Source organism: Epinephelus lanceolatus, chromosome 7 (genome assembly GCF_041903045.1).
Source record: "Epinephelus lanceolatus isolate andai-2023 chromosome 7, ASM4190304v1, whole genome shotgun sequence".
NCBI lineage: Eukaryota > Metazoa > Chordata > Actinopteri > Perciformes > Serranidae > Epinephelus > Epinephelus lanceolatus.
This window is the reverse complement of record NC_135740.1, coordinates 39,899,838-39,960,785: the sequence shown is the minus strand read 5'-3', so window position 1 is coordinate 39,960,785 and position 60,948 is coordinate 39,899,838. Positions and strand designations below refer to the sequence as shown.

General features: G+C 41.3%; 1 protein-coding gene across 1 annotated transcript; it reads left to right on the top strand.

Annotated features, from left to right (window-relative positions):
• The first annotated feature begins 8,247 nt into the window (after positions 1-8,247).
• Positions 8,248-22,341, top strand: fgf24 (fibroblast growth factor 24). Its single transcript, XM_033632623.2, has 5 exons — positions 8,248-10,182; positions 10,368-10,404; positions 15,068-15,245; positions 19,286-19,392; positions 21,966-22,341. Exons 1-5 carry the CDS (start codon positions 10,151-10,153, stop codon positions 22,242-22,244), a joined length of 633 nt encoding a protein of 210 aa, XP_033488514.1. The 5' UTR covers positions 8,248-10,150; the 3' UTR covers positions 22,245-22,341.
• The last annotated feature ends 38,607 nt before the right edge of the window (positions 22,342-60,948 follow it).

The following is a 60,948-nucleotide window of genomic DNA, read 5'->3' as shown; positions in this document are numbered from 1 at the left end:
ATACATTTGAAACACTCAACAGCAATGTCTCTTTGCAGAAATCATGACAAGATAATCCACAGGCGTTGTTGTGAGCAGTTTCATGTAGGAGCTATTTTCTTTTGACTGAGCTACAGCCGTCAATTAACAGCAATCTAGGTCCATCTCTACGGCCATTATCTCCAGCACTCAGCAACTCACACCAAAACAATTTAGATTGATAAAAAGCACCACAGGCAATAAGATAAATGTGCTTTTTTTTTTTTAAAATGTTGGGGTAAACTGTCACTTTAATTTCAGTAGCTTTAGATGAGAGCAGCAGCTCAAGGCTTTAGACAAAGCGCACATAAACAATATACAGGAAGTCTATATGTGTTCGTAAGACCTCTGATCCAAATAGGAAGCAATATTTATAAACTAAAAGACATCACCCTGAATTTCAAAAAAAAAAAAAACCTTTTTAAACTGTCCTTTATTTTTCAGATACCCACAATAAACCCATTCAGAGGAATAATTATATCCTTTATTTACCTGAATAAATGATCCAGAAACATTCCAGGGTGAAGTTCAGAGTCCAGTAAGATCTCAGCATGCTTTGACAGTGAGACTGCATCAATCATTTTTTATTTTATCTCTCATGCTGTCTAAATTTAGTGTGAGGTGACGCAATGCATCACATATTTCTTTGAAGGAAATGGCGTAGGCAAGAGCAAAAACATCAGCCATATCAAAAGCTGGGTGGGTGTGGAAGGGTCCAGCCTTTTTCTCGGTGGGTGGAGGTACCAGCCTGCCTTCCCTTTGTACATCTTACATCTGGAACGGGCACATTTTTTCCCCTCTTTCCCAAATAACATCTGCAGCTAAAAAGCCAGACAGGTAGTTAGAGTTGATTGGTCATGGATGGATTTTCTCTCTCCCTCTTCTCTTTCTATGTTGCTCCCTCTTTCTCTCTCCCTCCCTTTTTTTTTTCTATGCTACAAAGCCCAGAGGCTAGTATTTCACTGATTACAGAGTCCCTCCATTTGAATGGTCGTTTGTGTATTGTCAGAACAAAGGGGCGAGCGGCCTCTGAAGAGGTGCTAGACAGGGGAATGGATTGGGCTCAGCGATTAGGATGAGTGGAACTGCAGGTTCAGGCTAGCTTACCAGAGCAGAGAGAGCTCAAGGAGGGACTCCACTCCAACTGCTGAGGGACCTTTCGTGACTGGGGAAAGAGGACTTGTGTGCAGCAGCTGCACTCCAGTGCGACTTATTGTTGAACTTTAAATTGTAAGAGGACTAACTGACCCCTTGTAGAGCTCTGGATTGGGGTTGTCACTCTGTCCAGATGCTGAAAAACTGAATTTGACTGAACTTAATTCCATGTAAAATGTTTGTAAAAGCAACCCTAAGGTATCAGTTAGCCTTAAACACAAAGTGGTAGCACTAAAGTAAAACACCTTACTCTTCCTAAGTGAGATGCCTTATGTTTGTTCTATAAATGAGGCTCTGTTCTCAGCTTTGGGCACTTTTTGCCAAACAGGAAGTGATTAATTGAGAGCAAAATCAAACTGTCTCTTTACTTGCCTCACACACCACAGCTTTAGCCTGAAATATGGGTAGCAGAATTAATTTCAAAATTAAGACGAAAAATGTGTATCATGGACCTTTTTCCATAACTAAGACAAGACGCTGACAAGCTAAATACATCTTTGATGATAACTTGTTGACGAGATGAGACTAGACTAAAATGTTAGCGGTGGGCTATCTGACATTCAAAATGACAGGAGAAGACAGTAGAACAATTAACTAGGGTGTGATAACAGCAGTGCAATTATTTTTTATGCTGTAAAAGTGATATGAGATCAGTGTGGCAGCAGATTGGTAAAAGCCAGGATGTTTCACTAGCCTGCAAAACAGTCACACCCGGGCCCGGTCAGCTTTTAGCACGAGTTTTTGTTATAATTTGGCAGTAAATAATCAGCTGTGTGTGTCTGACTGTGGATGGTGGAGCTGAATGGAAATGTGGAGTTTGTTTGTAGCAGTGGTGGTTTAAAGCAACTAGCTCCGCTTGTTAGCTGCTGAACTGCAACACAGCCAACAGCCTCTGGACTTGGCAGGTAGAAGGCTCAGTTATCTGTGAGTGTAGCTGTGCTCTTAAGTAAACAGTCTGAGTTTTCTCTGTAGGAGCTGAAAGTGCAGTTTTGATCAACAACTCTGAGAGGACACGAGTTTAAACCTCTAGACTAAACATAAAAGTTGACAGTGAGATCAATAAGTCAGACTTAACAGTAAACCTGGGTACAAATCATATCCTGTGTAAAATAATGGACATAGCTAGGCTACCTTGACGTCACCCATTGGTACGTTTTGAGAACTTGAGTTTAGCATTTTGGCTGTCGCCATCACCATTTTTTGTACTAGGCTGTTTATCGGTGTTGTAAAGTTGTGCATTTTAACATGGAGGTCAATGGGGATTGACTCACTTCTGCAGCCAGCCTCAAGTTGCCATTCAAGGAACTGCAGTTTTTGGCACGTCCATGTTGGCATCATTTTTTGAGCCCTGAAGGTTACCAACTTGGTACAAATAAGTTGCCTAGCCTAGTTCAGTGGTTCTCAACCTTTTTCCTGTCAAGGACTTGTAAATTGATACAGATGAGGTAACGGATCCCTATTTGAAAATATTTTGCTTCAGGGACCTCCGTCTGAGAAGATGTTGGTTGTGTGATATGGTTAGAACCAGAAGTTTGTAGTTGTCAACTCCAATTGAAGAGATGGTGGAAACCTTTGATCAGAATAATCACTCTTACAACTCCTATTCATTTCTTTAGTGAATTTAATAGTACGAGTAAACTATTACCAATTTTTCTAAGGACAAGGTGGAACTCCCTCAAGGCCCCCTGGGGGTTCCCGGACCCCTGCGTGAGAACTACCTGGTCTAGTTGCCTCAAAATAGTTATTTATGGTCTGAAAGTTGGAGATTATTAGCTTTTCAAATGATTGTAAATCATCATTAAAACCTGTCATAAGCTGTGCTGGATAAATGCCAGTTTGTAAATGTGTAGGAATTATTTATAGTTGTAGAAAAACATGTCTAAATGAAACTTCAACACTTGATATAACCCATCACCTTGATTCCAGTTATACCTGTATCAGCCTTTTGAATTAGTTAAATTTAAAGTAATGACTAAAAGTTGACTAAAACGTTGTGACTTTTCAGTGACTAAAACCAGACTAAAACTATGAAGAAAAATGTGACTAAAACTAATGAGCATTTTCCTCTAGGCTTAGACTAACTCTAAAACAGTTGCCAAATTTTAACACTGGGTACAATAAAGTTTATTTTTCCAAATGCAAAGCAAGTTTTTACAAACAAAAAGTGAGATTTATGGGATTTATTCCAAAAAGTTGTAATTAATAGCAAGAATGGTGTTTTTGGCCTCCCACCGTTTTTGAAGTTACATTGTTATCATTAAAATGTTCCTGAATTTGAGTTACACAAGACTAGACCAATCTGGTGTGTTGCCACAACAAGCGCACAACAGACCAGTTGCACCTGAGGAAGTGCTTTTCAGACAGCACAGTAATCAGATAAACATTAGCCTGACAGGTTTCGGCTTTGAACACTCACTTAGTACTTCTCACCCCTAACATGAAGGTAATGACTTGGAATCAAAGTCGTCCTCATCAAATTATGTAGGTGAGTCTCGGTCACACTCTTGGTGGGCTTCGACATCCTTTTGATTCTAAAGCATCACCTTTTCAAAGCTGTTTCAAAGCTGATTTTTAATTTACCGTTGGCCCTTTGTGCCATTAATGAGATCTATAAACTGCCATTCATTAAGGGGTTGAGGATGCTTTTAAAACACAGCAGGGCAGCGAGGTGTTTCCAATAATTGTCAAATGATCACACATTTTGTGTGAATGAGTCAAAGCGTCTGGCCAGTTTGTGAGTCTCATAGCAATTTAATGCCACATTACAAACAAGCAGAGCCTTAATTTGGTAATTATGGCAATCCAAGAAAACAATTATGGGGTCGTTCAATTCAGGGAGGAAAAAAAAATTAAAGACCTGACAAAAAACACTTACATCATTTTACTTCCCAAACTTTCACCACCAGTCCACCCAGCTCTGAAGGCCTATTATGTCATTAAGGCACTCATATTGTAAAACAAAAGTCTGAGAAACGAGACTCTTTGATTACCTCTGCTCGTCCAAGGGACTTGACATTTATCTGTCAAGCCGGGGCCAAAAACTTAGAACACATGGGGTCTGTCGGCACATTGTTATTCAATTGTAGCACTGTGACACATTTTGGCAGTTTCTCTGCACTGAGCAACAGCCAAAGAATTCGTCCAGGCAAGAATAGTTTAGTGATGTCTTCAAAATGCATGTAGTCACATAAAGTTATTTCACATGTTAGCAACTAGCAACAAGAGAGCAACAACTCTCGACTCCCCGCCGGACGAGATGGAGCAAATCATCATTAACGTCAAACAGGCGACTGAAGTCAATGGAAACATTAATATGTTCTGCGTGTACCGGGGTGCTTAGAGATGATTTGTTGAAGAGCAACGCTTTAATTTTCACCCTTCACTCCCACGGCCTCTCCCCCAAAGAGCGCCCGCACCCAAATTCTCTGGCCTCTTCCCTTCAAGGCAAAACCTAAATGGCCCTTAATGACTCCATGCAAACAATGTGTGACGGGGGACAAATTACTAAAACACTTCCCGCTTTTTTCCCCCCCTCCTCCCTCTCCTTCAGGTGATAACTTGAAAGGTCTCTGGGGTAGCTGGCTTTAGCTGCGCCCTCCCTCCTCTGGCTCCTCTCTCTGTCACCCTCCGCAATGTCAAGGTGTCGCGACCCCGTTACGACCCGAACCCACGCTGGCCATCGGACTTCAGTAGCCTGCAGAAGGGCATGGCCGACAGTGTGAAAAGGGATGTGAGTGTGTGTTTGGAGGGGCGGGGGTGGGGTCAGCATATACTAATGGGGTGAGGCTGATTTCAGTGAGATGAGAGGAAGAGGGCCGTCCCGTTTAGGTCTCACACGCTTGTCGGCCTGTGACTTCTAGTTTAAAAAAAAAAAAAAGGGCTTCTGGGTGGCTTATATGAGTCAGTGGTCACCCCTCTGCATCAATCGCCTCACCTTGAGAATTGAATGGGGCTCATACACCCCCCCGAACTACCCACCCCTCCTTGGCGGCCCTGGCACCCCTCCTTTCCTTAAAGTCAATATGTCCGTGTCAGAGATGAAAGTGCAAAGTGGGAGGGACGCGGAGGGGGTCCTGACACTAATGTAGTACATTGGGCTTCACTTACTGATCTGCCAAGTTCTTTTGTCAAGCCCTAAATGCCTGCTAGGGCCCTTTGAACCGCTGAGCGCTCGCCCGCCTTCAGATGCCTCCTCCTTTTCCTTCAATGAGATATCCTCGGTGACATTCCCACAGTCCCGTCGCTGCGGACAGACACGCATAACTGCACGAGGTTCAAATTCAAAGGCTTGAAAGGAGTCTGGGAGTCATCTAAATAACATCATTCGCCACTTTGCACCTCTCGACTTAAAAGTTGAAATTTGTTTTCATCAGAATTGAAATAGAATTGGCAAATGTGGCTGCAGAGGATCCTTTCAGGCAGCGTTTGAATCTGTGGTTTGAAAGCACTTTCATTGGCTGCCAAGCACAGCAAGCCAGGTAAACTAAGACCTTTAACTTGCTTGCTTGTTTTTCTCACTCCCTCGCTCTTGTCAGCTAATCTCTGTGGGTAACCTTATCCCAACTCTTGAGTGGCTGCCCCCCCTCTCCTTCGCTCCCTCCTCCGAGCCTCAGAAACTGGACTGTGAAACAGCTCTCCCCATTCATAAAGCTCACTCTTGTTATGCTCGACCAGCAGCATACTGCATTTGATTGATTCTTGCTGTTTTATCTTTTTTATTTTTTCACTTTTTCATATAGTGTCAGCAGGCAATTTGTCAGAGCACCAACTCTTTTGACTGATACTGTGAAAATTTAGTTTTTCAATCCACATTGAAAGGCCTTCTCTTTAAAGGGTGAGTTCACCCAAATTTAACAATCATATATTTTCTCAGATACTTCCAACATTATCTTCACATGAGGATAGTTTTGATTTTAGTTGCTCAGGTTTTGAGATTCTTGCCACCACACCATCACAGTGGAGGTAAATGGAATTTACTTTGTGGTCAAAGCATCAACAGATTACATTTAAAATAAAATCAACAGCAAAAACAGAGTCACACTTAATCTGGATAATCCACAGTCAACAAGTAAAACAGGCGAGAAAGCTAGCGTACTTGTATTTGTTTTATAAATGGTGTGAGCCAACCTTTCAAGCCTGTAATGAGTCCCACAAATGAGACATTTTGTTTTTATACACAGCACCCTGTATTAGTATGAGGGATCTCAACTGTTAACCATTAATCGGTTAATCAGGCCTTAATTGGTTAACCACTGAGAATATTTTGACTGCGTATGTATGTTTGTCTAAAGGTCAATTTTGCTGCTCTGGCACCATTCGGGTCTTGTGAGAGCTAGCTAGCGGCGCCACTTACTTGGTGATTGACACTGATAACGCCGTCCCGACCCAACAGCGTAGTTGTGGAAACAGTGTGTCCATGCTTCGGCCTACCGCCAGGTCGCCCTGGTGTGTAAGCAGCTCGGTTTTGAGCCGCGAACCCTGTTTAGCATTGTTAACTCTGTTAGCACTGTTAGCTCTGTTAGCATGGCTAGCAGTGTCAGCACAGCTAGTGGTGCTAATGTAACAGACTGTATATTGTGAGTCCCCTTTTCAGTTGCCGTAGGGCGGAGAAAGTTTTAGGGGGATCATGCATGTGTGAGACTTTATGGTGTGAAGAAAACTATATGGGCAGCCGTTGCTGTCGGAGCATCCCTTTTATTGTTTTATGAATTATTCAGTTAGGCAAACCCAGGACGCTCTGCTACGCTAACGTAGTTAACAATGCTAAAGGGGTTTTGAGGCCAGAAGTTGGCCACTATCTTTCTGCAACCAGCAGTAATTGTGAATGAGCAGTGCCGCTAGCTACCTCCAACTAGGGTCGGGAGGTGCGCAGGGCAGAACGGCTGAGGCTAACCAGTGGAAACTGTATGGTGGGCAGTAAGCACCATGGTCCCGCACATTAATGTGGTGAGCCAGCTGTCTGCCAGCAAACAGAAAATAAAAGGCAACATATTTACATCACAAAACATAAAATTTCACCATCTCTAAATTTGGCTTTTTTTTTCTTTTGTTTTTTTAGAAATGAACCAATTAGTAACCAGTTGATGCATGTCAGGCTATCAAAAGCAAAATTAACCAAATCTGACATCCCTAATTAGTATCACTTTATGCTCCACATGCAACAGCTGCACAGGTTGTTTCCTCTCGTGGATTTGGTGCAGAAACTTAAACAGCTTCAAAATTTCAACAGAGACAGATATGGATAAACACTGTAAAATGACAAGTGGGTCCTAAAAGGGGACCGAGCAAGACATAGCCAATAAAGTCCTTTAATTTAGGTCATTATAAATCCCTTTAGTCAGTCAGATTATGTGTAAGTGGAGCATAAAAGTGCTTTTTAAGTCCACTTTGAATTATTTTGTGCCACATATTAGTTTATATTTCTAGAATAAATCTGTCCCTCTGACTCTTGATTGGCCAGTTGCCAAAGTGAGTGGCTGTCCAGACAAGTGCATGGCACAACCATCCTAGACTTGGCTTGCAGCCATTACTTATTTCTCCTGCTCTTAAGTCTGATAAAATGATAAAAGTCCTCATGAAAAAAAAATCTGGGATCTTCCCTTTTGCCACGAGCAGAGATACATTTCCTCCTGCCTGTGACTCACAGGTGGCCACATCAAGCCTGCTGCTGCGCTCTCCTTCCTCAGTTGTGGATTTACAGTCATGCTCCGAGAAGTTTGTCACAAACATGTGCTTAAGAGGCGATGAGTGACTCCACAATGCTGGCTCTATCACAGTCGCTGTGGTAATTGCTGTTTATCAGCCTGCCTTCTCTAAATCAGTTGTCAGGTGCTTTTATTTTGAACTTTAAGAGAAATCTTGATCGGTGGCGAGCAGCAGCTAATGTAAGCCTTACCTGATCAAACAGAACCAAAGCCTTGTATTTGTAAAGAAATCATCAAATTATCTTCCTGGGTAATTACTATTTGCCCTTTTTTTGCTGTGATTTCCCTCCCTGAGGCAGACAAGGCTAAATTAGTCAAGCTTTAAATGACATTATACATCAGTTGTGTTACAGGGATGATTAAAGTGCACTGTGGTTGACAGGATCAAGCCTTCTTGTTAGACAGACAGCAATGAATCACTGAGTAAACCCACATCAACCAACTTTATCCACATTTGTACTTGCACACAACACAAATGATTTAACTTGTCATTGTAAATCACTACATAAAGTCTTTTAAAGAAAAGCCACAAATTAATATTTTTTTCCAGAGAAATCATTTATTTTTGTTTATTTTCAGGTCTGTTTGCTTGTGTTGATCAGCAGCTGCAACTCTTACTCAAACACTCCCCACACAACTCACCACAGGAGGCCCTTTGAAATCCCCAACATGGGAAGTTTTGTATGTAATCATTTAGATTCATTTTGAATATCAATGGCACCGGAATGCCGAGGATCCAGTTTTAATGGGACAATAAAGACGAACCACAAAGGTTTCCTTTTTCTTTTTTTTTTTTTTTTTACTTCTTTTTTTTTCCTCTTCTTTTTTTAATGGCAGCAGGGATGTGGGTTCGCTTTACTGCTGCCAGCTCGTAAACACATTCACACCTCTCTTTCATTTAAATGCGGGATAAGTTATAGCACATTATTGAAAAAAATCGAGGTCGACAACAACCTGCATTTGAATGCTGTCTGGGAGAGCCGAGGCCAATCCACAAACCTGCAGCACTTTAAAAGGCACGACTAATCAGTGAGGAAGAAGAAGCAGTTTCTGTCACTGTTCACTAATGCAATAATAATAATACTAATGACAATACTTAATACTGATATTTATTATCATTATATAGGCCTTAAGGTGATAAAAACTGAAACTAAAAATATGATTTGACGCAAAACTTAAGATAAATGAAAACATGGTCCAATAAAACTCATATAAATAAACAAAAAAATACTTTATATCATCCCATGCCTCAAATTAGACGTTAAAATCAGTTTGCTTTGTCTTTATCCAAACACAAATTCGATCATTTCCCAAATTTACTTTAGGAAAAGTATAAATATTAATTTTAATAAGCGGGAAAAAACAAACCAAAAAGCAGTTCATCTCCTTGTCCTTGTTCTCCTCTGCGCAGCGCTTTGCCCACCGAGAGGAAAAAACCCTCTCCAAGCTGATGGTCTCTCCAAGATTACCCTATCAGGTGCAAACCGCTGACATGTTTCCACCCACCAACAACAAAAAAGCCTCTCTGTGCCCAAATCTCAAGCCGCAGACGCACAAACACCACTGACAAGCACTGCTGCGCCATCATCAGCCCCCAAAACCTCTCCAGGGATCCGCTGCTGCTGCCGCCGCTGCCGATTTCCACACTACGGTTTTTTTTGAAAACATAACTTCTTTTTGTAAGCCTGGATAAGTTTGTTTGGCCACTCTTAGCGACTTGTTTTTGGTGGAAGGGCGTTTTGTTATTCACCGCTTTTGCTTTTTCTCCACCGCAGCACTTGGTAGAATAAAATGACCCATGCAAGGTGTAGAAATCCCCCGCAGGTACGGACGGAGCTGAGGAGGTTGTGATCGCTGGAGCAGCAGGATTGGGATTGTGGGGAAACTTGGCTATAGGTGCGCGAAGGATATTTTTTGAGCGAGGGGATTTTTGTTTTTGGAGAGGTTGAATTTTCTGAATCCTCTCCACGCTTGGCACCGATTTACGGAGACGTTGCGGGATTTCGGGGAGCGGAGGAGACTGAAAAATAATCTTCTGGATAATTCCCCCCCAACAAGGAAACACCTAATGTTGCACTCCGTGACTCTGTTGCAGCTCTCCAGTGATCTATCCTTACACTGGGATTCAATCTCCTACTTACCGCCGGAGTTGTGTGCGTAAAGGACGCGCAGGGGAGCGAAAGCAAGAGAGAGGGGGGCGATTTCGCCAACCTTTCCCGGGGCTCTAAATCTGTGCAAGCAGGTGTACTTCAGGTGTATTTCTGCGAGTCAAGATGTCTGTGCTGCCTTCGAGGTTCATATACCTGTAAGTGTTCCACATCTCCGTTTGCTCCTTTTCCACATTAAACCATGCATTCTTACCAATAGAAGTCGCCAAAAGCTTCATATTTGCGCATTGCTTTCATCCAGGTAGGCTGCGTGTATCCTTCATGTAATTGCCTGTGTGATTCACTCCCCTCCTCCCTTCTCTCTCCTTCTCTCTCCACATAGGTGTTTACATTTTCTGGTACTCTATTTCCAGCTACAGGTATGTTTACTCCCTCATTCAACTCGTTTTTATGTGCATGTGTTTGCATGTTACTGTGCAGCTTTTTAATGTGAATAATGCTGATGGTGGGTATAGATTATACCCAGGGTGCTCCCTAGTATATGTAAAAGCAGGATTAACTTGCTTCTAGCCAGAAATATTTATTGGGGTCCTGAAAAAAACGGCCTATTATTTTAGAAGGAAAGCATGCGTCATGCGTAAAAGCGTAAAATATTATAAAATCAAAAAGGATATTGCGAACAATGGGGAAAATAAGTGAGGTTATACCAATATTTTATTGGTACACAATGATAAAAGTATCTTAGAAATGTATGAACAAGTAACGTGACTCAATATTAAACACTTAAGACACCCTGAATTAATATTACAGCAGCGCTATAGGAGAGAAATGCGATTTTTGCATTATAGTCCCAATAAAATGACTAATGGAGAAACACTATAACTTGCTGTAATGATAAAGAAATATAATTCACCACCATGGAAACGCTTATGTGAAGCGTATCAGCTGTTTTGCACGCGGACTAATCTAATATGTCCAAACAATCTCATCAGTCTGGCAAAGATTAATTAAAAGCAGTTGTTTTTAATCTGGACTTCAAGTAGCAGTTTCGGTGTTTTACAACAGAATTGTGTAATAAGTATTTTGATCCCTGGGGTTAAAAGTTGTTCTTTGAACAGATGGGCTCGTTTGGCGCTCGTTGCCTCAGTTTTTTATTAGTCGCGTCTCACTTTGAACAGTAATGATTTGCAGGCATCCACTCACCTAATTGTGCGCTGTGATTCAGATAAGATGCAGAGAGCACGCTTCTCCACTCATAAAGCTATCTGATCACTTTATTGCCATGACGTGTGCGATCATAATTTTCCACGTGCTGTTGTTTTAAATTAATCTCAGCGTTGCTGTGATCTTAAATATTAAAACAGGAAATACTGTTTTTTTTTTTTTTTTTTAGGTTTTCATCCATTTCTGCGATGCATTTTCTTCCACACAAGCACCACACAGTTGATTATGTCTTTAACAGATTGCAAAAAATATTATATTTTAGTGAAGCATACCAAAGTAGGGAGTTAACATTTGACCTTTTGGGATGAATAAAACACTGCTCAGGGGGAAGTTTGTTCTAAACTATATAAACTACATTTTATTGGTTGCACAGTTGTGTTTAACTACCAAGTTTTTTCATTTCAGACCCCCTTCTCCCAGTCAGGAAGCCAGTAGCTCTCAAAGACAAAATAACAGGTCTAGCTCCTGAAATAAATTCTCTGATCCAGAACTTTATTTAATGAAATTTCTCAGTGACAAATTCTAAAACCCCACAAACTAGAAACAATGTTATATAAGTCTATGTGCTCTGATTATTCCAACAGAGCTGGCACAAACAAAGCTATAGTGTTGACTGACCATGACTTCGTGCAGAATGTGATCCAACGGAAGTATGAGGTGCACTGATGAATGATATTTTATGTTTTTCTTTGCTGTGGTTTGCCTGTTTGTTTTGGTTTAGAAAAAAAGTCAGATTAGATAAAGGCATTTATCAAACAAAGGAAATGCATCGTGAGTGCTTTCAGGATAATGATCAAGTAAAAAAAAAAAAAGAAAGCAGGAATAGCCCTTTAATGCCCTCCTTTCACATTGCCTATCCATGGGTGCATCTTAGCACTGCTGCATATGTCCAACGGCTCCAACATGTCATGTTGTGGTTGAGAAACAACAGAATCAACCACAGCTGAGAGTAAACTTTAAATGCACCACCAACATGCGAGAGTGTGTCTTTCCCAATTTGTGTGTGTGACCCCGTCTGTGTGTCGAGCAGATAGCAAGGTGTATCTTAGATGGATGCGACAACTAAGCTTCCTGCGCAAAGATGAGTGCCAGACTTTTGAAGTTTCAACCATATCCGTTTTCATGCTGTGTCTTTGAAGAAAGGAGACAGCGTGATAAAAAACTGTTGTCGCTGGTGTTCACCTCAGCCATGTGCTTAGGCTTGCCTTTCCCTTGATGCAAAATGCAACTGTCTACCAAACACACCTTTATGTTTGTTTAGAGATGGGGAGATTTGGGATAAATCCCTCAGCAGCGGAGTTAGGCCGCATTTTGCTGTGTGTTTGTTTTTTGTTTTTTTTTTAGTTTTTTTTGTACTTCCTCGTCAGCTTTGAAGTTGATTTTGAGAGAAAGTTAACAAGAGACGATGCTGATGTTTGACTTTTTAACACATTTTGTGTGTCGTACTGGATGAAAACTTTTGCTTTAGAGATATATTTTTAACCAGCACAAATCCAGATGTAATCCAGCTTTTTTCTTTTTTTAGCATCATCTGTGACTTTGAACCTTGTATCAGTAGTTTGTGAAGTGCAGAGATCAGTTGTCAGTCAGTTTGAATTGTGTTTTTCCTCGGTTGAAAAGTCCTGTAGGTGATGCTTTTTTCTTTGTTTGTTCAGCCGTTGTGGCTGCTGCTGCTGCTCATGCTAACTGCTAAGCCCTTAAATGCATCATTTTCTGGAGTTTCCCTTGGGAGCACTTATGTTGAGAGCATCAAATATGAAAGCTTGAGTAGTGCTCTTTGTTTGGAGCAAAATTTAAAAAGCCCCATCGGTCTCCAGTAACATTTGCCTGATATCAGACAGAATTGTAAACTTAGATTTACACATTTTGTCATTAGTCTTAAATGTCTCACGCAGGTGTACTGGAAATGACAAATGGTTGAGTCCTGGTTGTCCTGGTCCTGGTTGAGTTTAGAGGATTAATTAGTTGGTTTAGGGTGACTATAGAGTTGGGGTTAACATTTTAGGGATCAACAAAGTTGCAAAGATTGCTGATTGTAGTAAAAGTATATAAATATTAGAGGACAATCTATGACATGATTGTCGTGGCTGAGCAGTTGTTTCGTGCAGGTTGTGTTGCGTTGGAGTGCACTTAGAGGAAATGTAACCTGACTAAAGAAAAAGTGGCAAAGTCAGAACCTGTAAGGGGAGAAAATGTGCCAGTAGAGCCACAGCTAATTTTGATACCTCTATTTTAAAAGAAAAATATCCATGAGAGCAATGCATGATCTGCTACCCCGAAAGAGAAAATGTTTCCCCCAATAAAAATCCTATTGCATGAAGTAAAGTCATCACAATGTTTCAGTTTTGATTCCTTCAAGTAAATATTAACACCCCAAATGAGTTGCATCAGTAGGTGATGCATTTTGATATCCAGCCTCTCATTTTTTTTTACAAGGCCTGTTGCCAAAAGTAACATTATGGGCGTGTTTCTTAAATGTCAAGATACAGAAGCTGTGTCCCAGTTAAGGGGCTGGATCCTCAGAGGGCCACATTTCTAGACCGAATACGTCATAATGAGCCAACAAGTCCGTCTTATTTCAAAAGCCCAAAGTCCAAGTGTGGCCCAGAAATGCTGCCTAACACTGTTTATGATTCTGTTGGACATTTGATGGGATATTCCTTGTGTCGACATTAGATGTTGGCATCTAAACTTAGCATCAGTTTTGTCGCTTCTGGTGTGTGGCGTAGGTCCCAACCTGAAGGACTCACCTTCGTGGACATTGTTCTTCAAAGGATTAGGCGCCTGAATTGGGGCACAGCTTGTTTGACACCTGGTTCATAAGACTATGTTTGGAGCCTCAAAAACATTGCTCTCAGATTTATTTTTTCTCTCTGGATTTGTTCTTCCGAGGCCACAATTTCCCATCATGTTTCCTACGTGTCATTAATTTACCAAAGTTAGAATAACAAGGACTCGGGGTATGTAATGTGTATATAATTAGCCACCTGAGAACAGCCACATAAAAAGCCATTACTGTGCAATTACCACACCATACAGCTGGGGAAATGGGATCTTGGCGTGAACTGAGATTCCAGGGCTTCTGAAAGTATACGTTTCCGCTCGCTCTTCCACATGTTGGGTGACACAGTTGCTTTTTTTTTTTGACACGCTGTTGAAGCCTGCGATTTCCTCCGTTTTTATGTCAGGTCTAAAGGTGACTCGTAAACAGCCGGCTAGTGAATTCTTAAAAGGTGGATACGGACAATTTGATCAGAAAGTCCTCCTACAAGAGTGTTTTTGTGGTTCAGGGTGCCTCCTGCCATCTCTCAGTCTTGTCTTCCGCCCGCTGCGTTTCCTAATTTATGGACCCTACTCCGCCTGCAGGCAGATATTTGTTTGATGATAGTGCAACAGGTCTGGATGCTTCAGGTGTATAATTGCTAGTGGCTTGCTTGCTTGTGGAAATGGAGTACAGGTTTCTCAATATCGCCTGGGGCGCATAGTATACTGCTGTCTCAATATGAAGCAACAGAAGGTTGCACTATGGGCTTTGCACTTGTTCTGTGGGATTTTTACTCAAACCTGTGACTTCATTAACACATCTTGTTGCGTATTTATCAGCTTGTAAATGCAATGCATATAAAATGTGCCAGTTGAAAGCAGGAAGAGAAACACTAAAATGCTGCAGCCACAATTTCCTGGTTGGTTGCTCAGTTTTTAAACCCCTGAAGTACAATTTTTTTGACACAGGGCCCATAAAAGCAACAGCACATATTACTATCAACACCTGTGCTGTGACGATCTCTCACTGTCTGTCTTTCGCTCTCTTCATCTGCTCTCTCTCTCTGTTTCCGCCTGTCTCACACCTCTGTGCAGGAATCCCAGCAGACCTCTGCTGATTTCAGGTTTTACATTGAGAACCACACGAGGAACCCGGACGACCTGAGCCGGAAGCAGGTCCGGATCTATCAGCTCTACAGCAGAACCACGGGGAAACACGTCCAGATCTTGGGGAAGAAAGTCAACGCCAACGGAGATGATGGGGGCAAGTATGGTATGGGAGAACTCCTGTGCATCTCACCTGACACTTTAGCTAGTTTGCTATAACAGGATGAGAAATCACCACCACCTACCAGCCAGATGTTGGTGCTTCTTGAGATCCTGCCTCACTCCCTCCTGCCACTTTGGCTGTTTACTACCCATTGTGTGGAGGTTGTTTTCCATGCTCTGTGTTTGACCTGGGTGAAGAGGACAGTGACTTTCTCAAGCCACCAACTACTGGTTGGCCGGTCGGGGTGGCTGGAAACAGAATGAAATTGCTGACCTTGCAATGGATGTTTACTGCAGCCTTTGGGTATCCAGAGCAAGTCTATTTTTACCTTGATAGATTTATAGGCCAACACTGTGAATTTTTGCCAGAATACCTCATATGGATCAAAACTGACTTGTTGGTTTCCCACTCTGCAAAATATTCTTTACTGCTGATTGTAAGGGTTAGGCTATGAGCTTTTATGTTATTATAGGATGCAACTCTGAGGCATTACTCAACTTTATTGTCTCATAATTTATCAGAAAATGTTGGTGTTTTAATGAGTAATTGGAATCTGACTGTCCATATTGGAAAATGCAAGTCATTACATCTATGACTGTGTTGTCCTTGAACCTGAAAGGACCAAAGAAAGAAAAACTAAATGTTTGTTTGATGACCTTAGACTCGACTTGACAAAAGATTTTCTTGGACTTAAACACCAATGACTCGTGACTTCACTTGGACTTAAGCTTTTTGACCTGAAAATACTTGATACCTTCTCCCAAGCCCAAAGATGAATAAGTATGTTATTTAAAAGTGTGCCATAAAGCAATTAATTCACTCTAATTTCCTGTCTTAACAAATGTTAACGCTTTATTCCCAGTGAGTCGACACTTAATTCCTCATTCGACCCTCTTTGTTCAAACCAGTCCAGCAACATCCAATCAAGTTGCAGAAGAGAACCGTGAATAGCTGAAGTTACGTTACTGAGCGCCAGATGGAAAAAGTTATGATGAAGTAATGCGTGGTCAACAAAAAACAAAGTGCAATATGCGAAATGTCCAACTTGCAACAAACTTGTTTTAATGATTAAAATCCACATTTTTAAAACCAGTATGATTTTGTAAATTTAAAATATTGCTCTGTTTTAAAATGGCATTACATTTGGTGAAGAGTTCTGAGTTATGACTTGTTTAGGACTCGAAACTCAAAGTTTGGGACTTGAGACTTGCCAGTCTTGACTTGGGACTTGACGTAGGATTTGTCAGTCTTGAATTAGGACTTGAGTGCAAAGACTTGACATTGTTTTTGTGACTTGCAACACAAAGACTTGGTCCCACCTCTGGTCATTGTCATAGTTATTGTTGAATATGGGCAACCAGTTTGATTTGTCGAGCAGTATAAAAGTACCTCGCTCCAACTTGTTACACACAACAGTGACTAAAGCCATTTGACAGATTTTGTTTTACACCTAAAGGTATGCTTCTATCAACCTTAAGTACATCCGTCTTTGTTTTCTGTGTGGACTTGTTCACAATTTCAAATCAAAACAAATGCGGCGGATGGGTAAATTGCCGGTCAGTGCAGCGCTCTTTGATGCAGCGGCAGCAAACACAAGGCAACAGGACTTGTTTTGTGCTTTCCTGCAGATATTGTGCTCATAACAGCTGACTCACGGCTCGAAAATTGCTGGTCTTGAATGCCTCTGAGTGAGTGTGTTCAGTCGCAGATGCGCCGAGGCGAAGTTTCCTCACTGCTTGTTAGAGCTTGAGTGGAAGCAGATCCAATTTTTCCCATGAGGCCTTGCCAATTCTACCCTCCGCCCCTCCTTCTCCTCCTCCTCCTCCTCCTCCTCCTCCAGTCCCCCGCCCTCCTCCTCTTCCTCCTCCTCCCCATCCAGCTGCAGTACCTGGCACCTGTGAACTCCTTTGCACTCACTAATAAGAAGATACTGTGCTTGCTCTGATCCACTCTCAGTCACTGCAGCTTCACGGCAGAGGACTGCAAACCGCTGCAGAAGAAATATATCACTTCAGTGTCGCACTAGGTCCATATCAGTGCAGCCAGAGTGTGGCTGTTATCATTCTTCTTAGTATTAGCGTAGCATATTCATTACTTTAAAAAGACGAGAGCCATTTTTTTACAGAACAATCTGTCATAAATGACACCTGTTGTCCTCTCAGAGCAGATGGAGGGTCACAACAACGGCTTTTAAACTGAGAGATGCTGCACTGTGGAATTAAAGCAGGAGAATCAGCTTTTTTGGAAGGTGACCCCAAGTTGAGGTCAATAAATGCCGGCTGCACCAAAGTAGAAAACATTGCACAAGTTATGAAATAACTAAAAATGGGATTATATTTAAAACTGATCAGATATTCTAAAATATCTGTCAGAATTCTTTCAGTTTTGCCTTTTTATCCGCCAGCTACGGCTGCCAGTGGAGTCTTGAGCGTGAGAATTGTTTAAAGGAATACCCGGCGTTAATATACAAAACATCACATTGACCACTCACTGACTCAAAGAGATTTGCTTGTGGATGCTGTTCAGATAAAAAGACATGACTCCACTTTTGGTGCTTTGCCATCAGGGGTCACAGACAGAGGATAACTCAGAGAGGGGAGGAAAATATTGTTTTATCTGATGTTCTGGGTCGAGGCCTCATAGCTGAGGTTGAATTTTGGGTCTCCGTGCAAAACCAGCAAAGAGCGAGAAGGCCAAAGTGTTGTCAAATGACTCCTGATTTGACTTGCAGAGCTGAAATATCTCTTGAAACATCGTTCACTTCGTTACATACCAGGATTTTTTTTTCCCTTCTCACGGACCTCAAAAAGGTCCAGACTGATCTTCTCCAGTGATCAAAAAATAAAGCCACAAATATTGTGCTAGCAACCAAATAAGACATAACAGAAATCTCTCAAAACAAAAAGAGGAATCACTTCTAAAGTTTCACCTATTAGACAGGTTTCCTTCTTCCAACCTTCCTCCCAAGGTTGGATGTTAGGGTGAGGGGGGGGAGTTACTTCTGCCCCCGAGCCCGTCCCATCCCTTCGCCTATTCTTCCTCTGCTCCCTTGAGCGCTACTGAATGGCCCTGTGTGTTAAACAAATGGATCATCTTAACTTTTTGATTGAGTGAGCACAGACTAAAGGGAACTTGAAACCTAATCCTGAGGGGCACATAACCGCTCCACAAATGTTTGGCAGATCTCTTTGCTGGTTGAGGGGCAAGCAGAGACAAAGGTGACCTCGCGGGGGTTAACATTTGGGGGGTGGGAGGGGGTGAATAAAAGAGCCGCCGGGATGCGTCTCGAGAGTGGATTACTGCTGTGTCAGGCTCAAGTGGCGGCGGTATTGTTGTTCTGGTGCATATATGGTTTTGTGTAAAGAAAGATATACACTCAGTATACCTTTGGAATAATTATTTGCTCTGGAGACCATTACTTGGTCCTTATTTTCTAATTAAAAACAGGCTACAACATAATATTTTTCCACATGTACAGAAAAAATGATGCTCGTGCAGTGTTTGCAGTGTGTGTCAAGTCAAGGCAAATTTATTTCTGTAGCCGAAAATCACAAATCCATGTCCTGGAGTTTACAGAGCTTTGTTTGTTTGTGATTTTCAGCTATTAAGATAATTTTTTTCTTGTAATCCTTGATGTGTTTTAAGGTAATTTAATCTCTGGTGCAACCAATATTGGTGGTTGACTCCTTTGTTTGTGGTGGTGTATATGATGAAAAATGTATTCATGAAATATAAACTTGATAAACAATTACATTAGTGCACAATGTAGGCTTAATAAAGTTTTCTTTATGAGGCTCTGATGAGGCTCAAATGTAGAGTGCTTCGGTTCCTTTACAGGACTGGAAATTAAATACGATTAAATATGTGGGCTCTCAAAAAAACAGTATTGAAAAAAGTACGGGAGCCCAGACACTGTCGACCATAAGTGAGATAAACATACCAGATATGTTTAAATGTATGGGAACTCTTAAATGTTTTATTTATATGAGCAGAAAGACTTATACATGCTCTTAACAGAGTCTACTTCTTCTTTTCTTTTCCAGCTCTCCTTGTTGTCGAGACAGAAACCTTCGGGAGCCACATTCGAATAAAAGGAAAAGAGAGCGAACACTACATTTGCATGAACGAGAAGGGCAAAATAGTCGGAAGGGTGAGTATCTTTTGGTTTATATTTTTGGAATATCATAAAAAATGACTTCAATAGAAGCTCAATATTTTAACTGACAAGATCAAATCACCACTTTCTGATATCAAAATGAATATTTTAACTGGAGCTCTTAATCCAGGCTGAATTGAGCCTCAGATCTGCTTTCTCCTGCTGTTTTTGTACACCCTAACAAAACCCCTTTGATAACTCACAGCCCTTCTTCCATTACGTAATCGGCCTACTCCTTTGACACTCGATCAGTCAATTACGGCCTGCAATCACCACAATGCATTGAGAGACTAATGGTCACTTAGGAGGAATGCCATTGCAATTATATCACTTAGTCACACCAGGTGGCCACAAGCGCGGGATGACTGCATGTGACTCTGCGGACGACCGCTTCGATATGGAAAAGAAGTTAATATTTGAAAACGTACACTGCGGAGGCACACGTGTGATTTTGTTGCATTAATAACTCATGCTGTCAGCGTCGCAGGGGCTGCAGTTATTCACACACGTTTTCACTCTCTCATCGTGGTCATCTGTTAGAAACATGCATTTTTTAGATTTAGTTGCAGGGGCCTCATTTGTTTAAAAAATGTGCTGCAACTTCCTCCTGTAAACCACCGTAGGATTATTTTAACAATCGGATAAAATGACATTTAAATTGTTGACTGCTGTTGGCTTTCAGCTTGTTTAATGATAAGAATAAGTTGTTCTGTGTGTCACAGAAATTCTGGACACATTCAGTAAACTCCCCAATGTTGGCATCACGGTTTTAAAAGGTCTTTTCACCTAAATTAAAGAAAAAAGAGAAGCAAAAAATATTTCTTGACTTATCATTTCTGCTATGAAGACATGCAGATAATCATATTTTTATGGGCCCGGCTTTGAGATATGTCTCAGATATTTACTACCACCCTGTTTTTAGAAGTCCAGCAGCACTGTGCTGTTTCCTCGGATAATCCGCAGACCTCTCTGTGAATAGATTTCAGTGGAACTTCTTTCTACTTCCAAAGAAAAAGTCTGTTGTAGAGTCGCATAACATCCAAGGTATCTAATTGTAAAAGGTGTGAACCGTGAGCATAGTACAGGACAGTGCATCAGTTAAAAAAAAAATCATAAAAATAGGCCTATAGTTCAGTATCTTAAAGCAATAGTTTGACTTTTGGTCAAAGTTCGATGAGAAGGTTGATAGCACTCTGTCACCTCTCTGGTAATTATAAAGCTACACTGCCAGTTTTAATGCTAAGCTAAGCTAACCGTCTCCTGGCTCTCACTATATATTTGGCTTTCAGACATGGAATTACCCTTTCCCAATGCTGTGTTCATACGATGGGCGACAACGTGTGACCAGCTACATTATTGCTGAACCGTCGTTGAACTGTTGCTTAAGTGCCTGTTAGCATAGTTATGTCGCCACAGGCTTGTGTGTGTCTGCTACTTGCAACTATACACTTTGAGTGGACATCATCTAAAGTTAGTATTTAATCAATCAATTTAGTCAATCAATTGATGCCAGAGCCCCATTTTAACGTCACATTTTGCATCCCCATGTGCACCATCATGCACAGTAAGCTAGCATAGCATCAGCTAAGTAAGCTAACTAACACAGCACCACAGCTAGAAACAAACAATATGACTGGTTGACGCTTAACGGCATCATTGGAGCGCTGAAAAGAAGTTGAGGCCAGCTCAACTTTGATTTGTGGCACCTCAGTTTGTAGCTTCCAGACCCCCAGGAATGCAGCTCAGTTTTTTCCAGTGGCCACTCGTGGTATTGCAGCATTTCCCCATAGAACACAACTGTAAAAGAGATAAAGCTGTTGACAGGACACTTCGAACTGCAAACAATTCAATCATGAAGCTTTCTATTATGAATTTTTGGGTTAGGATTGGTCAGTCAACCCTTTGCAAAGTCCTGCCTCTTTGTGATGGTTGTCAAGCTGTTGGAGCTAGCATGGAGCCCACACTACAAAAATGGCACGACCTTAAGAAATATTATCAATTTTTTGGGAAAAATTAAAAATCGAATTCACAGAGAAGCAGACAGAGGAGTCTACAACATGTATTAAAGGATATATCGAGGATGTCAAACTGACTCAGCAGCAACAACAGGTTAAAAAGACAAAGATAGACAGAAGCTAAAGCCGAACTACAGGCTACAGATGACCACTACAACACATTCAGTAGGCTATACCTTAGTTAGCTAGCTAACCCTACACTTTTTGGGATTCGATTTTGGTACTGGAACGGAGAAAAAATGCGTATCTCCTTCCAACCTCTCCAGGTGATGAAAATCATTGATACACGACAACAACTCCTAACTCTTAGGATGATCTTTTCTATAATGGCGTTTGACTTCACAAAGGAAAATTCATGTTCTTAACAAATAACCAGCATTTTAGACTTAAAACTGTTTTACACTAAAATGGAAAATACAAACCTCCAGCAGAGAAGCAAACCAATCTGAGCCTGAACACACTGATGCAACAGAAATAAGCCAGAATGTTAAACAGAGATCACGCTGTCATGTTCATAATGAGTTAATGCTCTATTTTCTTTCCTTCTTTCAGCCCGATGGAAGGAAGCAGGAGTGCGTTTTTGTCGAGGAATTCCTGGAGAACAACTACACAGCTCTTGTGTCAGCCAAGTACAAAGGATGGTACCTGGGCTTCAACAGGAAGGGGCGGCCCAAGAAAGGCTCGCGGACCACGCAGAGGCAACAGGAAGTCCACTTCATGAAGCGCCAGCCGAAGGGCAGGCCGGACCCGCTGGAGGAGTTTCGTTTCACCACAGTGACTAAGCGGACACGAAGGGCTCGGCGATTAAAACCCAACCCCAAGAGGAACTGATGGGACCAATGGGACAGCACTAATTTTCCTCGGGGAAAAAAAAAAAAAAAAAAGAAATACTGTAACTGAAAATCTCAAGCTTCTTGTCTTAAAAGAATCACCTTAAAGACTTCACTTCTGTAAAAGAGACAGACAAAAAGAACAAAAAAAAAAGTCAAAGATGTTTTATTTTTGTATTTCAGGATGACTGAATATTTCCTAACTCTTGGATTCTTCTGGGTTGATGTCATTGTGCTAACGTGTCTGTCATGTTATTTATACTGGATAAACTAAAGGACCTCTGAGAGAATTCCTGTCGCCGTCGTCCTCAGCTACGTTTGAACTGCAAGCTGAAGGCCCACTTTCTTTTTGACAATGGGGGCTGAAGCAGGAGCTGACGCAATGTTATAAAAATCAGCCAACTAGAGATTTATTGGAATACCTGTCGGTTTTTGTTTGTGTTGCCCCTGACAACGCGGATCCCATACTTTCCACTGGAATCAGACACCATGGAGATGAAACGGAGAGAGGTGGCAGTCACAGGTGACACTGCCGGGATAACTGTGTAGCTTTGAGTGCAATATTTTACAGGTCTCTCTCTTTCTCTTCCTCTTTTTTTTTTTTTCCATACGTCTCTCAACCTCAGCTCCACTCGTGGCTCCTGGAATGCGCTGAACCCTCCGAGTACTGTGTGTGATTTCCTTGACATTTCCATGCAGCCTGTGATTCAGCTAAAACACGACATGCTTTGACTAGTCGGGCACCAGCCGTGGCTTTAGTCTTGTTTAAACACCTAAAAAGAAAACAATACAAACAAAAAAAATTACCCCTGATGTGATTCATAATTCCACAATGTCTTCCAACTTCATCACGTTTGGGAGACGGATGTTAATCCCTCTCGTCTCTCCCCCTTGGATTTTTAACAGCTCTTTCTCACATGTGTTAAAGTTGTTCCAGAAAAGGATGCCTTGATTCTTTGAGTGTGAGCTAGCTAATATTTTGGGGCTGGTGATGAAGACTTCCTCTACCTCCTTGTTCTTTTTTGTTTATCTTCACCTAGTCTGACTGTCTGCGTTCAGTTAATCTCAAGAACCTTTCAGTTGACGCTGAGCTGAACTGAGCTCCTCTTCTTTTTTTTTCTCCTTCCTTCCAAAATCATCTTTCGACTGTGAGCTCATCTTCGCTCCTTTCACTCTCACTGGATGAAAGTCTCAAAGATGCTTTTGGGAAAGCTTATCCCTGTGCTTGTTTTGTCAGATCAGTGATCCACACACAGGAATACTGTAGCTCTGAACACCCCTGATCACTTCACAAATCCACATTTGACAATTAAGACTTCTCCCGAGAAACCCAGAAAACCCAACATGTCCAGGATTATGGTGACATTTCCGGGGACTTGTGGTCGAGTCTGACTCGCAAAGGGGAAAGTCTGTGCTTCTATCATTCCTTCTGTCACTGACGACAAGCCTCTTTTCACCAGTAGTATGTATTCACCTGTCTGCTGGCAGGTTTTTGTATGAGTCGCTACTAACAACATGACACATTTATGATTTTTTTTTTTAAACAAATGTAAGCAAAAATAATTTTATGACTATTATTAAGATATTTATTGCCTCCCTTTGTAAATAAAATGTGATGAGTTTTATTTGGCCTCTGTTAATAAAATGAGGACTATATTTTAAAAAAAGACCCACTTTATGTCTTTATTGCTCAGTGTGGAGAATGGCAAAAGTGCCTTTATGTCCCGGTTTAGACTGTAGTTTGAAGATGTGCACGTTGAATATCATACTGCCTAAAAGAGAAATGCTGCAGGTAGCGTTTGGTTGGACATAGAGTACATTCCCTTCTCTGCATACTGCCAAGGTATGCATTTTTATATACAAACCCAAAGTGTGAGCACTGCTTTTAAGGTCAGTGGTTTTTAAAATTGAGAAAAAAAGGCACATTGCAACATCTCTGAAGGCTTTTTATATCAACATGAAGGGCAATGAGTGTTCACAGTTGGTGCTTTTTTTAAACATCGACATCATTACATAATTAAAAACTATTTTTGGCAAAGAAGGTAACGTTTTATCTCTTATGTGTTCTTTTTTTCAGTGTCAAGAAATGGGATTAAATATTGCATCACAGATAAGTGTCACAGAAGTCCCATCCCCAAAAACTAAATTCAGTATTTGTCGAAAGACAATCAGCCTTTGCTAACCTAAGGAGCACTTAAAACACGACTTACTTTGATGTGAACGCTCCGTTCTTCAGAGCAGTAAACATACAATATTTTAGACATTTTTCCGTCTTTTAAAAGCGCAGGAGGAATGTGGAGTAGCATGTCTTATAATGCTGTGTGCTGGAATGATGTTTACAGTAACCGTCAGACTGAAAGATGGCGGCTTTGAGGGAGAAAAAAAATACTTTTGTTTAAATTCCTAGCGATACGATCAGCCCCCCCCCCCCCCCTCCTCCCTCCATTCCGGTAGTTACCTCCAACAGTCCCAGAAGTCCCCCCGTTCTGTCATGGGATTTTGGACGTCTGGCCTGCTTTTAAAGGTGGAAACATGGTGCTTGATGTGTGACCCAGTAATTTGCCATTAACATAATGGATCATTGCTGAAGATCCTGCTTGTCTGGGGAGGGGGAGGGGGAGGGGGAGGGTGGCGGGGAGGGAGGAGGGAGCGGTGAGATGACTGCAGGATTTCAAGGAGTGTTTTATGTCCCTTCATCTTGTCATCATCTGCTTCTTATCTCCTCTGTGTACCGATGATGATTTTGTTGAGAGAAAAGATTCCCTGCAACAAACAGCAATCACAGACTATGTATTAAATGTGTCCTGGCAACAAGGTGACCCTTTAAAAAGTTTAGAGGAACTATAAATAAATACTTTTAGGACAGTGTTTCTCATAAATTTTAAAAGTTTTATCCTGTCTGCAGATATTTACTGGGAGTTAAAATCAGCCTTGGTCGAGGAATTTAATCAATGCAACTTTCGAAATCCTCCAAATTCTATTTATGCGAGCAAGAAGCTTTCCTTTTTTTTCCCATCCACATACTTCAAACTTGACCAAGCACAGCCAAACTGCATCTGGGTATATTGACATTTAAACGAGCGCTGATGGTTTCCAACGTGTCGGCCGATTCGCAATAAGGGGACGACATTTTGCATAAGCCTCCCGCTAGGCCTTTCTCTGACTCAACCTTTGATCATTGGAGGCTAGATGGTCTTGGAACTGGACCAATAACTTCAAAATGAAACATAGAATTCCCTTTTGCAAAGCCCAGCCCCTTTTTCAAAGGAGGTGGAATCTTTAAATGCAGTCCTGCCTGCCAAGTAGTTGATATTCTATTATTAGAAAATCTCAGCACACTGAAACTGTGCACAATGGATACAGTATGACCAGAGAGCGGCGTCAATGTAGAGAAAAAGACTTTGTGGTCGCGCGTAAGTTATACAAATTTCAGTGGAACGACCAAAAGTGGTTCTTTGGCCTCGAGATCAGCAACCACACACTTAGCAATTAGCCCTGTCAACAGAAATTTGTTCTGTTTGAGACATGAAACAAGTTTTGTCTCTCTGAATGTGACTGAAATTGTCCCCCAAGGTCAGTGAAAAACAAAACTCCCAACGCCAAACAAAACAGAAAACAGAGTTCATGCTGTAATATACCTCGTGTCATTAAGTGTAGTTTCACGTCATGTCATTTACTGTCAAAACAGGACTGCTGCTGCCGCCCTTCTAACTCCTGCGAAACCACAGTCGACTGGTCGCCTTTTATGACTGAGAATCGCAGTGTTTCCCCCTGTGGATCTCACAAAGTATTTTTGAACACATGGCTGAGTTGTGTTTTTACAGGATTACAAATGTGCTTACTGTACATACAGTTTCTGGAAAGCCAGACCTCTTCTCTGTTCTCCCCATAACAACATGTGGCCGGCGTGTTATGAATAAGGGTCGAAATAAAGGTCAGTAGGTTTAGTGTGTCAGTCTCTTTCCGTCTCGTTCTAACTCAGAGTGATATATTGATGGTTGAAGCCTCAAATGATGTTTGAGAAATGATGTCACTCATGTTAAGACTTTCTTCTCACACAGGTTTTCTTTAGGGGGACTTTAATTCCCTGACCTGCCTGATCCTTTAAGAAGACAAAGTGCACTTCCCCTTTAAAATGTTTCTTGTATTATTTTTTTGATTCTGCCTCTTAAGAGGGTACATTTGATTCAAACTTTTGTCAGAGTACAAATGAGTAACACTGAGCTCCAAATGAAGGTAAATTGATGCCACCTGGGTCAAAGCGGCACTAATTCCAGAGATCTTCCCTGATTGGCCGCAGACAGCAGGTGACAGGGTATAAAAGGTTTTGGAAGACAGCGAACAGGTTGCAGCCTGTTCTTTGCGGTCCAGGAGAATGAGGGCCAGTGTTTTGTGTACTGCCGAAGTTTGCGGAGGGGCTGAAATGATGTTTTTTTTTTGTTCTCTTTTTTGCAGCTGCTCTGAGTGCATTTTTTTTAAATCTTAAAGATCAATAATGCTGGCCCATCCTTCCCACTCATACTACCAACCATCCTCGAGCACAACACTACCAGTCACACATGCATGACAGCTGATGAAGAGCAGCAGCAGTTGTTGCACCGAGCGAACAGCAGTGACAGCAAAGGGAAATTTGCAAACAGCTTAAGTGACACAAGATGAAAACTTCTCATGACCAAGGAGTGACGTGCATATAGAAAGAAAAAGGTATATTTTGGTCACATGCAAAAATCTCCGACACAAAGACTGAATATTCATACTCCAGCATTTTCAGTTGCACAGGCAGTAGTGTGCTTTTCATTTCAAATAACACTGACGAGTGTTTGTTTGGAAAGGGCAGTCAGAGTCACTGTGGCTCCACAGACAGAGAAAAGATATCCAGAAATATTAAGAAGACTTCCTTCCAGTGCTTAAATACAAGGATCACGTGGCAACAAAGATGGAGACAAAATAAAATGTCCTTATCATTTTCATTCACACATTTGAGTTTCTTACTTTCACCTGCAGCGTTGTCCTATCTGTGACGTTTCTGTCAGAAACAGATTTCACAGTTAAGGTTAAGAAAAAAATAATGGTTTGGGTTAAAATAAATAGATTTCTGCCAGAAAGCTCTGAAGACAAACATTCTTCCGTGTGCTAATGTTGCAGGAAGAAAGGGACACAGTGCAACTCAAATGCCAGAATAAATGTCAGCATTGTATGTTTCTGCAACCACCACAGAATATTTATATGTTAACATGTGGCAGACATGTTGAACCTTTGTTTCTTTACACTTTAACAATGCTGTGGTTAATGTGTGTTTATGTTTAGGCACAAAAACCACTTGGTTATGGTGAGGAAATGATCATGTTTTGACTTAAAATATAAAACTAAAATAAAATAAAATTATGGCTAGAAATGCCATCGATGTCTCATTGAAAAACGCTCATTATTGTTCTGCAGTCGTTGCTGGAAATGCTGTTTTATCCATTAAAACACACCCAGTGTTGGTGACACAATCTCTGCTGGAAATGCAGTGGTGTTATGCTAAATAGCACCAAATTCTGGTTGTACGATTGCTGCTGAAAATGCCTAGATATCTTGCTAAAAAACACCCAGTATTGGTGGCACAATCAGCGATAGAAATGCAATGCTGTCTTGCTAAAAAACACAATTTTGGTGGCACAATCATTGCTGGTAATGCAGTCTTGCAAGAAACATCAAGTTTTGGTTCCACAGTCGTCACTGGAAATGCCGTCATAGCCACTAAAACACACCCAGTTTTTTGGCACAGTCATCACTGGAAATGCAGTGACGTCTTGCAAAAAAAAAACACCCAGTTTTGGTGGCACAATCTCTGCTGGAAATGCAGTGGTGTTATGCTAAGTAACACCAAATTCTGGTTGTACGATTGCGGCTGAAAATGCCTAGATATCTTGCTAAAAAACACCTAGTTTTGGTGGCACAATCTCTGCTGGAAATGCAGTGGTGTTATGCTAAGTAGCACCAAATTCTGGTTGTACGATTGTGGCTGAAAATGCCTAGATATCTTGCTAAAAAACACAATTTTGGTGGCACAATCATCACTGTAAATGCAGTGACGTCTTGCAAAAAAACACCAAGTTTTGGTGACACAATCGCTGCTGGAAATGCAGTGGTGTTATGCTAAGTAGCACCAAAATCTGGTTGCACAGTTGCTGCTGAAAATGCCTAGATATCTTGCTAAAAAGCACCCAGTATTGGTGGTACAATCAGCGAAAGAAAAGCAATGTTGTCTTGCTAAAAAACACAATTTTGGTGGCACAATCATTGCTGGAAATGCAGCAATGTCTTGCAAAAAACATAAAGTTTTGGTTCCACAATCATCACTGGAAATGCCGTCATAGCCACTAAAACACACACAGTTTTGGTGGCATAGTCATCACTGGAAATGCATTGACGTCTTGCAAAAAACACCTAGTTTTGGTGGCACAATTGAAGCTGGAAATGCAGTTGTGTTTTGCTATATAACACCCAATTCTGGTGGCACAATAGCCACTGAAATGCTGAGATATCTTGCTAAAAAAAACACCCAGTATCGGTGGTACAATGAGTGATAGAAATGCAATATTGTCTTGCTAAAAAACACAATTTTGATGGCCCAATCATTGCTGGAAATGCAGTGACATCTTGCAAAAAAAAAAAACACCCAGTTTTGGTGGCACAATCTCTGCTGGAAATGCAGTGGTGTTAGGCTAAGTAGCACCAAATTCTGGTTGCAAAGTTGCTGCTGAAAATGCCTAGATATCTTGCTAAAAAAAAACAGTTTTGGTGGTACAATCAGCGATAGAAATGCAATGTTGTCTTGCTAAAAAACCCAATTTGGTGACCCAATCATTGCTGGAAATGCAGTGGTGTTTTGCTATACAACGCCCAGTTCTTCTGGCACAATAGTCACTGAAATGCTTAGATATCTTGCTAAAAAACTCCCAGTTTTGGTGGCACAGTCATCACTGGAAATGCTGCAATGTCTTGCTCAAAAACAATTTTGTCGTTTGTTGGTCTTGAACAGTAGTCGACAAGTTGGCAGCCGTCTCGCCTAGGCTTCACTCCATCTACCACCTCCTCCGCCTCTCGATGACAAAGTCAGCTCATATTCATGTAATCAGAACTACGTCACTTTAAAAAATGTTGATATGATACATGCAAAACTTTCAAATGGTTTGCAGAAAAGTATGCCAGCTTCTGGCGACAAGGCTGCCCAGTGATGACGTGATGTAAACATACATAAAAACTTCATCCTTCTCTCTCATGTACACAAACACACACAGACACACCAGTCAGGCCTCATCCCAGCATCAACAGATGCCAGGTGACACAGCTCATTAACTTCTCCTTTCTCCTATTCTTTTGGCTCCTCATTGTCTTGAGATATGAGATGGGCCTTTGTTGAGAGTTTTGCCCCCTTTTCTCTCAGCCAGGCAGGGCCCATAATTAGTGCTTCGCGCTGGGCGTACTTTCTCACAGGGCTACGACACAATTAATCAGCACTTTCCCACCAATGGGCAGGAGCCGCTCAATTCTATCAAGGCCAAATTTTTAAGTTGTGACGCCTTTTTCCGGTAATGGAAATATCAGGATGAGACAGGATGCTACAACTGTCGGATGGCAAATTAAAGGATGAATAACACAACTTTATTCGTTTAAGTGTGCATAAGTGCCAGATTTTGGAGTTTGTTATATAAACAAAGCAATAAGTGCCAAGTGGTTTTTGAAAATCACAAAAGTTCATGAAGCTGAAACTTACCTGACGTTTGAGTACCTGATCTTAAGCATCATCTGTCTGGAGCTCCACGTACGTTTGAACATTGCTAAGAGGTGCTTTCAAATGCTGTTTGGCTCAGATGTATCAGTGATATATAGGGAGCTTAGTTTGATTTGTCTTCCTGTTTAGGATTTCTGGTTGACATCAAACTGAAGGCACTCTGTGGCTTTGAGCTATGATGAGGTGAAAAATAGTTTTACGTTCTCTGCTTTCTCATTATCTTTCCCTTCAACACATGCTGCATCATCCTCTTTAATCAGCAGTTTATTTTCCGAAATTTGTGATGTAGCTGGTTATTATCAGAAGAGTTATAACTCTTTCAGACAGAACTTTTAATGATTTTGTTTGCAAAATAGTACCAAACACATTAAGAGTGACAACATGATTGTACGTGTGTGTGTGTGTGTGTGTGTGTGTGTGTGTGTGTGTGTGTAAGACTCAAAAAGACAAAGGAGGCAATGGATCAGGTGGAATCAATCAAACAATCAGTCACTTGATTGTGCTTTTGATTTCACCTGGATTAAACTGACCACAACGAGAGAATTAAAACAAAGGACCAGAACATAAAACTGCTCAAACACAAAACAAAATAAAGACAAAAAAATGAAAGAACAAATTGCATGAAAGGGCAAGTAAAATGTACAAAATTTATATTCACAACCTGGAACCACAAGAAATCAGAAGGAGCCAGAAGAAAGTAAAAGTACTTGTCACATCAGTGTGCGGCTGCTGTATCAGACAAAGGGTGAACACAAGTAGCAAGAAGTTCAAAAAAATTCAAATGACTAACCTGCTGAAAATACAATCTTTGAACATACTTCATATTTCAATTCAAGTTATTGTTGTCATTCTCTACATACAGCAGCATACGGGGGATTACTCACGAATCCAGGTGCAGTAAAGAACACATAGCAAACATGATATTCAACATGGACAGGCCAACATGAAAGTGCAATAAAGTGCACTGCAAATATTCAGAACAACAAACATAGGTAAGGGCATGGAACGGTTCAACTGAACTCACTTCTAGTACCAGGTCCTTCTCTCTATTTTGTTTTCCACTGTGGAGATGACCCCTCGGTGCGGGCAGGATTCTCAGGTGATTGCTGTCGTGACACTGTGTGAAACTGCCATGACATCATCTTCAGTGCAGTGTAGCCTACATAGTGTACGGCACAGTTTTGCTGGCTGCCATTTTTTCAAAATCTGGGTTGCAGCCACCACCGACTAGCTTGGCTATTTAAAAAATGGTAGGTTTGTGCAGGATGTACCGTGTCATTCTAGTGGCTATTCTCTCTGACCGATCAGTGGTCTGCAGTGTTTTAATTTCACCTTCTGGTGTCAGCTCAGCGGGCTTGGAACCTCAACTGAGGTGTTACCAAAAAAGTATCAGGTACAATCCACAAGTTTTGCTGAGTGGAGTTGAGTATAGTTGTGTCGTACCATCCAGTGAAAAAGCGGCACGAGTTATCTTATCGCAGTGGAATACCATTTTCTTCCCCTCTCTGTGCATGGAATTTGGAGATCCATTTAAGACACTGTGCTCATTTTGTAACATTTCAAGAGACCAGGCTCACTATACTGATGACCACACCAAACACAAAATACTTCCTTCCTATTTACATATTTTTATCTGTACGCATACATATTAAAACTAATTCCACATTGCAAATAAATGCAAAGTTACAGAGAGGTGTGCCCATCTTTTACTGGTGTTACATTTGTTTTAAAGTTATAGTATATGATTGGCTGCATATTATACTCAGTGGGCACTTGGACAGAGCAGGGGATGTACACACTGGGGTGGTTGGCAGAGACCTACAGTTGATTTTTGCCCTGACTCTGTACAAAAGTCTGTACAAAAGCCACAAATATAGCCTGCCCACAGCACGATGGCAAAGAAGAGACAACTGTATCATCCTACAGGCTGAACTCAAACCATTAAGTCCTCCAGTTAGGTCAAAACTAATGCAAAGAATTATTTGGCAATACTATATAACATTGGTGTACTGGTGGGAGAGAGGAGGAGGAACAGTAGGAAACAAAAGCAGAAAAAAAAGCACTCATGCAGACCTTTCACCTGAGGTCGAAACACAGGTCCTCTGCCGCTAATCTGACATATGTTTTCATGAGCCAAGACAAGCAACCCTGCCATGGTGGCCGCTCTCCAAAACTAATGATGTCAAGTGATTCCCTCTCACTGACTCTCTTTTAAAACAGAATGAAAGAGGCAGAGAGGGAGGGAAGTGCGGGGGCTCTGGGGGTCCAGCGAGGGGATGGAGCTGGAGAGCAGGGAGGGGGGACAGGTTGGAGAAGACAAGAAGACTGAGACGAACCCCCACATTGTCCAAAAAAACTCAACATGGTGCTGCTCAAAGACCCTACCGGCTACTTCCTGTGCCAAATCTTACCCCTCGCCACTATCATATCATTGTACAAAGAGAAAAGGGCTCACTTTTTATTTACGCCGTTGTTATTGCCAGAATATTGCTTTTAATTGCTGTCCTGGATTCCCCGCTGCGGTATAGGACGAGTCTGAGACGATTACTCAAAGTAATGGAGCATAATGATGTCTCGGAACGGCCCCTGAAGCTCAGGTCAAGGGTTGGACAATGTGAACATTCAGCTACTTAGCTTCCTTTGCAACTTTGTGACAAAATCTGTTTGCCCAACACCAATTAAGATGCCTCTCTGTGCGCTCTGGTCAATGGGTTTGACGGAGGGGGTCGTCCAACGAGTTGACATGTCCCTGAGCACGAACAAGCTGGCCTGTGTCCTCGCCTCGATAATTGGTGTCCCTTGCAACGTGCCGCTTCCCAGGGCTGTCCTTTGTGTCCCCATGGCAGTCCTAAATGAGGGGAGTCAGGGCTTTAATGGGACTCCTGTTAGTTTTAAACAAACACAGGGCGACCCCCTACTGTTCAGCATGTTGCATAGAACAGCTGGGAGTCCACAGGGCTCTCACTCGGGAGCCGGCAACCCCCACGGGGGCCCAAGGGCTCGCTGCCTACTCCCCATTGTGCCTCTGATGACGTCCTCTCAGGAGCTCGACACTAATTCTTTTCAGACACTTTTCAGTGGCCTGATTGCAAGGTGTAGTGCCAGCAGAGTCACAGAGAGAGGCGAGAACGTCATGCAGGACTGGTGTGTGATTGGCTGCAAGAGGGGAATGTCTACCAAAAGTTTCCTGTCAGACAAGGAAAAGGATGAATGTAGTGAGCATGAGCTGTGGCGCCAACTGCAACAATGGGATGAATCTCTGCTGGCAAGACACGAGGGTGAAGTAACAGGGACCGATTTCTAAAAGGTTCTTCCTCTGCTACCAGACATATGGGCAAAATTGGAGGCACGAACTAAAAGTCCAAAATTTGTGGCTGTCCATGGCTGAATTTTGCATTATTTCAATTTGCAGCACAATTAATTCTCACCTTGTGAAAATATATTCTGACCTGAGCGCGACTGTAGACACTGAAACTCATCAGTCACCCCCGTGTTCTATGATAGTGCATCAGCTATTGAACCTTTCAGCAAGTGCAGACCAGATTTTACTGTGCATATGTTGTACCCCAATGGTATGCCGCAATATGACACTGTGTCCCAGCCTTTATTTAATACCTTTGCCTTTTAGACGGGTGGTTTGTTAACTCTGCCTCAGTCAAGTTCATGCACTTGTCAGCCACACTGATGACCATCTTGCCTCAGGCTGAGGGAACGTGCAACTGCGAGGCCAGCAGAGGTAGCAGATGGACAGCAAACATGACAACATAAAACAAAGAACCCTCTCAAACAAGCCTCATCTCCTGAAAGTTCACTGTACTTTTGTGTTTTGTTCTTATGTCCCGCTCTTATATCATCGAAATGAGCTCAATGGTAGGATGAGTCATTATGTCAAAAACACTCACTGATTGCTGGTATAAACATCTCATTCAGATATTGTGTGTTTAATGTGGAAAAAGCGTTAACTATTCATCACAGCATCCTGAATTTCAACATTTGAGCTCCTTGATTTGCTGGGAAAGGAACATCGTGGCTCCTCGCCTGAATTTCATTGAGGAAGCAGGGAGGATTTGTCAATGGGGCTCTTGAGTGCAGTGTTGATGTTGTGTGGCTAATGTGTTTGCGCTGGCTGTGATAGAGGGGATTAGCTCCTTTGTGGTGGTCTGCTGGGACCGCAGACTACTGGACTTTGAAAGCATACTTGCCAACTTACTCACAGGCAAATCAAAGCCTGTGAAAAATTGTTCTCTCAGCACCTAGTTGACTGGTTGACCTCTGTGTCGGAAAAGGTACGAGTGTAAACACACACACACACACACATACACACACACACAGAGCCTCATCAGCCTGTACCTCACAGTGTTTGTAGAACGGCTGAGGGTCAAGGTGACAAACGGCAAACATCAAATAAATCTTTGAGGTGATCACCGGCTAACTAGTCAGCCAACAATTAACCTGCTTCCTCTGACAGGTCACTGCTGGAGTCGACAGTTTTTCTCCTGTTGCTATTCATTTTACTAAGACTCATTTCAAACTAACACAACAGTTTGAAGTGCTGCATCATGACAACATTTCCAAATACCAAAAGGAAAGTGGTGAAAAGAAAAATTATAGATTATAGAATTATATAAGTGTATGTGTTAAATAGATTGAAATAAATAATTTATGATGAAAAAGCCTCATCTCAGGGTGCTTTCAGAACTAGAACTGTCTTGCTTTGGTCTGAATCAGGGACTAATTTTGTTACAAAGTTGTATAATTGCCTAGAGTTGGTTCATGTTCTCACGGCAGCATTTACAAGAGGACCAGATCAAATGCCTTGTGTGAGAAAGCTGCTCTGGATTGGTCAGAATTTCCATGTGGGAAAAATCCAGGAAGTAAAGCAAACGTTGAAGAAGAGTACACTTGCAAGATAAATGTGACACTTTCTAATGTCACAATGGAGGGACAACTACGCAGGTTGATTTTAGCGCTGCTCATCGTGGACTATATTGCTGTCATTGTTCATTTTAGTCAAACCATACAGTTTGAAAACGAGGCATGGCTCCAACTAGAAAACAATGTTTTGATGCATTGGATGTGCTGAATGTGCATATTAAGGCAGTACAGGAGGAGGTGCACATTAATAATCCTCCAGGACTGTAACATGCTCATGTTTGACCCAAACAATGTGTCATGTGACTGCAGTTGGTTCACATCCAGGTCGGAACACGTTCTCACCACAAACGAACCGCACCAGAGTTCATTTGTAACCAGACCGAGACCACCTCTTCAAGAAGGTCTTGGTCTCGTTGTTTTGGTGTGTTCACACCTGAGTGTGATTGCTGTGGAAAAAACTATTTGTTTTTCAAAATGTGGAATTTCCCAAATGATCCCAAAAATATATTTATATTATATTATCAAAATAATAATAATAAAATATATATTTGTCATCATTTGAAAAATAGAAAACCTCCACCAGACAAACTCACTCACTACATCAAACATACTGCAGAATCTAAAATACTCCTTCCCCAGTTTTCTAAAGAGAACTCTTCTCCCCATCTTTTCATCCTCCATCACCAACTGCAACCTAACTCTATGAAAGCACCGTGACAAAAGCCTCCACACCCACACACAAACACTCATACGTGACCTCTGCCGTGCCCCTGCCAGTGTGTTTACAGTAAACTGAACCAGTCCTAAGTGTACCCCACAAAGGACCCTGCAGCCTTTGTTTTCCAGCACGCTCCCAGGAGACTCTGTGAGGATGAAACAGCGATATGAGCAGCTAGAGTTACCTCTTAATGAAACGTATCAACACCGCCAATCACAGCAACACACACTGCCGATAGCACTTCGCCACGACTGGACGAACTCTGGGAGGGTGCGAATGAGGGAAGTCGGCAACAGAACAGAGGTTTTCATTTACAGCGATCAGTCCTGAGTGAAAAGGTGTTTGAGAATTAAATGAATGTTTTATGCTGTGTTGTCCAAATGTGCACACTGTGTCAATACCAGCTACAAGTACAGTTACTGCATGCACACTTGCTGCTGTAATTTGGTGGATAAGCCTACATACTGATAGAGGGGATTTTATTTCAGCCCAGTCACCAGAAGAAAATGTTGTATTGTAGACTTCTGCAAATCACAGATTCGCTACATTTGTACATTTCATACATATCGTAAATGTTTCTAAACTGAGGTAGTATATGAGCTGACGTCAGTAGATGAAGGGGAGGGTGGATGGTGTGTCATCCAGACAGGCAGCTGCCGAGTTGTAGACCATTGTTAAAGACCTACAAACAACAAAAGCAATTGTTTTTGAGTGAGTCATTGCTGCATTTCCACTGGCTTTTTAGTCATGAAAAGCAGTTGTTTTTCTCACCAAGACATTGCTGCATTTCCACCTGGGAATGTGCCAGCAAAACATGATCTTTTTCTAACCATACCCAAGTGATTTTTGTGCCTAAACCTAACCATGTTAACCACAGCTTTGTTTGATTCGTCGTAACGTACAAATGTGACCTATCGGTGGTTGGCATAAATGTACATTGCCAACAGTTATTCTGGCGACTGGGTTGTTTATTTGGTTAAACTATCATCATCTATAGCATCTTAGTTTGTGGAGAGGTAAGTCTTCTTTGTTGCAGCAGTGTTTCAAGCTTTTTATTTTGTATTTGAGCCAGTGTAGTGGCTAAAGAACCAAATACTTCCTTCGGGAGTTGGGTAGTGACCAAAAATGAGCTACAAGGAGAATGTCTGCTGAAGCTGTACAACCTAGTCTCACTCCAAAGCCATCGAAAACCGGGGCTTAATCAATGACTTCTAGCATTAGACGCTGACAAAAAAAGCCGTCCTTTCACGTCGGCATGTATGAGGCTGGTGGCTGTTATTGTTCAATGTTGCCCAGTGGTGTCAGGGGGAAATGCGGCGGGACAATATCAAAAGTTAAGGCGACGAAAGTCCATGTAGGGTGGGCAGGAGGGGATGATGATTCAACAACCACCAACTTTCACCTGGGAGACCAGTGTTTGCTGCCCATGTGATTGTTAAGCCAAACCTTTTTCTTTTTTCCTAAACCCAACCACGTGCTTTTGTTGCCTAGACCCAAGCATGTCCATGCATAGGCAAAACATAACCACAGAGACTATATGTAAAGTGTTAATTTCCTGTGAAGATGGACGTGTATTTTGAAAACAGACAATGCATGTAAAGGCCCTGACACACCAAGCCGACGGTAGGCCATCGACCAAAGTTGGGCTGTCGGTGAGCGTCTGTCGGCCTAGTTTTTTCGTTCAGAGCGGAGCGTTAGCCACAGCATGACCGGAGGGAAGCACAGCCAGTTAGCCTCCGCTAGCTTCCCAGCTAGCCCCGGCTCTCCGTTTGGATTCAAACGGAGAGCCTGGGCTAGCTGGAAGCGGCTAGCAGAGCGTTAGCCGCAGCATGACGGAGGGACGCACAGCCAGTTAGCCTCCGCTGGTCTCTGAGCTAGCCCCGGCTCTCTGTTTGGATCCAACCGGAGCACCGAGCCCTGGTTTGTTATTCAGGTTAAAGTGGGAAGAAGCAGCGGGTTTATCGGGCAGTTGAGTGAAGCTGAGTGAAGTGGAGCCTGCGAAGGGAAACACCAGGACCGTCTGAATGTAACAGTCCGTGGAGGTGCTGCGGTCCTCGGCTGCACAGATAGGAAACACCTCGGCTGACAGGATGTACCACTCTGTCACTCCGCTCTCTCTCATGCAGGTGCAGAACGTACGTGCTACTTGGCCGTCGGATGTAGTCCATGTAGTGTGTTCAAATGCAACTGACACAGAGCGACATGAGGCGACGTAGACGACGCAACAGTACCTTGCATGTCATATCTTGACGTGAAAAGTCCATGACCAAATGTCTATGTGACGAGATCGGAGTGAGAAAGTGTTGATTTGTAAGAAGCCAACTCCTTACTAACAACTTTATGGGGTGATAATATGTCAGTGTTGTGTTTACAACTTGTTCTGCTTCCCCAAAGCGGACAAAAAATAACTTTTATTTTATCAGTGTTGTATGTAAAAATTAGGATATCTTTACTCATAATATTAACGATGGCTCCGTGTGCTTCTCCAGGTCAAAATATCATCCGTTAAAAAAGGCCAAGACCCTGTGGCCCACTTAACAGCTGAGTCGACTTACTGGAAAGGATATACATTAAAGCGAGTGTCAGCTTTTATCTACAAATCCTTCCTGAGACCCATTTTAACATTGGATCAGTGATGTCCTCACATGGAAGCCTCTTCTGCATTTAACGAGATTCATCCCAATCACCTGTGTTAGTCCTCGTTAGCGCGTCTGTGCTCACGGCACAGCTTGAGGCTGCTCATCAAAGCTGCGACATATCACTGAAATCCTCTCATTAGGTGGATTTGGTTAACCAAATGGTTTTAGTTGACCTACCTCGATCATACCTTCACTGTGCTTTAGTTTCCATGAGCAAGAGTGAAAAATAAAGGTTTTGCAAATATGTTTAATATGAGAATATTGAATATTTTGTGTGAGCATGCATGAACACGTGCAGAATCTTAACATTCTTCAGTGCATCATTAGCAGAGGTTTACATGTGACTCCTAATAGTGAGAGCAAAGGTCAATGGCAAGATATGTAACAAATATTCTTGTGTATAATCACATCACACATAGTAAGAAAAAACACCTTGCTCATTTTGGCAGCGTGTGTGAAACCCTAGATAGCGAGATAAAGAAAGGAATGTCAATGTTTATTATTGTAGCAGCTGAATCATCTGAAAAATTGTCTCTACCTTTTCCAAAGCCAAAGTCTCTTCGTGAAGTCTTGCGGCTTAATATTATTCTGCAAGATTCTTTAGGGAAATTCCCAAACAATGCTGAAATCACACAGGCTGTTGTAATGGGACAAGAGTTATTACAGCTATTTTGCAGCTGTGGGACAGAAACCACAAAGACAAGAATGAAAAGAATGCTTATTTTCTTATTGACAAGCCGGGGTTTTTGAAGTAAATACAGCAGCGTTTTAACAGGTTTCACAAAATTCCCTCAGCACATAAAAGACCTTGTGGAGTTTTGCATTGTCAAGTTATACCTCTTTCCATATGACTTGAAATAATAGATGCAATCATCCTACACACCACCCAGGCTGGTGAACTCCTGCTCTAGATAGTTTATATTATTTATGTCAATCTTGTAAAGAAGCAGCACATGATAGATTTGGATTTCTTCACTGATGTGTGACTCATGTTTAATGTCTTACAGCTTCTCACTGCATAACTATTAGATATTTATAGTCATGGTTGCATCCTACAGGTGACGTGAAGGCAGGGATTTAAAAAATCTTTAAAATAAAAGTTTGGTATTGTCAGGACATCATACAAGTACTAATATGACGGACCTTGACAAGATGACTGTGTATATTTATTTCAAGGAATACTTTACCTCCCGAGTGACCTTTTGTGTATCAATTAATAACCCCATGTTAGGTTGAATCCCTGAGCAAAACTTGAAAACATGCCTCCGGTGAACGAAGAATCCAAAAACAAAAAGACATCCTAATAACCTGAAGTCATAGGGGTCCCACTTTAACAAAACTATATCAAGACATCTCACTACAAACTCACCAAATCCTGCAGTATAATCAAAGTCTCAGTTGTTGTTTTCTTTTAATAAAGTTTTTCTGTTAATTGTGGCTGTGCCTGTAATCCTTTTTGGATTCTTCGTCCACTAGAGGCACGCGAGAAAAACAGTTGTTGTCGCAAATTCTATCCAACACTAGGTGTGGAAACGGACAATTTAGGGGGTGAAGTGTTCTTTTAAAGACAGATATCTACCCAGAGGAACATTTTACTGCTTACAGTAGTCATCAGAAATAAAGCAGCCTCTTATTTGGCGATTACTAAATGAATAAATAGGAGCATTTCAAGATCTGAAATTAGGATCGGGCTGAGACAAGAGAAAGGCTGTTTCCCAGGAGTTGAATTTAAGAAGTATAAGTCTTATTTTGATGTTATATTGAGCTCAGTTATGTCAGGGAGAAATAGGCTGGACAAAGAATAGATGTTAGTTTGAATTTTCTTTTCCTCTTGGTACAACCTACATGCACCACTATGTGTGTGTTGCCTTTCATTCCTTTTATTCCATCTACACAAATTTCATAATTTGTTTGTGTGCAGTCAAAACTGTGTAACCCCAACATGTCAACATTTTTAGGAAGTAAGAAAACACCCTCATCTTAATCACTATAGCTGCATTTCTGTCAGAGGTTCATTGGGACGGTTGTCTCTGTAGTGCTTTTTGTTTTGGGAGGTTTGCAAGTTCAGTTTGTTCCACCACATTACAAGATTCTTGTACTGAACTGCTGGACAGTCCTCCTGAAAAAGGGTATAAATCTGTATTGTTTTTATAACAGATATTCTGACTTGTCAAAGTAAAAAAGCACTGATTTTTATGAACAACATGAACGTCGCTCTAGCAGGCTCCTCTCGATTCAAGCATCCCAATGAGCCATGAATCTGAAACTGAAGCAGCCATCATTAATTTTATCATTTACACAGTGACATGTCAAAAAAATTTTTAAAGGCAATTTAACAATGACGTTTTTAATCTAATTTAACTCTTTATGGTGGATTGGTGACGTTTTAACTACTGAATACAAGACTAAGTTAAACAAGATTAATTTCAGTCACCTTTCTTCTTCTTTTCTTTTTTTTTTTTTTTTTAGAATAAAAACAAATCCGAAAAACTTTGACAGTGAGTATCTTGCAGTTAAATTTATACTTGTTATTTACTGTTGGGCACTGTCAGGTCATCAGTCACAGTTACTGATATGTTGGATGTTTATTAATTTGGATAGTCACCACCAAGGTAGCAATCGCCCTTCCTGGGATCCACACAAGCAAATATTACATCACAGTATAAAACAAATATATGATAAAAAAAATCCAAGACAAAAAGGAACAAAATACAAAAAGAAAACAGGAAAACTACAAAACAATAATCAAAAACAAACAAAAAAACTGCACAAAATGAAACACAACCAACAGATTAACCACAACAAAACTACTAATGGTACAAATTACATGATGATGATAATAATAATTTTACAGCTCAAAGGTAATTGTAATACTACTAAAAACAGCATATACAGTGACTGAGAGTGGAGAAGTTTAACATTAAGGTTTGTGCAGTCAGGTATAACAAACCCTATTTGCGATGGGTTGGTGTTCTGTGCCGTCAGGTATGTCTTTAACGTCATATTAAAAACAGCTGCACTTGTTACATGTGTAATTTCTGATGGCAAACCATTCCATAATTTCATTCCTCTAAATATTACAGTACGTTGCAAGTCTTTCATTTGGTTGAGTTAATCATTCATCTGAACACTGGGGTATACTATATGTGACACTACTTCCTCTTGGGAACAAAATCATACACCTCAATCTGTCCAAGTATGAAAGTAAAGTACGCGTGAACATATTCAATCAACACCTGTGCACGTTTACTCATATGTGCAGCCCAGAGAACACAGGTGCCAGCCAACTCACACATATGACTCAGCTCATCATTATTTGTCTGTGCTGTGATAGCCTCGTGTCTCCGAACCTTACAGGAAGAAAGAAAAACATCCAAGTCTTAATCGTTGCATGTTTGAGATATCAACAGGGTTTTTAGGAGCCTAGATTAGTCTTATCTGAAAAGATGAAAATCCCCAAAACTTGAAGATGAACGATTTTTATCGGACAGTAATGTCCCACTGGATATGATGCATGTTAAAAGAGCCCGGTGTCACTCCAAAGTCACCGGAATCTGGTGCTTAGGCAGTGATTTGCGGTGTAGTTTAACGGCCCCCTGTGGCGAAAGGGGGAAACGTGACAGGACAAGGACGAGAGTTGACGCGACAAAGCGGGGCAGATGGGAGGGTTGGGAGATGGGTCCAACAAACACCATCTTTCCCCTGAGAGAATGGTGTTTGCATCCCATAAGACACAAAGCCAAACGCTGTTCTTTTTTCCTAAACCCAACCACGTGTGTTTGTCGCTGAATGAAAAGAAAAGTCAATTCACGGTGTTTTACTGACAAAGTGCTTTTATTTTGAAAGAGACTAAACGTTAAATTCCTGTGAAAACGGAAGTGTATTTTGAAAGAAGACAATGCGTGTAGCAGGCAGAATTTTGCGCGTCGTATCTGGACATGGAAAGTCCACGATCAAACATAGATATGTAATGAGGTCTGAGTGAGAATGTGTTGGTTAAAATTGCTGTTTTAAATGATGCTCCAGTATTTATACTAAACAATGATGTCGTTTGTATCTATGTTTGTCACATTTAAGGACAGGAAATGCATATCAGCTGTTACCTAACTTCAAAGTAACTCTCCAGCTGAATGCTAATCATAGTTTCTCTTTCCCTGCTTTAACAGCACTAAATACAAACCTGAATATTACAAAAAACACTTTAAATCCCTAAGAAAGTGTTTTTTATGCAACAATAATGCAGCCATGTATTTTCCGAGAGAGTTGTATGTTTTCCTTTGACTTCTCACCTTGTTGCTCTTTACAGAAACTAGTTCCTTGTTTTTGCTAAAGCATTTCTATTCAGTGCGTTGTGAGAATTACAGACACGGCTGGAACGCATCATTGACCAATCACTCCTGTTGCGTGTTGCATAATAAGCTGAGTGGTCTGTGTGGTCTGACTGAGCATATTAGGCTTCATAAGGGAGGAAAATGGCTCTGAAAGTATGACGGGTATGATAAACCTTTCTCTAAATGCAGTCTAGTTGGAATGCACGTCTAAATAAAACACAGACGAACATGTTGCCACAGGTGACAAATAAAATAAACCAGTGAGAGTTTAGCGAATATGAAGAGGTTGTTTCCAAACAGCTCTGTAAGAAGTCATGGTTACTATCACAGGCGCCGACAACAGAAATACCATCAACTTTTTATAGCTGAAGATGATGATTTCATATTTAACTCTTCAAGGGTAAGATATCCAGCCAGCTTTAAAACAGGTCCTCTCTGTGTGGTGAAGCTCTGAAACAATGCAGGGACCTCAAGTTTCCCGTCTCTCAGAAGGCTTCTGCACTACAACTTCCAGTAACCACTCTAAATACAGTACTGTTAATAACACTACTGCTACTACCAGTGGTACACTATAATCACTACTACTGCTACTACTGTAAAAACTACTGCTTATGCTACTACTACTATGTCTGCAACTACGACTACCTGCTACTCATGCTACAGTAAATACTATTGGGACTGGTACTCCTCCTCCTGCTTTAAATACTGCCTTCAGAACTAGTCAGTGGTAGAAGAAATACTGAGATTTTTTACTTAAGTAAGAGTAGCAACACTACAGTAAAGTAATACTCTTAATTAAATGCACAGCACATCATTTTTGCCACTAGGGGTCTCAGTTCCAAAGAGGCATGTTTCACTGCAGCCACATTCCCTTTGGCGCAGACATGACACACCCCTACAAACTGCACCCAACAGTAAAAGATGAATCCCTCAATGTGATGTTGCATCTGGTCTCATGCCAAAGGCGTCGAAAACCGTGGCTTGGTCAGTGACTTCCGGCATAAGAAACCGACGACAAAAAGCTGTCCTTTCATGTTGGCATGATCCGTAGCCAATCGTTACTGTTTAATGGCGGCCAGCAGTGTCAGGAGGAAATGCAGCAGGACAACGATTAAGGTTAAGGCAGCAGAAGTCAAAGCTGGGTGGGCAGAAGGGGTGGTGGATGGGTCAAACAACCACTGATGTCTTCTTTCCTAAACTCAACCGCATGCGAGTGTTGCCAAAATGTAACCATGTGCATTTGTTGTTGAAGGAAAAAAAAGTCAGTTTGTTCGTGTTGTCCCGACATAGTGCGAAAGAGACTGTATGCAAGCTGTACGTTTCCTGTGAACATGGAAATGTGTCTTGAAAGCAGGCAATGTAATTGGCAGAACTTGACACAGCGACTCAGAGCGTCAACAACAAACGCACCCAGGGTACCTTGCATGTCATATCTGGACATGGAAAGTCCACAACCAAACAGATATGTAACGAAGTCAGAGTGAGAATGTGTTGGATGTTGTAGTGATTGAATATGACGACAAACGTGGCAATAATCCACTTTATCATTGATTATACATGAAGACATAATTCACCTTATAAGTAAAGAGATGTAACCCTAACCCTAACCCTAACTCTTGAACACTTCATGGCTTCCAAAAATGCTAACTTATAAGTATTGTTTCAGGGCTTCACTTCCGGAAAGGACAAAGGGGGTTGATGGTGGACTGACATGTAAGTATGTCAGGCAAGTCATGTAGCTGCTCTAGCCGCAGCAATGCAGCATTGAAGGCGGGACCCTGTTAATTCCTATGAAAGTTGCTCAGTGGGGCATGAAGCCAAAAATGCTCAATTTCCACAGTAGGAAAGTACCTGAATCTTCCATATTGTGTGGCCTATACAGCAAGTGTAAAGGCCCAACACTGAGACTTATGGCTGCTATGCAAACTTGACTGAGGATAATATATTTCATCTTGTGGCTCTTCTAGTCTTTCCAAATGTTATCAGACCGAATGGATCAAAACCTGATATTAAAACAAGACATTCTGGGGGGTTGTGATGCTCAAAAAAATGTATCCACTGATTTACAGATGTCTCTTTCCAAATGTAAGTCTATAGGAAAAAGTCTTTTTGGGCCCCCTTCACAGCTAGATGACACTAAATCCCCCTAAATCTTACACATTGAACCTTTAAAGTACAAAAGTAAAAGTACTTATTGTGCAATTAAGTGTCCCAGTAAGCAGTGGTAGTGAACTATCATGAACCATATAAGGGTCAGTATATAGATGACTAAATGAGCATTTTGTTGTTGCTATAGGAAGAGTCAAAGAAAAAACAGCAGCAAGCTTTGAATTTTAAGGTTCGCATAAGGGAAATAACCTGATTGCACGTCACCCAGCCAACCTGTGTTCAGTGCCAGGACACACATGAAGAGGCTTTTCCTTACTGCTCCAGTGCTAAACAGAAATCTTCAAACCTGTCTGTGTGGGACTTTCCACCGGGACTATAGCTACACTCATTAATCAGCCCCAAAAAGCAATGTCAAACCATATTTGTCACATTTTTATGATTCATTGCTTTGTGAGAGGAGGAGAAAAACTCTCCCCCGAAGCTGGGATTTCACCCGCAACAAGCAATTCAAAGGCAATTTGTTGCTTTGTCATGTATAGGTTGCACAGATAGTGACAGATTGCCCGTCACAGGGTTTTTGTTTGCACGGAGTCGAACAAGAAGTTAGACTTCAAAACTGTTCATACAGCTGTGATGTATGATCCCACAGATTATCTATGATCAGATTACAGCAGCTCCTGCTGACATGTCAGCTGTTATAGATGGCAGAGCAGACTGCCCCAGTCCAGGATGATATGACCAGACTGTGAGGAAAATGATGAATGACTGCTGTAGAAAAACACAATCAAGAATAGGATCTTTATTTTTAAAATTAGTTACTTGAATCAATTCTTAAGTGTATCTAGATAACATTTTGCAGTCAGTTTTATTCTATGTTTATAACTGTGTAGGTTTAGAGAGTCATTAAAATTATTTTGATGGCATTTTTGTTTTCAGAAAAATGAGACAGATACTATGACACTGGGTGCAGGGTAAATGTGCTGAGTTCATCGTCTGCCACCGACCCAATGACTGAAAAAATTTTGGCATTGTATGTTTCTGTAAAACATGAATACTTTTACTTTAAAACGCTACATTCCTCAACACCAGGTTTATGCACAAAAACATTTAGGAAAAGTTCATGTTTTAGCTCAAAACACCAAGTCTGGTGCCACAAAATACACTTGAAAAGCAGGAACAGGTTGGTGAAAAACACCCACGTTTGAAGGCTCAAACATCGCTGGGAATCACTGCGATGTGTCTGGAAAAGACAACCAGGTAAGTGCCAAAAAATCTGCTGTGACGTGCTGCTGAAAACACCTAGCGTCACAAACATCGGTGGAAATGCCACAGATTCGCCTAAAAAAAAAATTGGTGTTGTTCTTTGGTCATGAACAGTGGTCTGCCGCTTAACAGACATCTCATGCAGGTGTCATGCCATCCGCCGTCCCCTCCCCCTCCCAATGACAAAATCAGCTCATATACTACGTCACTATAGAGACATTATATGAGACTTATAAAATGTACAAATGTCATGTATCTGTGGTTTGCAGAAATGTAAAATGCGTTTTTTTCTGCCGACATTCTGATTTTATATTACCACTAGGGGGAGACACTTGGAATATTATTCTTACTTTGATTAATGGGAGCCCTCATGAACACACTGATTTCTCCAACAACCAATGACAACGGTACCAGTGTATTGGAGAAATAACGTAGCTGTCTGCACCCTCGCGAGCTGTGCATAGTTGGCTGTTAGTAGTGACCACAATGCACTGTGGGAAATAAACACAATGCTTAGTATAACACTAAGCAGTCCCTCCAGGACTTTGCAGGCTGTTTTGTGATTGTTGCAGCCTGAAATGCCTGATTTTACAGCAGCTTTTCCAAAAAAATTGCAATGCATGTTGCAATATTTTGAGGTGTTTTTTGCAATGAAACTGCAGGAGCAAGTTGAATATTCCAAAAATAGGTACAATGCTCGTCCCATCATTACGAGCATCCAGTGTTTCCAAAAGAATTAGAATCTGTTTGTGGTGATGTGAGGGAGAGGTCAGGATCCTGACCCCCAGCAGCGTCAGCATCAGGTGAGAGAAAGCCTGGTGTGCCTCCGACAGCTTCACAGCAGCTTTTAGGCTCCATAGTTTATAAAGTAAAAGTTCCAACCACTACTCAACACAAAAATTTATGTCAGCTGTTTTGTACATGGTTTGTAAAATTTTGTTGTATGTTTTACATGATAAGTATTCTTACTATAAAAGATGTTAAAATTCGCCTGCTCTGTACTGCAGGAAAAGACCCCTCTTGGTTTTAGCTGTGGGGGCCCTCACTTGTTTGTTACAGTGCTGCTCACACTGTCACCAAAATGGCACGGCTCAGTCATTTAACCCATTGATTAGCGCTGGGTCACGTTAGCCATGTGCCGCTAACAGTTAGCCCTGTCACTGTGTGTGACTCTGTCTCAGGCAGAGCAGTAATCTCATTTCAGGGTCATGCAGAATTGAGAGGGATTGGCTGAATTTGCGTTGATTGTTGCAATCGCAACATTGTACAGTCCTGGAGGGACTGACTAAGCATGGATGTATTACTGCAAGGAAGCTGCAGACAGTAGCCATGTTTCAATCAGCCTGTTTAGATGCGCGTCCAAAAATATTGCATCGATAAATTTGAAAATTTGAATTAAAATCCCCTGATTCGCACAAACTAAAATACGCTCGCTTTAGCTGGGTTTTGGTTGAAAACGTAGAAGAAGAAGAATGCGAGACTTGTTTTGTTTCCGGTTCTGCGGAAAAGTCGCGTAAGTTCATAGTTTTCACCAAAGTCCGTACAATGCGCATTTCCCAATGATTCGAATCACTTTTGGATGGAAACATAGCTAGAGTCTTGCAGTTTGTCCCAGTGACTTAACCTGGTGCAAGAACAGTATTTCCCCACACTCTATCACTCTAAGACGGGGCAGGGAAGTAGACACTAGTACATATGCAAAGTGAAAAATGCAGAAAATAACCAGGATAAAACAGGCGTTTTGGCAAATGAACTGGGTGAGCAGCTTTTATTGGAGTGAATGGGTGTGATATTATAGTCTGGAATCCAGTTTCCATGACAAATCCTTAAGTTGTGATCACTCAAACTCAAGTGAAAGGAGTTTAAAAGCTTTTATTCAAACCTGCATGAAGTGGTATTTCTTGACAGTGACACTGAATCAAATGATTCCATGCAGTGAGAAATTGTTAAGAGTAGGTAGGTTATTGACAACCTCCAACAGATTGTGATGTGGCAGAAATATCCTGAAATTATTCACTTTTTATGAAAAACTTCAACATTTTCTGTGGTTTCTTTTTTTGTTTTGAAATTCTATGGACAGAAAAGACAGACAGATGAACAAAATGTCTATGTGCTAAAGTCACCATACATTGTTCTCCATCTCGTCCTCCTATCTTGAGAGTGCATGTTGAAATACTTTCTCACAGATTCTTTAGCATAAATATAAGCATAACCATAACAATGTATTAAAAGTATCACTTGACAGTGTCAGAAAAGCATTGCAGATGTGTTTCTGCGTCAACTCCTTCTGTCCGGGGAGGGAAAATATTACATAAATGCCTGCACAGATTTGTGACCCTTTGTTTTGAATGTCTTTTTCTCCTCACAGATCTGCTTGAACTAAAAAATGTCTGGTTTACATTGAAGAGTGCGCCACACAAGCAAAGAGGGGGCATATAGTGTGTGACTTGCACCAAAAAAAGAAAGATGTTCAGCTGCTTCCAAAGAGTTTGAGTCTGGTTATTTTATCAGATTTTTATGGATGAGCAGAGGAGGGACAAAATAAGTGGAATGTTTTAAAAGTGCCAAGAGGTAGTAAAAGAAAATGTCTTGGTCTTAAACAGAGCTTATCCTGGAGATGATAATAATGGTTGTCTGTCATCAGCCGCAGCAGAGTTGTGGTGCTGAGTGTCTATTGGCAGCGAAGCTTTGTTTGATTCACTGTCTGCTGAAGGGGGCAGCTCAGAGGTGACAGGAATGTTCAGAAGTTAAATGAAAATTAATCTCTACAAACTAATTTCCTTGTAAGTGCAGTGCGGTGAACATAAGAGGTCAGCACTGGGGTATTTATTGCTCAGGAGGAAAAAAGCATATCAATTTTTAAGTGAAAACTAAAAGTAGTCATTTGGTGTATGGACTTTGGTGACATGATGTGTTACAGTCAGGTATATGGACGCAATTCAGGGAACAAAGAAGAAAAAAGTCACCTATAGACATTTTGCATCTCAATATCCATAAAAATGTACCTATCTAAGTTTGTTTGTAGTTTGTCCGTCTGTTAAAAAGTGCCCCAAAAGGGAAGGCTGAGACTCCAGAGACAAAGCCATCGGATTCTTCCATATAATAACTTGTGGACAATTGCCAGTTACAGCTTATAGGGAGGGTGATGTAATGTTTATACAATATAGGAATATTTCACTTCCCTGTCAAAGCAGAAACTCACCTGCGTTTATTCAATCCCCAAAGAATCCTCGGCTGCTGCAGAGGTGAAGAGACAATGATCGGTCTGTCACCAAGCGGGACAGTAGGCGGGGCGGCTTGCCCAGCTGAGGCCTTGATTTGAGCTGGGATGGATCTTCAGTCGCTGATGGTGGGATAATGGAGCATGTTTAACCAAACTGGGCCTAAACTGGATAGATTTATTATCCACTGCCCCACATGACGAGAGTTATAAACCTACAACTGTTAATGACACAGTAAAGCCAACAGTCTTTCATTGTGATTTTTAAATGGATTAATATTTACTAAAATAAACAAACATATATGGTTGTTGTTTTCCAATATTTCTACTGATTTTGTTTAAATGGAAGAAATTAAAACATGCAGCTAGAAATTACAGGTTCTAGGGTTTATTTGCAGGAGTTTGAAAGAAATGCCGCTGCCACACCAGGATTTTGTACCCACTTCATCCTTGGTAATCTACCCATCTACCTAGTAATACACCCACCTCATCAACTACCACTGCGCCCCTCCTCCCAATGTGCTTTCAGTCAGTTGAATATAGTGATCACTTTTCAATAATGTATAGTAATTGAAACTACGAGTTAGTGAAATGAAAGTCTTATGTTGCAGACAGAATGGGCAGTTTTATCCTGCACTATCCACAATATCAAGCACTATGAAGAAACAGATTACCCCCAAAATTAGTTTTGGGTATATCCCTAATATTGACTCCTTTACATGTTTATATTAGCTAGGGTTGAACAGAATACTCGCATTAAACTAGTATTTTCTGTTACAGATAATGTACTACTTATGAATACGAGTACTAAATGAGTAAAATGTGTCAATAACTGTGCTCATGATAAAGGGAAATCCTCATTTGGGCATGTTTAATCTCTTACTCTTGTGATCAAAAGTTCTCTTGTAAATAATAAATACAGCAACTTCTGATCAGCCCATATCAATTTCAGGCCTAAAATAACAACTTCAGATTATGCCACACCCACTTTTAATTTTAAACTCCTCCCATGTCTGATCTAAACCCTGCCCACCCCGAGGACAGATACAGATTTTTTTTGTTGGTTAAACAGATACAGACACAGATACAGATAATCGTGTACTCGCTCATCCCTAATGTTTACTGTTATTTATTTCCTCATTCATTTATTTCAGGATTTATTTCACAGGCATATAGGTATATAGACAGTTAATAAAACTTGGAGAAAAACACAGACGGTAAAAAAAGCAGAAATAAAAAAATAAATAAAAAGTGTAAAAGTAAATAAAAAGTACTAGCATGAGGATGTGGAAAAGAGGCAGGGTTCACCCTGGACAGGTCGCCAGACTAACACAGGGCTGACACATAGAGACAGACAACCATTCACACTCACATTCACACCTACGGACAATTTAGAGTCACCAATTAACCTGCATGTCTTTGGACTGTGGGAGGAAGCTGGAGCACCTGGAGGAAACCCACACTGACACGGGGAGAACATGCAAACTCCACACAGAAGAGTGCCGACCGGCGGATTCGAACCTGGAACCCACTTGCTATGAGGCGGCCGTGCCACCCATAATAATTAATTAATAATTAATTATATCAAATCAATGTGATGCTTTAATGGTATAGGTTAGAAAATACAATATCTGCCCGATTTATTGTGACTTTCGGTATAAACCATGCACACTTCTGGTCTTCTATCCGAATACAGAGACAGATAATTTTGTTGGTTAAGGATAGATCAGTGGTTCCCAACTGAGGGGTCACGGTCCAAAAGTGGGTCATGACTTTATTCGTAATGGACTGCAAGTGACTCTTTTAGGGACAGTGAATTTCCAGGAAAGAGCTTTTATTTTGAAGTGCTGTTTCCTGCTGCAGAGCGAGTGACTAACAGACAGCTACTTGACAGAGACAGCAAACTACTGTAGGTCGACGACATGGCAAAACACAAGTATGATGCTGAAAGTATTAAACTGTGTGGACTGTGAACTAATGACTAAGGGGAAATCTGGACCCCGTGGCAGGACCGGTTGGGAACCACCGTACACCTCCAATAGAGGAAAACAACAAAAAATGATGACACAATGTGTAATCAGCATGCACAAGAGCTCTTTTGTAAGTAAGTATTGGAATTTATTTTTAGTAACCACTTTCCCTCAGCCCAAGGAATCTACTTCTGCTTCAAACACACACACTGACTCACACTCATTCTGTGAAAGTTTACCCCAAAGGGCAATCCACACAGAAAGTCTTTTTGGCATCCATCAATCCACACAGACTCTGAGACACTCTCATGTGACGCTCTGATGTTCTTTGCTCTGGCGCGCTCAGCAGAATGCACAAATCGTACAGATGTCCTGCTGTTTATATGTTATGAACCTAGAAAAGTTTCTGTAATGATTGACCAAGACTGCCAGTTTGGCTGTGACTATTCTGGCTTTACTTTAGGCTTTAGTAAAGTTGAGTGCCCGTACTGCGGCTGTGTGGACAGGTTTATGTCCACACAGTGTGATTGATACACATACACATGCACACACTCAGGACGACAACAACTTCTTGTGAGGTGTCCTTGAATAAGGCCCTCCATACTGCTCCTCCTGTGGAGCTTATCTGCAGCCAAAAGTGTAAAAATCTGATTTATGCTTCTCTGTTGAGGTGTTCTGGTGGTCCAGTCGTAACTCCCCAGCTCAGGCTTTACTCGCTGATTCTGAAAACACCATCGCAACACTAGATGACTCGGTGTCATTCATTATGAGCCCAAAATAATTGTTTACATTCTCTTTGACATTACATGCGACTATCCAACCCGACTGACCTTTCACTAAGCCCCACCTCTTTGTGATGGTCCAACAAGCTGTAGGAGTAATCACAGCCCACACTGTAACTAACTGCACTCCCTGAAGACATATTATCATATTTGTGGAAAAATGAAAGAGTGATTCCAGAGAGAAGCAGACAGAGGGGTCTACAGTCTGTGTTTGAAGGATATATCCAGGATGTCAAACTGACTCAGCAGCAACAACAGGTTAAAAAGACAAAGATAGTTAGAAGCTAAAGCCGAACTATAGGCTACAGATCACAGTGTGAAAGTGAACCACCACATCACTGCTGATCGCCACACAAGACAATGAATATAAAGGGAAACTTTGCTGATATTGAACCGGCTGTGTGGCATCGCAGTGTGTGCAGATGAACAGTGTTTGGCTTCGCCCCTGTGCTGCTGCCAGCACCTGGACCTCCGCCGTCCGATGGGCAGGGATCTCCAGGGGAAGCAAAAGCAGCATGTGTATACATTCAGTAGGCTATATCTTCAGTAGCTAGCTAGCTAACCCTACACTTTTCAGGGTCTGATTTTGGTTTTGGAACAGGGAAGAAACGTATATCTTTTTCCAACCTCTCCAGGTAACGAGTATCATTAATACACGACGTGCCCCAGGCACAACATTTAGCTCCACATCCACAAAACCAGCCTGAAAATGAAGGAAATCTGAAACGACTGCATTAGAGTCAATGGAGCACAGCTGTGTCGTTGTCGGACCCTGGTCTGAGCCGGCCGATGCCATGTCATGTGGTACTATTTCAAGTGGAAACACAGCGACGGGTTTCTAAAAATACCCACGGTTAAAAAGCCGCTGGAAATACAGTGATGACTAAATAAAAAACTAAATAAAAACAACCGGTTTTATTATTAGTTGGTCTCAAAGAGCAGTCTGCAGTGATATGAAGTCTTGCCTACATTTCACAAACACAAAGCAGCGGAAGCCACCAATCATTGTTCTTGTGGTTCCCATTGTGGTACTTCAATAGCACTTGTCGTTCTGATGTGTACTTGTATTTCTGTGGAGTACAGTAACACGTCAACCAGATGTTAAGGCTGGTAAAAACTGGGCAACTGTCTGTGTGTATGTGTGTGTGTGTGTGTGTGTGTGTGTGTGGTAACATTTTCTGTCTTTTTTGTCTCTCAGTTTTCAAAATTGCATCATTTGGCAACATGCTGTGCCCAATACTTTACATGATCAGAGTGGCAGTTACAAGTGTATGGGCGCCTGAAAACATTATTAAGTGATATCACTATAGCTACTTCACTTGGCTACTCTCCACCAAAAATATGCAAAGACTGTGGACGAGAGCGTCATCACTCTTAACAACAACAGAGCCGGTGACAGCGATGATATTTTGATATGATTTGATTGGCCGGGATCAAGCAGAGCAGCCGTTTGATGTGTGATTAAATAAATGACAGGGGAGATGGAAGAGGATGGAAGAGGGAGCGTGAGACACAAAATAAATAGGATGAGGACGAGGATACAGTATCAGGGATTCTGTCATGGTACAAAGTGTACCGCCTGTACCTGATGTGCAAGTCTTAGCAAGTGGGAGTAAAGAGGAAGCCTGACTCAAAAACAACAGGAAATAAAAATACAACTACGACAACCACCACTTCCAGCACGGTCACTGTTGTCACTTCTTCCAACCTCCAGTGTTCTAACTCTAAATCTACACAAACATCTGTGACCATTGTAACTTCCACTACTATTAGTACAAGTATTACAGCTGTATTGCTGCACACTACTAGCACTCCTAGTGCTATTACTACTGGTGCTACTATAACTACTGGCAAAGCCACTTGTCTACAATGACTCCTCATGCAAAGATTCATTTAACATCCTACGAAAATGCACACGAAACAATTTGTATCCTAAGAATTAGTGCCCCGTGAATGACATTATGTCCTTAAGTTACATAATTAATGTGAAGTTATGGAGGTTAGGTTTAGGCGAGTAAAATAACTGTTTATGAATAGAAACATAATGAGGACGTACCTTAAAATGGCTCATATAGTTCCGAACATTGGTCTCCTGGGGGAAAGTCCCGTGTTTTCTGACCCATCCATTGCCCCAAACTGCCTCCTCACTGGACTACTTGGGGCTTCCTCCTCCTTTACTCCTGTCAGCCAATTAGTCACATGAACGCAGCCTTCCAAAATATGTGGATTATTAATGAATAACTGTCTCATGATTACATGGGATATGTATGAATTTGGGTGCATTACTTTTGCTTTTATGTAAGAAAATGTACAAGTAGTGCATGAGAACAGCTTGACCACTACGACTTCACTTCAATCACCACTACACCACTGCTACTGCCACTATCATTACTGTAGTAATATCACACACTCACTACCACTACATTGCTATGACTACTAGTATTTTTTATTACTACTAGTACAACTACTGCTATTTTATTACTACTATTGATAATACTATTACTATACTATTACTCATAGTTCTAGTGCTGCCTCATTTTCCATAACTGCCTAACTGTTATGGCTCGCAGGGGGGCTGGAGCCTATGCCAGCTGACACTGGGCGATAAGACAGATCACCAGACAACCATTCACACTCAGATTCACACCTATGGACAATTTAGAGTCACCAATAATCTGCATGTCTTTGGACTGTGGGAGGAAGCTGGAGTACCTGGAGAAAACCCACAGTGACACAGGGAGAACATGCAAACTCTGCACAGAAGGGCTTTGAGCCCCCCACCCCGAGTTTGAACCAGAAACCCTCTTCCTTTCTGCCAGTAAAGTCATTTATCCTGGTTCTACTGCTGCTTTTACAACTGTAAATACTACAGCTATGGTGAAATATAAGTATATGTATATAGATGCTGTTACATAGATATATAGATATATAGTTACCTCACCTATATATATTATACTTTACTCAAGTATCTCCATTTTTTATATTACTTAATACTTTTAGTCCACTACATTTGTTTGATGACTATAGTCTATAGTTTTTTAGATTGTACACATAAAACATGTGATCATATAAAGATTAAACTACCTAACAATATATTAAGTGCTTCAAATTACCTCCACCAGAAGGTGGATCTGAACACTTCTTTGATTACTGCTTAACATTAATGAAACTCTGAAGAACATCCCTTCAAATTAATGATAAACAGCTTATATTCGAACAGCACTGAACACAAGATGAGCTGTTAAAGAGGAAAAACAGAGGAAAGGAGGGAGGAGAAATACTGAAATGGAGAGAATGAGACACAGAGGAGGGTGGCAGGGTGATGTGGGGTACAAGTGTAAGTGGGGTCATGGGTTTAGCATTGCTCAGTCATGTTCTCATGGAGCATCGTTACAGGCGGACGGTGCCAAGTCGAGGCTCACGCCTTTATGTAATGCTTGAGAGGTGGAGTGCTGAGCTCTGCTCAGAATCAAACCCACTTTTTGTTTAACAAAACACCCACGAATCTGTGACGTTGGAATATTTTATCTCCTCTGATGGGATCAGACACCGTCAGGTAAACTCAGTGCACCCGAAATGTTTTGACAGATTCCAAGGTTACGGAGGTATTTTGATGAAAGGCGGAGCAAAAATATTTTGATAAGCAGGATGCTGTGATCCAGAATTAATGGCATATTGTTGAGCTGGTCTTCAGCTCTCTGTTGCTGGACTGGTTTGTGAAAAACACACCATTTTGCACACACCATTAGATCCAGGCCCATCTAGTAACACAATACTTACATCAAGGTCCACTGTACATTTAACTGATATTTAGAAATCAGACTGTTTTATGATGGTGTTAAAAATCTATAAGTGCTAATAAGGGTGCATGGCAAGTGTTTCCAACTACACCTGTGTTGAGTCTGCATGATTTACACAGTTTTGTGGTGCTTTTTTGAAAATATAGTAGCTTGAAAGTACTGGTAACGTGTTAATATAGCAACGGCACAAGCGACTACTGTAAATATCAGTGTAGGGTCTGTATGAAACAGGGCTCTACATATGTGATGCACAAAGTTAGTATAATCTTAAACAAGTCCTCCAAAATGGCAGAGCCTTAAAGGGACAGTTCAACCCCAAATCAAAAGTACAGATTTTTCCTCTTACCTGTCGTGTTGAAGATAGAGATGTCTGCCTTCTCTCCAATTTAATGGAACCAGATGGCACTTGGCTTTTGGAGCTCTATGCACCAAAGAAATTACTATAAAAATTAAAAATGTCTCTTTCTAGAAATCACGACCCAGTTACTCAAGATAATCCACAAACCTTGTTGTGAGCAGTTTCACATAGGAACAATTTTCTTACTACCAAACTACACCTGCCAACCAAATCACTGTGCATCTACTACTCGCTCGCCTAGCATCTCTGAACTAGCTAATGTCACAGCTCAGCCAAGGAGGACGCCATCAATGTTTACACCTCGTGCTACTTAGCTTGAACCTCTCGTCCATGAATAGATGTATGCTTTCCTCTGTGCAGTGATGAGGTTGTAGTTCAGACACTTACTGTTTCAGTGGTACGTTTGGGCCTAAAAACTGCTTGTTACAGTTGGGGGAAAGTCACAGTCATTAGAGTTAACAACACTGGCCGTTGGTAACAGACAAGATGCAACCAGCAGTCTCTTGTCAGAACCACAAGTGTGGTTGACCCATCTATACACCTTAAGCTGTTTTATATGAACCACAAAGAGTCACGGGTCACATTTATAAAACAATCTGTAGGATCCATACTAAAAATGTTCGTATGAACAAAAGCCAAAAGTAGTGTGCACCAAAAGATATTCAACAATTTATACAATCAGGCTTCCACCTCACCATCTGCATCGCCAATTTCCTGTCTCCTGTTTCTTGTTTTTTTAAAGATATATTTTGGAGCATTTTACCTTTAATGGACAGGACAGGTAAGCATGAAAGGGGGAGAGAGAAAGGGGGGATGACATGCAGCAAGGGGCCACAGGCTGGATTTGAACCCGGGCCACTGCGGCAACAGCCTTGTACATGGGGCCCCTGCTCTACCCCCTAAGCCACCGACGCCCCTTGTTTCTTGTTTTTAAACATCACAGCTTTTGGGAGGTGGCACACACCTCTTTTTTAGGCCTCGTTTTGTGCATACACAGTGTTTATAAATGAGACCCCAGGTCCAGTCTTTCAGCTTCAACCCTTAGCGACAGAAATTCCTGAGTCTTGTCATCACTCCAGCTAGACATTTTTGAGGTTTGTTTTCTTCCGGTTTCAGGCAAGCCTCATGATACAAACCTCACTTTTTTCCACTGTGAAATGTCCCGATAGTTACCTGCTCTACATGGATTACATGGACTTTGTACTAGGAAGCTGGCATGGTAAAGTCCATTTAATGTTGGGTTCAACTGATACAGACATTTGCGTTCTCACATACAGCTCCTGCAGATCACTCTAGATAATTTCAGGTTTGCAGTGCATGTGTAAAAGGGGCTTTGGCCTCCTCCCTAGGAGGTTTTGCAGGACTAATAACAATATGGTGCTTCTGCAGACAATGACTCAGAGAGAAGAATTTTGCTACAGATAAACTGCAGTGAAACAAAAACTGAAAAACAGACTGTACAGTGACAACATGTGTACAGAATAACAAAGTAGTCCAGTGGAAAAAGCACATTTGAGCAGAGTGTTGAAATCAGCAGGCAGTCCCAGGCCCAGTTTGAGCGCACATTCTTTATTATAGCAATAAAATCCAAGAGAGGATTCTTTAACATGTTTTTGTGTACAGCGATGACGTAGCTTTGTACGATTCCTCTAAAACAGTCAGTGAGAATAAATTACAAATATGAGACTGACACAGTGGAGAAGCAAGACAGATTGTCTTCACGCTCCCTCGTTACCATGAGTTAGTATCGAAACCATTTCCATTTTTCATAACATCTAGCCAGTGCTTTTTGGGATTACCGGCACGGCTGGAACGCATCAGTGACCAATCAGGTGGCTTGGCTGCAACTGTCTGTTGTGTAAGAAGCTGTGTGGTCTCATCTTGAGAATGTGACTGAGCATATTAGGCTTCATAAGGGAGGGAAATGGCTCTGAAAGTATGGCAGGTATGATAAACCTTTCTCTAAATGTGGGCCAGTTGGAATGCACGTCTAAATAAAACACAGGAGAGACAGTTGCTACAGGTGAAAAATAAAATAAACTGAAGTGCATTGCTTAAATGCTGCATATCTATTTTTGTAGAGGAAAATAAAAATTCATTACATGAATTTCATCATTCATCATCTTTAAAATATGTGAGATCCAATGTGTGAGAGTGTTTTGTAAATCAAGGCCTGAAGTCAGCTATTACAGTATACGGTGTAGGCTACTTAACATAATATGTAGCACTCTATAATACTGAATTGATATCATTTCTTAGTGCCACTGGGAATCGAAGACTTATGACTTTATCTCTTAATTTTTTCCCCTTGTTGAAATACGTGCATTGTAACATAACAAGCCAAATCTTACGCTAAAACCCTGTAATCTCCCCCATCAAAGCTTGACATGGTGTGTGCTGCAACATGAAGCTGTGTTGATAGAAAAGAACTTCATGAATGCGGTGGTACTTGTAAACCACATCATCAGGTCTTATCTGGCTGATAATTTGATTCTCATTTGTGAGTGCTGCTTCTTTTTCCTCAGACTGAGATGTTTAGTTTAAGTAGTAGGTCCTGTTAAAAGGCACAAAGATAAATGTCATCCTCTATTCCTATGTGAAATTTCTCGAGCGGGGATGTGTTCCTGGAATAAACACTGAGATACAGTACAGGCCAAAAGTTTGGACACACCTTCTCATTCAATGCGTTTTCTTTATTTTCATGACTATTTACATTGTAGATTCTCACTGAAGGCATCAAAACTATGAATGAACACATGTGGAGTTATGTACTTAACAAAAAAAGGTGAAATAACTGAAAACATGTTTTATATTCTAGTTTCTTCAAAATAGCCACCCTTTGCTCTGATTACTGCTTTCCACACTCTTGGCATTCTCTCCATGAGCTTCAAGAGGTAGTCACCTGAAATGGTTTTCCAACAGTCTTGAAGGAGTTCCCAGAGGTGTTTAGCACTTGTTGGCCCCTTTGCCTTCACTCTGCGGTCCAGCTCACCCCAAACCATCTCGATTGGGTTCAGGTCCGGTGACTGTGGAGGCCAGGTCATCTGCCGCAGCACTCCATCACTCTCCTTCTTGGTCAAATAGCCCTTACACAGCCTGGAGGCGTGTTTGGGGTCATTGTCCTGTTGAAAAATAAATGATCGTCCAACTAAACGCAAACCGGATGGGATGGCATGTCGCTGCAGGATGCTGTGGTAGCCATGCTGGTTCAGTGTGCCTTCAATTTTGAATAAATCCCCAACAGTGTCACCAGCAAAACACCCCCACACCATCACACCTCCTCCTCCATGCTTCACAGTGGGAACCAGGCATGTGGAATCCATCCGTTCACCTTTTCTGCGTCTCACAAAGACACGGCGGTTGGAACCAAAGATCTCAAATTTGGACTCATCAGACCAAAGCACAGATTTCCACTGGTCTAATGTCCATTCCTTGTGTTTCTTGGCCCAAACAAATCTCTTCTGCTTGTTGCCTCTCCTTAGCAGTGGTTTCCTAGCAGCTATTTGACCATGAAGGCCTGATTGGCGCAGTCTCCTCTTAACAGTTGTTCTAGAGATGGGTCTGCTGCTAGAACTCTGTGTGGCATTCATCTGGTCTCTGATCTGAGCTGCTGTTAACTTGCCATTTCTGAGGCTGGTGACTCGGATGAACTTATCCTCAGAAGCAGAGGTGACTCTTGGTCTTCCTTTCCTGGGTCGGTCCTCATGTGTGCCAGTTTCATTGTAGCGCTTGATGGTTTTTGCGACTCCACTTGGGGACACATTTAAAGTTTTTGCAATTTTCCGGACTGACTGACCTTCATTTCTTAAAGTGATGATGGCCACTCGTTTTTCTTTAGTTAGCTGATTGGTTCTTGCCATAATATGAATTTTAACAGTTGTCCAATAGGGCTGTCGGCTGTGTATTAACCTGACTTCTGCACAACACAACTGATGGTCCCAACCCCATTGATAAAGCAAGAAATTCCACTAATTAACCCTGATAAGGCACACCTGTGAAGTGGAAACCATTTCAGGTGACTACCTCTTGAAGCTCATGGAGAGAATGCCAAGAGTGTGCAAAGCAGTAATCAGAGCAAAGGGTGGCTATTTTGAAGAAACTAGAATGTAAAACATGTTTTCAGTTATTTCACCTTTTTTTGTTAAGTACATAACTCCACGTGTTCATTCATAGTTTTGATGCCTTCAGTGAGAATCTACAATGTAAATAGTCATGAAAATAAAGAAAACGCATTGAATGAGAAGGTGTGTCCAAACTTTTGGCCTGTACTGTATAAAAAATAAAAAATAAAAACTCAGCCTGCAAGAATTATGCTCCTCTAAAAGCAGCATAAAGCGTTGAGGATTTGTTTTAGATTGCGGGTGGTTCTCAACAGACACGGAGGACCTGAGGGAAGAAATCTGGGCTGGATTGACTGCAATTGCTCATCCAGTGAAATACTGTTTCAGTCTGAGAAGTTTTGGATTTCTCAGTCTCGAAGAGATTAAAAGTTCTTGCAAAAAAAGAGATGTAATAGGAGATAATACCTTCATAATATCTTGTAGCCCCTCTCTTTTTTGTTAAATGATCACAGTAACAGTGAAAAACAAATGAAAAGTGTCAAAATAATTTCCTGGGTGTTCTATATCTTTCTCCCTCCTCTCTCACCACTAGTTTTCTCTCCTGTGTCCTCTGTAATAAAAGTAAAAGTCTATACTTCATTTCAAAAGGAAATATAATATATTGGACTGTTTCTACCTCCACAATATCTGTAGCTATGAACAAGTCCTCATAATCTGTTTGTTGGTGCCAAAATGACCCAAAGGATCATTGCAAAAATGATTCATCTGAGCCAGTTGACACCCAATCTGCAGAATAAAT

Excerpts from the sequence above, each read along its gene's own strand:
- fgf24 (XM_033632623.2), top strand. The coding sequence starts at position 10,151 with ATGTCTGTGCTGCCTTCGAGGTTCATATACCT. Across the intron at positions 10,183-10,367 it reads CCTTCGAGGTTCATATACCT|GTGTTTACATTTTCTGGTAC; the intron begins GTAAGTGTTCCA and ends CTCTCCACATAG. Across the intron at positions 15,246-19,285 it reads AGATGATGGGGGCAAGTATG|CTCTCCTTGTTGTCGAGACA; the intron begins GTATGGGAGAAC and ends TTTCTTTTCCAG.